At 41.3% G+C, this 72089-nt stretch overlaps 2 protein-coding genes across 2 annotated transcripts in view; both read left to right on the forward strand.

Annotated features, from left to right (window-relative positions):
* Nucleotides 1-3507: 3507 nt before the first annotated feature.
* smc3 (structural maintenance of chromosomes 3) lies at nt 3508-42729 on the forward strand. The gene is made up of 29 exons (XM_017686281.2): nt 3508-3522; nt 5223-5298; nt 6558-6596; nt 7076-7143; nt 9276-9347; nt 9735-9814; nt 9920-9998; nt 10331-10448; nt 11423-11598; nt 12783-12863; nt 13129-13293; nt 15487-15608; nt 16712-16925; nt 21010-21113; nt 21653-21752; nt 24555-24715; nt 25572-25713; nt 25973-26123; nt 26443-26595; nt 31342-31493; nt 31717-31875; nt 34990-35097; nt 35332-35440; nt 35774-36021; nt 36927-37139; nt 37310-37501; nt 37974-38151; nt 39762-39868; nt 41943-42729. Exons 1-29 carry the CDS (start codon nt 3508-3510, stop codon nt 42012-42014), a joined length of 3654 nt encoding a protein of 1217 aa, XP_017541770.1. The 3' UTR covers nt 42015-42729.
* Nucleotides 42730-52692: 9963 nt separating this feature from the next.
* The window catches only part of rbm20 (RNA binding motif protein 20), a 127492-nt gene continuing 108095 nt past the window's right edge, over nt 52693-72089 (forward strand). The window contains exons 1-2 of the mRNA XM_037534279.1: nt 52693-52836; nt 65939-66305. Coding sequence (XP_037390176.1) covers nt 66193-66305 — 113 coding nt within the window. The 5' untranslated portion in view covers nt 52693-52836; nt 65939-66192. The remainder of the gene's footprint in view (nt 52837-65938; nt 66306-72089) is intronic.

The raw sequence follows: 72089 nt of genomic DNA on the forward strand, positions 1-72089 counted from the left end.
TTCAGGGCCTCAGATGGAGCTTTGTTTATAAACTACACGTCGCTGTTGGCGGAAGAAAACCTCGTATCTCCAAAATGGGAACTTTACAGGAGACGGAAAAAACCTACTTTACTTTTAATGTGAGTCAATGGAACCAGAATTTTTTGGGTCGTTTCTTTTGGGCCATTCTTCATGAAATTTACACACAATGTAAAGAACAACTGTCATTTTCAAATTACGTCAAAAACTGAAAAACAAAATTGGACATACGAGGTTTTGTTCCGACAGCAGCGACTTGCTCCGTTAGCTTGTTGTGTAGTGTGAAAATTAGAGTAACAGTGCTGGTCTTGAGGCGATTCTCAGGGATCACCGAGGCTCCCAGGGCCAAAATTTCTCAGCTCCAGGCTCAGGCGTAGTCCACTTTCGCTGTCCGATGCTGTGTTCTTTCCAGCTCTGGTTCAGCTCAAGCTCAGTTTACTCGCTGGCTAACGATAATGGTTTGCAATGCAGGCTGAAGTGGGTGATTCTACAGAAACGTCCACTTCTTTCTCTCCATAGGAGTCACTGGTGTTACTGATCATCATCGGTGTTCCACATAATGAAGGAAACACCAGAGATGTTTTTAATGAAAAATGCATTTTACTAAACGGCTGCTAGAGACCATCAAACCACACGCTGTCAATCAGGGAACATCCACTAAAATATGGAATTTAATCCATTTCTATTCTATTTTTTCCCAATTACCTCAAAATAAAGTCGGTCACACCAGTGACGTCAGCTAAGGGCGTCATATGAGATCATGAGCTGAATGAGAAGATCTCTGAGAACTGAGAGACACAGTGGACTCACCATGAGCTTCTCTTCATAGATCCTCAGAAAACAGGTGAAAGGAAGTCGAGTGACGTCATCGGTGTGACTTTTCTTTCAAAATAAGATTTTTTGTTACGCAGTAACACCAGTGACACGACTTTATTTGGCTTTTGTTTTCTGTCATTTAAATGATATATTTCATAGTCGTGTGTAGATTATTGCAGTTAAAATTTCAGAAAAACGTGTTTTTTACCTCAAAATATGGCCTCAGCCTTCACACATTACTGTGGGGATGAGCTCTTCTGTGGTGCTTGGATTTCTATATGATTGATTTATAAACCAATATTGCTAAATTGAGGCTCAAGAAGGTGAAATTGTTAAAATACCAATATTTTATTTTAAAAATGTAAAAAATTTGTAACCCTAAGATGTTTTTTAAGTTTAATATATCTGTAAATGCTAGGGACACAAAAATGCATGTTTCTGTAGAATGACTCGATTACAACTGGTGAGTGATATGAATAAAGTTCAGCTTCCAGTTTCAGTATCATGTACTTAACATTTCATTTTGCATTAATAACAACTCTATGCTAAACGAGCGTGTTTACTAGCCTGACAGAGCCCGATCTGTTCTGCTTCTCTCAATATTGCACCAAAAGGATCTGGCCTAGTTTTATCCAGACAGACACCACATTTCCAGAAAGGAAATATACTAGTTTATTTTTCTAAAATCTTAGCTATTCAAATCAATCTGAAGCCCAAGCAATTCAAAATTGACAATGAATTTTGTTGTGTTTTTATTGGCCAATACCATATAGTCTTAACTGCAACCCAAAAGGTGAGAAATGCTGTAGTACACTGCACTCATAGCAGCCAAGAAAGACACAACAGTGACCCCTGTTGTGACCGTGAAATGGGTGAATGAGCCACCAGCAAAGTGATATCCACCTGCACTGCGATTGGTGAGGGCAACATGATGATATAAATTATATATTAAGTCATTAAATTACATCCCAAAAAAAATTTCCTGAGCATATTGAGGTTGTTGTATTTAAAGAACATTGAGCAACTGCACGTTTCATTGCGAAGAGTAATGTAATTCGTCCTGTTCGATCGGAGGCGCTTGAATTTTTTAAAAATTCTATGCGTAATATTTGATGTTATTTTTTGTGGTAGCACATGATTTTGTCTGCTGTAACATTGGAAAAGAAAATATTATGCATACTGTACTTCATGAAAATGTTTTTAACCTTTTGACCTCCTTGAGACCACCGGTGCTTCGTCATGTTCTTCATAACATTCATATTTCATAAGCTCCATTCAGAAGCTGGGCGTCGTGTGAGGCTGTAGCTCTTCTCTCCAGTCTAATAGACGGTGATGTCATTTTAAACCCTTATAATAAAAGAAACTGAACTTTGTTCTTCTACTGAAAGCCGACCCGTTTTTCCCCAAATCTGGGCTCTAAACTATAAACAGACGTCGTGATGGAAACATCACTTTAATAAAGAGCGTCTGAGATTTTTGGATTTCAGCAGTAAATTGTGAGCATGCAACGATATGTGTGATCATAAAACACATTTACTGTTTATTTCAGGGGAACTTTTACAAAAAAATAAAGAAAAAAAATAAAAAGTTACATTGATTTCATGCAGTTACTGAATAACTTGCCTCACAATTTGGTCAGACAGACAAACCATACTATACCCTGGTGGTTAAGTACCTTGATGTTCCATTTATGCCTCATCGCCCACCCCTAATTCCCAAATCCTTGGTATTACTGAGTTTCTCAGCTTTGTTTGGTAGCGCTCTACAGAGCTCCTCAGGTGACATGGTGAATGTTATAGTAAGGCATAGCCACAAATAAATATATTGAGGCCACAAGTTAAGTTTCTAATATTATGAAATATATTATATATTATTAATAGAAGTTAATATATGAATTATTTTAACTTGTATCCTTAATATAGTGATCTTTCGCTCTAAACATAGTATTTCGAAGCCTCAAAAGAGCAATTTGAGGCCAAACCTTGTTAAAAACAACCACGGTGTCACTCTATACCCCAACTTAAACCTCTAAAAACCGGTCTTCCTGAACTCAGACTCATTTGTGATAGAAACTGTTATACCAGCAAAGTTCATGAAAGATATAAGGCGACGAAATAAGCGAAAAAATCAAAGAAAAAGCCCAAAAAAGTGGACAGCAGTACAGAGACGCGCGAAACAGTACAGCAAGTTAGCCGAACATTTCTCCAATGAAAGCCTCTCATATTGGCGCCCAAAGCTGTCTCCGTGAAGGCTGCACCAACGTCTCGAAACAGGGGTGACGCTGAGCAAAGAGGTGGAAATAAATGCAGCCAAACTCAAAACATTAACACAGTCTTTCGAAAAAAATATAAGCTCTCATAACGTTAGCATTTCCGCACGAAACGGCCTAATACATTTGCAATGTATTGCTGCGCAAAGGCGTTCGAGTAGCGCAGCTCCCCCTAATTTAGCAAAGTAAGTTCTCCCGTCGCCCCCTTCCTCCGCCATTTTCCTTGTTATTTCTGTTTCGTGAGGAGATTTTTTGTTTTTCATTTTTACTCTGGATCGGGATTTATTACCATTTATCATCGCGCAGCCGTCCCGACTCTGTATTTATACCCTTCTTCTCTTTGCGGAGGAGGAGGAGGAGGAGGGGGTTTGACTTATTTTTGCAGCGGACTGCAGAAAGCGAACATGTACATTAAACAGGTGAGTGAGAGAGACAGGCTAAGCTAAGCTAAGCCCAATTTAATGTTGCGCTTCTGTTAGTTATTAGCGCGAGTTCTCCTCTTTATACCTATTAATGCCCCACATTAATTACTTTGTGTAGCTTCTTCTGGTAATAAAAATACATTGTTACAGATGAGCTAAGCTCAACTCAGCGAATTTTTCGCCAGCTTCTTCGAATTTTCCCGTTCCACCTTAAACGGCGCAGCAGTTTCATTCCGGCGCCTGAGGCCAGAATGGAACTGCTGCGCCGTTTAAGGTGGAACGGGAAAATTCGAACAAGAAGCTGGCGAAAAGGTAGTTGTGGCTAACCAAGTTCGCGTTAGCTGTCATTGGTTTTGTCTAAATAGGATTAAGTATTTGTGTGCTTTGCTCGTAGCCTTGAAAAATGAAAAGCATCACATTTCGTTGCTGTTTTTTGCATCTTATGGCCTCGTATGTTTAATTTAAGCTAAGTGGCTAACGTTAGCTTGTACAGTGAATTGACTACATTGACATGGCCGTCAACTTTTCTGTTTGTGGGGCCAGAAAGGTAGTTAATTGATTTTAATCCTGTCCGCTTTCCATCAGGGTAAAATGATGATTTCTGGTGACTAGACAGCCTTTCCCCCTTTTCACAGCTGTAATTTTGCTGCCGTCAGACTTTTTAGCCGCATTTTTCTGTCTGGTGAGATCTGTTGGTCAAATCATTAAAAGGGACATGTCACTGATTTTTCAGCATTTCTGACTAATTCAGTCCTGGAGATGTAAACGGAGTCATTCACAGACGTGATGTGATGTTCGCTGTGGAGAAACTGATCTGAGCAGACTGATTTCTGTACAGTGCTGGTGATGGGAACCAGGGGTCCTGAGGTCTACCACACAAATATAACCATTTTATTTACTATTTAGTTACTAAAACCACCAGTGAACCCACACGTGTCTTCTGATTTATTTATTGTTTGCACGTGATAACGGTAAAATAGTGTTAAGTCTGGAAAAAACGCATTTTCTGTGGGACTGATTTTGTCTCACAACTCCCTTGCATGTATTTCTCTGCCATGAATACCTTTAAACCTATCTGTTTCAAATCCCTACCTCAAAACTATAGCGAAGCAGTGTCTTGGACATACAGCCACATATTTGTAACTGGGTGAAACCTCCTGTGAGGGAGCTTTTAGAGGCATTGAACTCTTCAGACGTCTGGTTCCTATCACCACCACTGGGAACAAATCTGTGGAATTCCCTTTTGACGTTTCCGTATTGGCTGGAAAGCTGAGTTTTAATCCTGTCTCTTCTCCAGAGCTCTAATTTTTACTTATGTCAGACTTTTCACATTTTTCTGTCTGGTGAGATATGATGGTGAAATTATTTAATCCAGTAGTCAGCTGAGAAAACGTTAAAATTGCCCACAAAGGCTGGAAGGAACTGTAGTTAATGTATTTATGAAGAGCAACTGTATTTGTGCAGGACTTTAACCATAGTTTATTGTATATGTTGCTCTTTAGTGATGTATAGAACCACATTTGGTAGCATAAGCACTGTTATAACAGTGTACATGACAGATATTGCATAAACAATCCTTTTAATCTGGATGCGAAAATGTTTACGCTTAAGAAACGGGAATGATGATGATATTCAGTTTAACTTTGGAGGCATTAAGTAACATACAGAAGCTGTAAACTTGCACTTCATGTCACCAGGTCATCATCCAGGGCTTCCGCAGCTACAGAGACCAGACTGTGGTGGACCCCTTCAGCTCGAAGCATAATGTTATCGGTGAGTTGGGCAGATTTCTCCGAGTAGCATGGATGTGCCAATCATGAATTTTGATTTCTTTAGAATTTTTAGAACCATTTTTGCACACTGTGGAGTTGGACGTCCGCATTTATCCCATCTGTGCAGTGAAGCACCCACGTCCGTGCACACTAGTGAACACACACACTAAGGGGCAGTGAGCACACTTGCCCGGAGCGGTGGGCAGCCCTATTCACGGCGCCCAGGGAGCAATTCAGGGTTAGGTGCCTTGCTTCTCAAGGGCACTTCAGTCATGGACTGTCAGCCGAGGGGATCGAACCGGCAACCTTCCGGTTACCGGGCTGATTCCCTAACCTCCAGCCCACGACTGTCCTTTGCAACCAAGTTGGCTGAAAGTGCAGGCCATCATCATCAGTGTTACATCATCTTTAAATAACATCAGTCAAGTGAAGTGCTCCACCTAAAGTAAGCGGCAGTTTGGCACAATGAGTCAAGCTTAATTGTTCTGTGACCCTTTGGTTCAAGTCTGTCGGCAGCGTTCATACACAGCACGTGCGCATTTAACCTGCCGCATGTTATTAAAACCAGAAACTTGAACTTGATATCTCGGTTCATATTCTGAGCAGAAATCTCTCGGTTTCGATTGGCTGATAAGAGTAAAAACTCCAGCAGCACTGCTGTGTCTGATCCAGCACAACACACTAACACACCACCACCGCATCAGTGCTACTACAGTGCTGGGAATGATCACCAGCCAAGTAGTACCTGCTCTGTGAGGGTCCATGGGGGTCCTGACCACTGAAGAACAGGGTAACAGAGTATCAGAGAAACAGATGGACTACAGTCTGTAACTGTAGAACTACAGAGTGCAGCTATACAGTAAGTGGAGCTGATAAACTGGACAGAGCACAGAAACCTTATTTATAACAAGTCATAATGTTATGCCTGATCGGTGTATTAACGTATAGTCTATATGTAATACGATGATATAGGACTTTTCCACGTACTAGAACCTGTATAACGGACACACAACTGGGCTTTAAGTGTAAAGTTATGTTAAAAGATGTAACTGTAACTTTGCTCACAGCCGCCGTGAGTTTCTCCTCCTTTCGCACGGCGTACAGTAGCAGGCGATTAGCTTGAATCGCACCACTTTATTCTGAAAACCTACGTTTTTGCCTTCCTGATGTCACTTTGGTGAAGTGTGGAAAAGAATGAAAGTGGTATGATTGCCTATATAATTGCCTCCATTCTCTCATGCACTGTGTTATTTTCTACAGTTGGGCGAAATGGATCTGGAAAGAGTAACTTCTTTTACGGTGAGTACCGCCCGCTGTAGACGGCGGAGTAATGGGCACCCTGCTTGTTATGTAGAACCTCACAGCAAAGATCGGTGAAGGTCTCTTAAACAGAACACTCACCCTCAAGCTACTGCAGGCTGATTTATGTCTACTTAATGCGTGAAGGCCATATATATGTTTTAACTGTGCTTCTTTGTGTGGAGTGCCTGACCCCACTCAGACAGAGTGTGTGAACATTGAAGTGAAGATGCACCTCACTGGCGTGCGCGTGTGTAATAGATATAATACATCTGTGAATGTTTATATATACAGTAAGCAACTCTTGTGTTTTTTTTTTTTTTGTTGCTGTTTATTTCAGCCAGACTGTTTACCGCTCAAGCTTTAAAGTCACTTTAAATGTGCGACGTTAATACAGTTGCTGTTGTGAACTCGATATCTAGGGCAACTGAACAAGCCCTTCATGTTTAACTGAAATGGTGCATTCTGTGTCTTTGCAGCCATTCAGTTTGTGCTGAGTGATGAGTTCAGTCATTTGCGCCCGGAGCAGCGCCTGGCCCTGCTGCATGTGAGTAAAACGGGGGTGGTGGTGATTTACCAGTCAGAGAATTAGGTGCTGCTTAAAAGTTCATGAGTTTATTCCCAGTGGAGAGATGCTGCTATTGTATAATGGAGCAAAGCTCTTAAAGGGCCCATGTCTTTTAAATAAAAGGTTGATGTGCTGTGTAAACGTTTTAAACTCTACCATTCACTCCCCGGTCTATACAGTTTCTGGCAGGGGGCGGCAACCCAAATGTTAAGAAGAGCCATTTCAGTAAAAGTCAAACCACCTTGGGAGCCACAACCTTTTATGTCTGTTTTGGCTGTAAATATGTTTCGGTATGTGCTGCTGTACTAATCCGATTTTCTCACATCTCCAGCACGAAACTTTTCCGCAGAAGGGGAACAGTTTTTTGTAAAATGTCCCTCAACCTTCGGCTTTTTATTCGCCAGCTTCCCGTTCCAATTTTACACTTCCGTCTTAAATGTGCCTGAGGCGCCAGAATGAGACTGCTGCCCTATTTTAAGGTGGAACGGGATAATTCGAACAAAAAGCTGACGAATGAGAAACTGACTTCAGCTTTGCAGCTTTTAATGTTTGGCAGTTTCTCGTTGCAGATTAAGTGCGTCAGGAAACCGGTTCGTGGCTTATAAACTCGAATAAGTCCATTCGTCTCCAACCTTTTGACGTTCGTCTTAAATCCTTCTCCTTGCCTTTTCGTTGGCTGCTAGCTAGGTGAGATTTTTATCTGCGTTGCTATGGTGACCAGCAGTCTGTGCGCTGATCTTCAGGATTAAAGGATGAATTACGCAGTTACTCCAACGTTTATTAAGCTGCTGAACGATCAGCAGAGCTTTATTTTACTGTGAAGGATCATTTTATTTATACCTACAGATCTGATTCTGTTGTGGAGCAGCAACAGGGCAGGAAAAGAGCCGCATCTGTGGTCTATGAACACTAAACTGCTAAAACAGCTTGTTTTTGAATTCCTTGTCTTTGGTGTGAGTGCATTCACACACATCCACCTGTTGAGCCGGCAGCAGTTTAGCTCTGCCCATTCATTATGAAGTCAGCCTGGACTTTTCGAAGAATGAGCAAACTGTGCGCATGAATTGTGTAGATTTGAGAAGTTTTTAATTGTAGGCAGCAGATCTGGAGTTCCTCCTTCCCCACAGATGGCATTTGGCCAATCATACCGAAGATAACCTCTGCACTGCCGTTCCGAAGACTTGAAGCAGGTGTCACAGCAGTAAAGTGCTGCTTCGTGAAATTGTACGGCGTAACTATCTAACGTCGATCAGTCGGTTGCTAAATCAGTGTAACAGAAAGATGAGCTTTAACGTTTAGCGAGCGGCCCGTGTAGTCCAAAGTAAGCGGTGCAGTTGGTTTCATGTTTGCCTATTCAGATTTCCTTCATCAGTAGCTTCCAAACAGGTTGTGTATGAAGGTTAAAATGTAATTTACAGCACTGTGTGAAAGTTTCCCTCAGCAGTGAGTTTATCACAATACACATTAGAATAAACTCGTATTTATAATTCAAATAAACAGAAAAACAATAAAAAGTAACAAGAATTTCTTGGGTCCATATTTTTCCTTGACACCTTCACAGCCGCCACAGAGACTCGTTAATATCATCAATTACATCATGAGCTCAATTTACTGAGCACTGATTGGTCAAACCAGGAGCTGCTTTATAACTACATATAATACTGGGCTTCCTCGAGGAGGAGAGGCTGGGAGATGGGTAAACAAACACACCAACACACTAACATCCAGAACATCACTATTTTTTTTATATATATATATATATATATATATATATATATATATGCTCAGCAAATAAAAACAAACTAAACAAATAGATTTTTTTTGTCTTGGGTGCCGAAGACTTTCACACAGTACTGTACAAGAAAAACTACAGTACCCTTTATGCCTCATTGCTCCAGTGTACTGATGCCTGAAATAGCTTGCTTGGGATAGAAGATCTAACAGCCTTTATCACCGTTGCACCTTTCAGAAGTTATATAGTTTTTTCAGAATGTGATTCAGCCCAACAGATGAACATAAAGATGCATCTCTTCTTGTCCTCAATGCAGAACGTAGGTTGTGTTGTGTTGTGACTATATTTTTGACGTAATGACTGTCTGTTGCATCTACAGGAGGGCACTGGTCCGCGAGTCATTTCTGCTTTCGTGGAAATTATATTTGACAACTCTGACAACAGGCTGCCGGTAAAACACCTTACTAATAACGCTGGATGTGGAGACGAGTGATATTTTCTTAACATGCAGTTATTGCCTTGTGAAATTCTTATTACATACTTGCAAATGTCTATAGGAAATGTAGTGATGCACCATTTTTATTAGTTTTATCAGGTTATTACTTATTAGGCTATTAATTATGTAATTTTACAAATTAAACAATAATGCAGCTCAGAAGAGTTTAAAGGCAGCTTGTCTTGACAAGAAGCCACATGTTGTGCACATCTATTGTTAAAGCCTCAGCAGTTATATGGTATATATTTCATGTTGTAGTGAGGAAATATTAAGCTCTTTGCCAAATAATCATGAGTTTGTGGTGAAAGGTCTGGTTGAATAAGTGTCCTGCACCGATAACAGATTGACAAGGAGGAGGTGTCACTGCGTCGTGTCATTGGGGCGAAAAAGGACCAGTACTTCCTTGACAAGAAAATGGTGACGTAAGTAAATGTGTATCTTTATAAAACCAGCGTCTGTGTTTTTGAGAGAGTGCTGGTGGGTAATAGCAGGTGGTGGAGCTTTAACTGATGTTGTGTGTGTTTCAGTAAGAACGATGTGATGAACTTGCTGGAGAGTGCGGGTTTCTCCCGCAGTAACCCGTACTACATCGTAAAGCAGGGAAAGGTGAGAGCACCTCGCAGGAACCTGCCACTTTCTTTTAACTACAGTTTGGTTTTTGTTTAATTTTCATCACCGTTTGCTATTTTAACTGATGAGAAGCTGTATAAATAAATGTGGTGATCTGCAGGAGGTTTGCTGTGCTGTTTCTGTGATTTTTGTTTTTTTTTGTTTGTTTTTGTTTTTTTAACCTTTTTCATGGGCTGTTTTTATTCATCTCTTAATTTGCCAAGCTAACTTTAGTCCTCCAGTGTGATGTCTCTCATTACGGTCGATTAGTCTTGCAATTATTTATTTATTTTGAGTGTTGCTGTAGTTTTGCGTTGTTGTGTTTGCAGATCAACCAGATGGCCACGGCTCCTGACTCACAGCGTCTGAAGCTCCTGAGGGAGGTTGCAGGCACCCGAGTGTACGATGAGCGGAAGGAGGAGAGTATCTCCCTGATGAAGGAGACAGGTCATTTTTACAAACGGCAAACAGACTCGCTCTTCATTTGATTCATGAAAAACAAAAATAATACTGTCTTTGGTTCGATTCCATAGTCTTAACTCACACAGAGGGTTTTGCTGTAGGTGTTCTTTACTCCAGTGCACTTGTTGGCAATAGAACTATTTTTCAGAAATAGATTTAAGTAGATTTGAAGACGTATTTGCAGCAACACTAAGCTAATGTAATTAGTTTTTACTGATTCTGTAAGTGCAGTGGAATAGCAGATGTAAGGGTTACGTGTTTAAAATGAAAAAATTGCATGTTTTAAACGAAGACATGGATCGCTTCTTGTAGGGTTCCATCGCCAAGCTCTCCTAGTTAGAAATATAGACGTATAAACTGTTCTAATGAACTGTTACATTATAATATATGGTGCATTTCCAGATAGATTCCTATGCATGATGCATTGCACTTGATGGGCAGGCATGTCAAACTGGTAGGGGACTTTCCAGTCCAAAGTGCTGTGGAGATCAGCGTTTACCTTCGTGTAGGACTCTGAATTTAGTTCCTGAAGGCCTTGCTCATTAGCTGATGAGCTGAGCCAGGTGTGCTTAATGAGGCAACATGCAGAAGTCTACAGTGTTGTGGTCCACGAGGACTGAAGCCTGACACGTGTTAGTGTGTGGAGATTTATTGTCTATACTATTGATACTTTTTATTTTGAAAAATATTTAGAAAGTGTCATGAAGCTGAATTATATCAGTGTTGTGGAAGAACGGAAGAGTTTTGATTATGTAGATGAAAAGGCACGTCTTTAATATTACTTAATTACCCATAACCCTTGTTCTAATTACTTGCGATTATGCTTTGTTTAGGTGTTTAAGTTCTGAAATGCTTTCTTTTGAATGACTTGCATGTATAAGGCTCTTTAGGTAGACATGGGGAAAGACATGAGTTGCTTAGTTATCTAATTTCTGTATTTGTGTTTTGTTTGTTTACAGAGGGGAAGAGGGAGAAGATTAACGAACTGCTGAAGTACATAGAGGAGCGACTTCACACGCTGGAAGATGAGAAGGAGGAGCTGGCGCAGTACCAGAAATGGGACAAGATGAGGAGAGCACTGGAGTACACCATCTACAATCAGGAGCTCAACGAGACTCGCGCCAAACTCGATGAGGTACACACACACGCGCAAACACAGTCCTGAGGCTGTTACGCACCGAAAGTGGTAGATGATCATGGAAGTGTGAAATATTCAGACGCGACTTTTCTGCTTTAAAGCTATGCGTGCGCACAGGACGCAACACGTTTTATTTATTTATTTATTTATTTTTATTCCGATGTGGTGTTCGCAACACCCAAGGGGAAAAAAGAGAAAGTTGGCAGAATGTGCTTTACTCCTCCTAAACACTATATGCCAAGTGGATGATTGGCTAGTCTCCTTTCACCACTTTATTCAGGTTTTAACACTTTTGAGCGCTTTCGCAAGTAGCTTGGATGTTCGTAGCCCAGTTTGAATTACTTGTGGAGATGCGACGCCACATGTGACAACGCAGAAGACAAACGAATCCTTTTGACTTTTGTAAAACAGTTTGATTTACTGCGACACAGTCGGTCAGTCAGCTTGGTGGTTTCTGTGGAAAACGCAGATACAGCAGTGACTGTTGCGTTGAGTTCATGTTTGATTCCACAAACAAGTCACAAACTTACACACTTGAGTGTTTTTCTTTTCTCTAACACTACGTAGATGCGACTTCTTCTTCTTTCGGCTGCTCCCTTTAGGGGTCGCCACAGCGGATCATCTGCCTCCATCTTGCCCTATCCACTGCCTCCTCTACTTTCACACCAACCATCTCCATGTCCACCTTCACTACATCCATAAACCTTCTCTGAGGTCTACCTCTTCTCCTTCTACCCGGCAGCTCCATCTCCTACATTCTTTGACCAATATATCCACTATTCCTCCTCAACACATGTCCAAACCATCTCAACCTGGCCTCTCTGGCTTTATCTCCAAACTGCTCTACCTTCACTGTCCCTCTGATCTGCTCATTTCTAATCTTGTCCATCCTTGTCACTCCCAACGAAAATCTCAGCATCTTCATCTCCGCCACCTCCAGCTCAGCCTCCTGTCTTTTAGACAGAGCCACAGTCTCCAAACCAAACATCATAGCAGGACACACTGCTGTCTTGTAAACCTTCCCTTTCACTCTTGCTGCTGTCCTTCTATCACACATCAGCCCTGACTCCCGTCTCCACCCACTCCACTATGTAGATGCGACTGAATGTTATAAATGTCAGGTTACAATATGTACATGAGAATATTATTACTGTTTTTGATTCCTGACTTCTTTTCTGTAGCTGTCCTCTAAGAGAGAGACGTGTGGAGACAAATCCAGGCAGCTACGTGACGCTCAGCAGGACGCCAGAGACAAAGTCGAGGTAAGGACCGTCACCAGCATCATTAACTTAATGGAATACTTTTATCGAAAAATGCTAATGTGGCTGTCAGTTAACGGTGACAGGCTAGTGGAATCACATGTGCATTAACGGCAGATGGCTCCTACTGTCATCAGCGCTTTCGCCTGAAGCAATTAAGAGGGATCAGTGAGTAGTAGTTTACAAGTTTGGAAGTGGTTGTGTTATGTAACCCCTTGCTCGCTCTTTCTCTGCGTCTCTCTCTCCCGCTCTCTCCCTCTCTCTGTAGGAGACGGAACGTGTCGTGCGAGAGCTGAAGGCTCGTATCTCGGCGATGAAGGAGGAGAAGGAGCAGCTGAGTGCTGAGCGGCAGGAGCAGATCAAACAGAGAACTAAACTGGAGCTCAAAGCCAAAGACCTGCAGGACGAACTGGCAGGCAACAGCGAACAGAGGGTCAGCGCACACACGCACGCATATACTCACCCCGTGCACCTGTATATACACATTCAACAGTCTTTTCAGAGTTCTGTTAGAAATAAATAAACGTCCCCCATGTTGGCAAGCTGGAGTGGCTTAGCACGGCACATAGTGCATCTACGTTTCAGCAAAGTTCAGGTGGTTTTTAGGCCTCTGATTTTCACATTTAGACAGTCCAGATGAGTTTCTGTGGAAATTTTGATGAATTATTGCATCCAGCAAAGTAAAATAATGCAATCTAATGTGTCAAAATCAGTGGTTCACTAATGTGCTTTAATATATACAAGGCATATCACACCGCCACATGTGACTGTATCTTCAATGTGCTATCTTGTCCGTGTCGTGCAGCACATGCTGTCTGCTGGTTTTAGAACGCAAGTGCATAAAGAAAGTGAGGCAACACGCTTTCGGAAATCGTTACACAACTTGAAAGGTCTTCAGCAGCCAATAGGATCAGTCTAAAAGTGTGTGCTAGCAACATTTTTCCTCCAAAAGGCCTCATTTGAACAGCCCATCAGTCTAAGGGTGAGAAATAGATTGTCTGTCTGTTTATTTATACGATGTGAAGTCCTTATTTGAAATTAATGATTAATTAATTAATAAAGATAAATTAATTAACTCCCGCTGTTCAGTGATGAGTCATCAGCGCTGACCATCAAACAGAAATCTTGTTATTGTAGACTAGCAGACTTGCAGCACTGCATAAAGACTGTGTGTAGGAAAGTGCACGTAAACATATTTGTGTGTGTGTGTGTGTGTGTGTGTGTATGTATATATATATATATATATATATATATATATTTTTTTTTTTTTTTTTTTTTTGCATACACACTCACTCATTGGCCACTTTATTAGGTACACCTTGCTAGTAAAAGGTTGGACCCCCTTTTGCCTTCAGAACTGTCTTAATTCTTCGTGCCAGACTTTCAACAAGGTGTTGGAAACGTTCCTCAGAGATTCTGGTTGGTTATTTGAGTTCCTGCTGCCTTTCTATCATCTGGAACCAGTCTGCCCGTTCTCCTCTGACCTCTCACATCAACAAGGCATTTTCATCCACACAACTGACCGCTCACTGGACGTTTCCTCTTTCTCTGACCGTTCTCTGTAAACCCTAGAGATGGTTGTGCGTGAAAATCCCAGCAAATCAGCAGTTTCTGAAATACTCGGACCAGCCCGTCTGGCACCAACAAGTGTACCTAATAAAGTGATGTGTGTGTGTGTGTGTGTGTGTGTGTGTGTGTGTGTGTGTATACACCCCCACACAGGCCACTTTATTAGGTTTGTGTTTTTTTTTTGTTTTTTTTAACCCCAAGTTGCCATCTACACTGCCATTTTTTGTCAGCTGTGCTTTACATTTAGTGAAATTGAATTAATGAATTGGAGTAAAATCTTTGTACATAAATTATTAAAACGTGTAAGTTATTATTTTTATTCTTGTCCTGTAAAGTTGCTATTTTGGTGGACCTTGTTCTGACAGCAGCACTCTGTTTGTTGTATTGTAATATTTATACATTTATTTATTTATTTTATAACATTATTTAGTCCACAGTGTGCTCTGTATGGTCATCACCGTCCAAGTATTTATGGACTGTTAATATTGTTTTACATCAGCATGTATGTTGTTTCATCATATATAGTTGATGCACATTATCTGTTGCATAAAACTCAAAATCTGCAGGGTATGTTGGCAGGAAGGACCGAACAGAGGGTCCGCAGTGTCCCCGCCTGCGTCACAGACTACACACACTGCACTGGGCTGTGGTCCAGAGAGAGGCACACACACACACACACACACACACACACAAACGCACAGCTTGCCTTTATGTGTGAAATACACACACTGCTCAGACCTTCTTTATTCCATCCTGGCTCAGTGCAGGATTAGCTCCACCTGTGTGTGTGTGTGTGTGTGTGTAGGGGGCGTGGAGAGAATGAAGTGCGTCATTGGCTCTTTTTTCTGCTGAATGTGATTCCAGTTTGGCTCCGAGAGAGATCCTCACTCCACTCATGGCGCTGTGTCAGCTGTCATTCTTCCACAGCACGTGACTGTGTTTGATAGGATCTTTCTTGCTCTTTAAAAAGTACCACTTTGGCCCATTTTGAAGGAATGAATGAAGCGCTATAAGCACTGAAGTGTTCAGGCTCTATTTCTTTCTTCCTTTCTCTCAGAAACGGCTGCTGAAAGAGAGGCAGAAGCTGTTGGAGAAGATTGAGGAAAAGCAGAAGGAATTGCAGGAGACTGAGCCCAAATTCAACACTGTGAAGGAGAAAGAGGAGAGGGGCATTTCCAGGTGAAGCCCGGTTTCCCTTTAGTGATGTTCAGCAACACCTGATATTATGCACTGATCGGGTATAACATCTTGACCACCTCCTTGTTTCTACACTCATTGTCCATCTTATCAGCGCCACTTACTGTATAGCTGCACTCTGTAGTTCTACAGTTACAGACTGTAGTCCATCTGCTTCTCTGATACTCTGTTACCCTGTTCTTCAGTGGTCAGGACCCCCATGGACCCTCACAGAGCAGGTACTATTTGGGTTGTGGATCATTCTTAGTACTGTAGTAACACTGACGTGGTGGTGTGTTAGTGTTGTGCTGGTCTGAGTGGATCAGACACAGCAGTGCTGCTGGAGTTTTTAAACACCTCAATGTCACTGCTGGACTGAGAACCAAAAATATCTAGCCAGCAACGTCCTGTGACCAACACAAACTGTGCAGCAGCAGATGAGCTGTCGTCTCTGACGTTACATCTACAAGGAGGACAGACAAGGTAGGAGTGTCTAATAGAGTGGACAGTGAGTGGACACAGTGTTTAAAAACTCCAGCAGCACTGCTGCGTCTGATCCACTCATACGAGTGCAACACACACTAACACCACCACCACATCAGTGTTACTGCAGTGCTGAGAATGACCCACCACCCAAACAGTACCTGCTCTGTGAGGGTCCATGGGGGTCCTGACCACTGAAGAACAGGGTAAAGGGGCGCTAACAAAGTGTCAGAGATGGACTACAGAGAAACAGATGGACTACAGTCTAACTGTAGAACTACAGATAGCAGCTATACAGTAAGTGGAGCTGATAACAGTGAGTGTAAAGTCATGTTATGCCTGATTGACATGGTTATTTTTTATTTTTACACATTATTTTCCCCTTTTTCCAATAAATATATGGTTGCCATGTCAGTATAGAGCCCTCCATGTAGCTATAGGTCAGTTATAAAACCTACAAATGTACCTCACTGAGGACTGAATGAATGTTAATGTTGCTGCTAATGAATGGAGGCTGCAAAGCACCAGTTTAGCATGATGCATTGAAATCAGCTAAAGGCTTCCCGTTATCTTTTTATCATTATGCTGTCTGATCCGTCTGCTTTTGTGCTGCTCACCCCCAGACTGGCCCAGGCCACTCAGGAGCGCACAGACCTGTACGCTAAGCAAGGCCGTGGCAGTCAGTTCACCTCCAAAGAGGAGAGGGACAAGTGGATCAAGAAGGAGCTGAAGTCCCTCGACCAGGCCATCAACGACAAGAAACGGCAGATTGCCGCTATCCACAAAGACCTGGAGGATACCGAGGCCAATAAGGAGAAGAACCTGGAGCAGTATAATGTAGGAATCAGGAACAATGAGTTTCCTTTTCCATAACAAACTAAATTATCCTCTGTTTTTTTTTTAAAGTAAGAGTTTATAGTATGTAAACATCGTTTCAGAACCTGACATTGTCCATAAAATCCATGCAGAATAGACTCCAAATATAACCTTTTTTCAGTTGATGTCACAAACCAATGCATTTCCCTTTGTCTGACCACTCCACCCAGTTATGCTCAGGTTATTATAATAATAATCGTGGAGTGTTTTTATTAAGGCAAGCTATCCAAGGTGATTCACGCATCAGTTTGAAGACATAAACAGAAACAAAAATAGCCTGACATAAAAATGAATTGGGCATTTTTTAACCATATGAGGTTGTTTCCGATGTTTGGCAGTTCACAGTCTTTTAAATGTGACCTGTACGCGACATTAGTCTGATCAGATCAGCTCCTAACCTGCAAAAGAACAATGCATCACGTGGTTCATCCAGAGGTGAACAATAATGACGACCAGCAAACGCCAGTCACTCCCGGAGCTTCGGTTTAATCATCGCCAGCATCGCAGGAGCGAAGTTCCAGTGGGTGAAAGTGGGGCTCATCACCCACGGTGTGTTCGTTTGCCGTGAAAAGCGCATGTTATTCAGCCACGGTCACTTCTTTGGTTCGTGTCCTCAGATTCGTTAAACTTGTATTTTTTTGGCTCTGCACCTTCAGTCTCCACTGGCTGCATTCGACCGTTTCGTTCTAATCCTCTTTGAATACGGAGCTGTTGCAATAAGTCTGGTACAGAAACATCAGCCTAAATGTTTGAGTCTCAGCAGCGCGAAATTATGACGAATGTCATAGAAGTTGGACTGATGGAAAAGTCGCGTGATTTTCGATCTGGCTGTTCAGACAGAGTCGCGTTGCCGCGGATAGGATACGGATCGGATTTCAGTACCACGTATGAAAGCGTCTCAAATCGGAATTGAAAATGTCAGATTCAGTGTGTTTATCTGTTCACACTGACGCACAGACACACATCTGTCTGTCACACTGATCAGATTCTGGCCACTTGTACCTGCTGTGTAAATGTAGCCCCAATGTCTCAGGGGAAAAACCATCGGACCCTGTAATGAGAACCCACTGGGGTGCTTGACTCTCTTTATGGAGGTGCCCTTAACACTAATCTTCCGCGAGCTACGAAAATTTTCGTAAGGGAAACCAGCGACCATGTAGCCCACTCCCCTGCTGTGAAGCGATTATGCCCATTGTCTTGGTAATGATATGGAGTGCAGTGGAAGTGGAAACCCCCCTCGAGCTCATACAACTCCCAAAGCAACGAACGTGATACAACTTCAAGGTAAACTTGAAGTTACAAGTGGACTGTATATGTTACCGATCCTACAACAAGCGGCAGAAAATTTTTAGACCCGTGTTTCAAAAGTTAAAACTCAAGCGCACGTAACTGCAGACGTAGAGACGACTGTTTCACTAATGAATCCCGCTAAACAATAAAAAAAACCTACAGTTTGAATCTCGCTCTTTGTACATTTCTTTTACTATAATATATAATGATATTTTTCGTCATCGAACACTTTCGGTTCTGCGTTTCAATTCGTGTAAGCGCTGTTTATTCTATTTTATGCTGTACTGCATCCAACAACAATTGTAAAGCTATTCTCGACAGAATCGCTGGTAATTTCATAAGTACGGGAGAGTTCCTCCCCCCCATCGGACTCACAGCTGTCCACGTTGGTAAGGATAGCCAAAACTTCTTTAGCGGTGTACGTCCTCTGGCTTGCCATAGTGCTTTCAGTCTTCTCCACACAGGATAGTAGGGAAAATGTAATTCACCTGCATTTGTGTTTCATCTATCTATCTATCTATCTATCTATCTATCTGTTTATCTAACTATCTGCCTATATCTGTCTATCCATCTGTCTATCTGTATATCTATCTATCTATCTATCTATCTATCTATCTATCTATCTATCTATCTAATTCAATTGCACGTAGCAGATGACGTACAGACGACTATTTCTCTAATGAGTCCCACTAAATAACAAAATAAACTACAGTTTGAAGCTACTCTAGACAGAATATACTCAATAAAGGCAATAAGAGGATGAAACAAATACATGTGGTGCTAAACAACATTATTCTGATCAAATCAGATACAAAAAAAAATAATCTGATATACAACAAACATTTAGCAGAATATTATATATTTGCAGAGGATATTAGTAGTAGTAGTATTAGACTTTCTGTGTGCACCACAGAGCTGCTGTCTCAGTCCTCCTCTGTGAATTAACATAATAAAGGGTGATGTATGGTCCTGCTAATTGCTGGCAAGAAGGAGGGGTGATGTCCTGAGGATCTTGAAATCTCAGGAGGGCTAGTGTTAAGGCATTGGCATATTGACCCAACATTGCCCATCAAACATCCGTATCCTAAAGCTTGCATTTATTTCCAAATGGCAAGCTAGATGTACAAGCATGAATGGGGAGAATGTTCTAGAGGCTGTGACTGAAATGGATCCGTACCCCCTCGTTAATATTGTGCTTTGTAAGTGGGACCTATTTAGATAGCAAAACAGGGAAAACGTTCGTCTCAGTAAAAGACGGAGCACCCAGCCTTCCTATGTTTGTGCAACCGATGAGGGGGATAGGGAGAGAGGTATAAAGCTGGGGTTACCCTGCACAACTTGTACCCCAGTTTTAGCCCTGATTCTCAGTCTGGCAGAGTCTCGCTGGCTCGAGATCAGCTCCTAAACTGACCCCCATACACAAAAAAGCAGTGTTTTATGTGGCTCATCCAGAGGTAAACAATCAAAATAGAGTCAACAGTAACAGCCACTCCTGGAGGTTTCAGTTTCACCTTCACCAGCATCACAGGAGCTAATAAGATGTTCCAGTGGTCGACAGCTGGGCTCATCACCCAGAACATGTTCGAGCTTGCTGTAAAAGGGCCTGTTATTCGGGCCCGAGTACTTTTGCTTCGCGTCCTTGATTTCGTTTAACTTTGACCAAGAAAAGTTTGAGAGCGTTCTCCAGTGTTTGCGTTCTGCCATTTCTTTCTGAATCTTTGAGCACGGGCAGATTTGGATAAATGCCTTCCAAGTTTGTTCATACAGAAACATCACCCCAAACCTTTATGCTGAAGACTAAGTTTGATTGACGTTGCGGAAATTCTGATCTGGCTGTTCAGACTGGGTCGTTTCGCTACGCATCGGACTTCAGTACCATGTATAAAAGTGTCGTGAAATGAAATGAAGAATTGAAAATGGCAGATTTAGGGTGTTTTTGCTGTTCGCAGTGACACACAGGTAACATGTCTCACATATATAGAAAAAAAAATCAGATTTGGGCCACTTTTACCTGCTGTGCCAACTAAGCCTTTGGGTCCATCAGACTCGGCCTGAATGTGCTCCTCCAAAAGCCAGTGAAAAGCAAGTGGAGAAGAAAAGTATTGAAACTTTTTTTTTAACAAACAGAGTTTAAGGCGCGACTGCTGTAGAGCTTATGTACATCTTTACATTCATTACCCTCACGGACAGGGTAAAAAAAATCCATTGCTTTTTTACTGTGTCGGCGCAAACGGCAAATAAAACGGTGGCAGCGGCTGCTCCACGTTTGTCTGTGTTACAGGACGTGGGGTTCGGTTCAGTGCGTGATCCTCAGTATTTCAGTTGCTTTAAAAAAATCTGCAGAAATCGCTCGGACGCGAGATGCCCAGTCTTTTTATAATCGCTAGGAGTATGAAAGTGTGGACCTGCCGCCGCTACCGAACAAAATCCTGTAGGATTCACTGAAAGATCTCATGATCTGCATGCGTCCACTTCTAGCCAGTGTCTTGCTTACGAGGCTGAACTTGGCTTTTTATTTGTAGCTGTATAGATCTGCCGAAATGTGCGTGGAAGGCATGGGTGATGAGGGAAAGTTGATTTTAGCATGAGAGAACATGATTTATTCAGCATGTTCTTGGTGTAAATTGTATTACACTTGCGAATGTAGTCTTACTGATATCTTCTCAATCATGGATTTTCATCAGTAAAGTTTAGTTAAAAAAAAGTTACTTATATATTTATCATTTCTATTTATATACGTTTTGCTTTATTGTAGAAACTGGACCAAGACCTGAACGAGGTAAAAACCCGCGTGGAGGAATTGGATAAGAAGTACTATGAGGTGAAGAACAGGAAGGACGAGCTGCAGAGCGAGAGAAAGTAAGTGCAGCAGCCCCACTTTCCCCACCCCCCCACCCCCCGCCTTATGACTAACACAGCCAGAGGCTGCCAGCGTTGTGTGACTAAAACGCCCAGCAGCAACCGACACCAGGGCCAGCCTTCATATTCCACATATCGATCCGCTTTCTGTGAGCATCAGGCCGTCTATGACTCACCCAAACAGAAATACTGTGTAGGAGATCCACTCATTTCTGTTTCCAGTATCCCCCTATCTCTCTCTCACACACACACACACACACACACACACACACACACACTGTCTCCTTCCCTCTTGATCTTTCTCACTCCTTCGTGCTGTTATTCACTCACTCACATATGTCTTACATCCCTAGGCTTCACGCTCCCCTGTTGATAGTTATTTATAAGTCTCGAGTCATGGGCTCCCTCCATATGCTGAGCCTTTACTGTGCGCTATAGCATGAAGCCCTGTGTGGAGCCCGAAGCTTGCCTGGATTAACGCCCAGGCATGGTGTCCCTAAGCTGGGCTGATGGGTGTGTCTCTGCCTCTTCACTTGCAGCTACCTGTGGAGAGAGGAGAATGCAGAGCAGCAGGCCCTGGCGGCCAAGAGAGAGGACCTGGAGAAGAAACAACAGCTACTGCGTGCAGCAACCGGAAAGGTCAGATACTCACTTGGTTGCCACCTATATGACCTTGCTTTATACGTGTTCATGCCCTCTCGAGCAGTATTACTCTGACCGCCACAGACCTGCACAGTTTAGCCTTTGTAATTGTAATTAGTGAGTTTATTTTGGTTTTGTCAAGGAGTTTAAACACATAAAAGTAAAAGAGAAAAAATTATAATAGTTAACACAAAAATAAAAGGAAAAATCATAGGTATAAAATTAATGGACATGATGATAAATACAAAAACGAGTACTGACTGAAAAGGTGTAGTCTGAGGTTATAGCTTATTTTGACTATCCTTTATAATCATATACAGTCCTGCATTGAAACAATACAGAGTGATATCAAAACCGCAGGAGATCAACATTTCATACATAATGATGATCATTCCTCAGTTTTGTAAGTGCGTAGCGTCTTAGTTTTAAGCTTCTTTTAAATTGCAAAGTGAGCTGCACCTTCTTAATTCCTTATCACAGTTATTCCACAAACACACCCCTTTGAGAGACGTGCATCTAGTTTTTATATTTTTCCTTGCTGTTGGTTTTCATATTTGCTCTCTATTTGCATATTTGAGTTTGATTACAGTTTGGCAGTAAATACTTTGTACTAGGACTGGGTGATATCGCAAAAAATAAAAGGTAAAATCGCGATTATTTTCAAATTTATTAATGATTCTCAATTCTGTTTTTTTGTTGTTGTTGTTCTTGCAAGATTTAATGCAAGAATTCAACAGATTAGTGCAAAAATAGTAACGGCACCAGCTAATTATTAAATTGCGCAAACAGTGGTTACTTTTAAATCTCCTTTCTAGAGACTCAAATTATTCAACAGTAATTTTTAACATTTTGTTTATATTCTTAGCAAACTGCTTCCGTAAAGCTCACAAGCAACTGTCACTTTAAATAAAGTGCAAGCATGACCTCCTTACATTAAGAAAAGCCTGTCTGTTTCAGGCTTGGGAGATGCCCTCTGACATTCCCAGCTGCACTGAAAACTCATTTTAAATTTAAAAAAATGTTTATATGTTTAATTCCCCTCATTGCTCGCGTTCCACTGGGTGCTTGTGCCGTAAGTGCTGGAACAGATTCGCCGTACTGCTACATTTGGTTGCAGCTTTCTTTTGACACAAATTACCCTGCACATGAATTTGTTCAACATCTGACTTTTCAAATCTGGACCAGTTCCGTACCACCGAACTGTTTCGAGGTTTCTTTGGTACGAGCTCACCCTGCGACGCGCCGCCTGCCTCCATCTTGGAGTGTGTGTGTGTGTGTGTGTGTGTGTGTGTGTGTGTGTGTGTGTGTGTGTTTATTCATTCATTCATTTATTTATTAATTATTTTTGTTTTGCCTGCGGCTGAGGTCGACGCACAGACCTGTAAAAGGGTGGTGTTTTTTTCGTACTTGAAAATTTGAGTTTTTTGTTAGTATTTGAATTAAACTGTGTACAAGTTTACATTGTTTAATCTCGATTGTCACGTTTCTAACATCATGCGAAAGCGTTAATTTGCATTAACCGAATTAATCGTGAAAATCGTCCAGAACCACTTTGTACTTTATCTGTGCAATAAGGTCGACTAGATCACTGAATTTTAAAGCATAATAAATGAACGCATTTTATTCATATGTTGGTGTTTGTTTTATTGACTTAATATTTAGAAAAATGTCTTTTGGTAAACATTTAGACCCCAAAAAGAAAATTTGATTTAAAATCTAGAAGAAAAAAAAAAAGATGTTAGTTACTCAATGGGTCTTATATTAGGCTAAAAAATGGTCATTCCAGTGTAATCTTGGCTAAAGATAGAACACAGCTACTGCCCAAACCCCCGTATGGTTTCATAGATTTTCAGTTTCTTTTCTTTGTAAGATTGAAGTAAAATAAGTTGGTGAAAGATGAGATTAAAATGGCAAACAGTGTAATAATCAGTTTTTATAATTTAGTATGAAACATTTAAATAACTGCGAGTAATCACTCCTGAAACAAATTTGTTTGTCTGTTGGAAGTTTCTTGCTTCATTATGTGTTCAGTAAAGCAGCTCAACTGGCTAAGAAAACAAATAAAACAAATATTTGAAAAGATTGACGTCTTGATCTTGAATCCAGTCTCCTCATCGGATATGACGGTACAACATCCATCATAAAAAGGGGTGTTTAATGTGTAAAACGATTTGTTCACGTTTTAATGGAATATTTTGAATAAAAAAATCAATTAAAACTAACAAACACGGCTAATTGTGAAAAGTAAATATGTGAATATTATTGCTAGAGTTAAGAGCAGAGTTAAGAATAAGTATTTTAGCACTTGGTTGAAAACTTGAGTATTCAAACCCAGTAAAATGCTCTTTAGATCAGCCTATATATATATATATATATATATATATATATATATAATTTTTTTTTTTTTTTTTTTTTTTTTTTTTTTAAAGGATGTTGCAAATCACAGCTATTGGTGACATCAGTATTTCAATGTCCAGTTTTGTAATCACTAACCGTAGGCTGTGCAGGCCTAGTGAAGGTCTGCGCCAGGACTTAAAGCCCTGCTGTTTCTGATGGCCCTTCCTGTCTACTGCTACGGCATGACACATGCTTCTCCACAATCCATTATAATTTAAATGATGGCTAAAATGTCATTAAAAAAATGTTTAAAGAAATTTGTCATACAATTCAACATCATCTTACTTGCGGTGAGTCAGTATACAGTCATAGGCATCCCATGCTATAAAATCCAGGACAAAAGTGCTCTACAAATAGAAAAACGGCGCTGCTGGAGTTTTAACAGGGTTTGTTTGCTCATAGGCCATCCTGAACGGCATCGACAGCATTAATAAAGTGTTGGAGCACTTCCGTCGGAAAGGCATCAATCAGCACGTCATCAACGGTTACCATGGCATCGTCATGAACAACTTTGAGTGCGAACCTGCCTTCTACACCTGCGTGGAGGTGACTGCTGGAACCAGGTGAGATGCACAGCTCATACTTTCAGTAGTAGGCATAAATTTAAGAGTAACAGATTTTTTTCTTTCACTCCTCAATAACGATGTGATTATTCCCTAGACGGGGCCGACTGTGAGGGAGAAAGCTGATTAAATATATCTGCAGAACTGTTACCTGTGCATAGAAGCGCTGTCAAGTTGTCATGACTGGCTAAATGTGTAAATGCATAAGGGCCGTGAACGCAGCCTAAGCAATGTTCGGTTACCAGGCTGAAGTGGCACAAATCCAATTATTTGTCCTGACGTGACTCCGATCTGATGTTTCAGGGCTGTGTGGACGCAAATCTGATCTTCTCAAATCCGAGCCACTTTCATACGCGGTTCTAGATCAGACACGTATCCGATTCGTGGCCATGTGACCTTAATGTGACGCTCAGATTGGAATTCATGTGCCCTTTTTTCCGCCATCATTCAGTGTTACCACGGCAACAACACCGAACAGACGTTAAAGCCTGTAAACGGTGGAAAAGCAGCTCATCTCGCCTTTTTCTCCTCCGTCTGGCTCTAATAATGAAGCTGAGAGCTGATCAGAGTTAATGATCTTCTCAGCGAAGCTCGTTCTGACTCACGTGACGCCACTGAGTAGGCTGTGCACTTGAGGGTCATTTCAGGACGCCGGTTCATCACATTAATGACCGATTTGAGTCACTTACCTGAACCATCGAGTTAGAGAGATCGGATTTGAGCAGTGAGGCTTGTAATGCAAAAACTTCAGATCTTTCTGCTTCTTGTTAAGAGTTTGGGATGTTTCCACCATGTCAGAGCATGCTAACGTGTGTGTGTGTGTGTGTGTGTGTGTGTGTGTGTGTGTGCGCATCAGACTGTTTTACCACATCGTAGAAACTGATGAGGTGAGCACTAAGATTTTGATGGAGTTCAATAAGATGAACCTGCCTGGTGAAGTCACCTTCTTACCCCTCAGCAAACTAGACGTCCGGGACACCGCATACCCCGAGACCAACGTAAGCATGCAGTGTGTGTGTGTGTGTGAGGGTTGGTTTCTCAGACAGGGGTTAAGGTCAGTCCTGGACTATATTTTCTTGTAGGTTCACTTCATTTAGAATGATCTGTGGTCCAGGGCTAGGCCCAATTCCTGTTTGGGAAACTGTTGTAAAACATGAGGCATTCTTTGTTACATCCATAACATACTGATTAGGTAAAGCCATATTTGTATGCATACATCATGTTACTATATGTAAACATTTTATTTTATTGTTTTAGGATGCCATCCCGATGATCAGCAAACTGCGATATAGTCCAAACTTCGATAAGGCTTTCAAGCATGTGTTCGGGAAGACCCTTATCTGCCGAAGTATGGAGGTTTCCACCCAGCTGGCCCGAGCCTTCACCATGGACTGCATCACTCTGGAAGGTGCGGGATCCGTATAATTAAATTAACACAGCTAATTTACTTACGTTTCATTGTAGGATTCTTGCTTAAAATAACCCGATTGCTGTCATTTATTGTGCACCGCTGCGCTGCATTGGTCACTGCAGCTCTTCCAGGTGACCTTTAAGAAGCCGGGTCTTTGGGCAGTCATGATGTTTGTGTACATTGACGTTAAATTGAGCTTTAACTCTGATATGTTTGACCCCTGCTGTTCCCCTTCGTTGCAGTGTCGCTGTATCAGTGATTTATATCTAATGCAGTTTTCCGTGTCATAAGGATTAATATGTCTGTGTTTGTGTAGGTGACCAGGTGAGTCACCGCGGCGCTCTGACCGGCGGGTATTATGACACACGGAAGTCTCGCTTGGAGCTTCAGAAGGACATGCGGAAAGCTGAGGAGGAGCTCGCAGAGCTGGAGGCCAAACTTAATGAGAACCTGCGCAGGAACATCGAACATATCCTTCCCATAATGCACTGCAGCAAGGCTACCCAGTTCTGGGATGCCACCGCAGTATTTAATGCTGTAGTGTTGCCGCCAAATCCTTGGAGCTCGCTTTTTTCCCAAATATTTGTTTTAATTTTTTTTTTTCTCGGCACACGCTGGACAAATACTTGTAACTTGTTGAGCCGAAACCATGCGCTCTCCTGTTAAGAGATGATGGGGAAAAAAAAGGTTTTCTACACATTTTATTGTAGGATTTCGATTTGCTGAGTAACATTTTGGGGGGACGGACTTAAATTTGCCTTTTGCACAGTTTGCTCTCCCCCAGTATGTTAAATTCTGCAAATAAACAGTAATTGAGCTTTAAAGCCTGTGTTCTCTGGAGTGGATGCGACTTAGAAAATCAACAATAAATGTCCAGAAGCGGCCAAATTTTAGCACAGAAGTATAGACGTTTGTAAAACATAGAACTTGGGGCTCAATCCACCTGCATTTGGGGCAGTTGTGGGCTGGAGGTTAGGGATCTGGCCCTGTGACCGGAAGGTTGCCGGTTCGATCCTCAGCACCGACAGTCCATGACTGAGGTGTCCTTGAGCAAGACACCCAACCCCCAACTGCTCCCTGGGCGCCGTGGATAGGGCTGCCCACCGCTCCAGGGCAAGTGTGCTCACTGCCCCCTAGTGTGTGTGTGTGTGTGTGTGTGTTCACTAGTGTGTATGTGGTGTTTCACTTCACGGATGGGTTAAATGCGGAGGTGGAATTCCCCTGTTTGTGGGATCAAAAAAGTATCACTTACTTACTTACTTACTTACTTACTTACTTATTAGCATTACAGAGAATTTTAGTGAAGGGTTAGAGATGCAGTAAAATGAATGAGGCAGGGTTATTTTAAAGTAGTAACCAAGCGTCAGCTAAACGTATTACTCTTCCTGAGATCCTGATTTGAGAGTTGGTTCAGATTTGAACAGCTGTCTGATGACTTTTTTTAATTAGAATTTATTTACCGATACAGAAATGATTTCGATGTCATTGTGCTTCCCAGTTTTTTTCCTCTTCTCACTTAATAACTGACTATTAAAGGGATGCCTTTTCTTTTTGGCCCAGGGAGGGGTAAACACTTTCGACACGAACACTTTGGTATTGAAAAATCTAATTTGTAATGGTCTGTAATGGAAGCCACTGTCAGCGAGGCATCTGGGTGGATATTATACGAGTAGACTGGGCAGTGAGGAAGGGTGGATTGTGTTATGTAATACATACTAAGCACTGGAAAGGTAATTGAATCTTGACCGTGGAACTGAACATCATATCAAATTTGAACTTGTGTGGTATCAGTACGCCTTTAGTGTGTTCAGGCACCTCTGAATATAATAACCGCTGCATGTGTTGGATCAAATTCTGAGTTTTGTGTGTCGTCACACCTCCAGAATTGGCCAGAATTCCCTGCTAGATTACGTTCTGCATCCAGCTGAGGAAAAAAGCAGCAGAGTAAAAGTAGATCAGGAGGTCAAACATCGCTGCCAGTCGTGCAGACTTGGAGCAGCGCAGACTGATTGTGAATTGTGGCTGACGTGGTTGTAGAGCAGGTAATATATAACTTTACACAGCTAATTTAGCAGGTCTTCTAATGGGAAGTGTCTCCGGAGTTAAATCTGGAGTGTCTTTTCTCAGGTGCTGTTTTTGGCTGTTCCCGTTTGGGCCTTGGAGGCAGTGTGAGCACTCGTTGGTCGTCCCTCGTTGGTACGGGACCAATGGCGTTGCATGCTGCTGCACCAGCGTTGCCGCAGTGACCGCGTTGTTGGCGAAAATGGATGATTATCAGAGAGACTCGAGCAGGGTTGATTACTTTTATGTAAGATAGAGAACGGCAGGAGGCTGCTGTACTGTAATACAGTGTACACCTGGATCAACAGACACATTTGGAGTCTGTGGCTCCCCAAAAAACTTGAATCCTGTTCCTAAAGGTGGGAAAGTTGACGGAAAGTTCCGCTGACTGCTGCGGTACGCTGCCATTGCTGCTGGCTGTGGTGTAATTTTCCGTTGCTGATACATTGGAAACAATAGAGTATTCGGTTTGCCGCCTACCGCCTGCCACCAACACACAAACTCACCGTAAGACTGCTCGCTTCTAACGTCTGTGCTCGCGTTTGGGTTGAATAGCAAGAGGTTTCAGGATTATGAGCGCACTTCATTCATGTGTCACTGTGCTAGTCTGTGTCAAGGTTAATGGGTAGGCGGAAGTAAGCTGTGTGTGTGTGTGTGTGTGTGTGTGTGTGTGTGTGTGTGTGTGTTAATCTTTGTGTATGTTCTTAAACAGAGTCTCTGAGGCCCAAAGCTGATTAACACAACACAGAACTGGAGAGGGCAGCTTCATGACTCACCCAGTCGTTCTGTTATTAACGCGTGTGTGTGTGTGTGTGTGTGTGTGTGTGTGACATTGGGGGATGAAGTGAAAGGACAGGAAGTGTGAATGTGATCAATGTGAGGATGAGGAGGATCTGGAGGGGTGATGCAATGGCAGGAGTTAGTGATGCAGTGCTTTGTAAAGTAGGAGTGTGTATGTGTGTTGGGTGGAATGTGTGGTCTGGGTGTATTCATGCCCCCCAAATAAAACGCGGGTGGGCAATAATTGGGCATGTGCGTATCCTGTGTACTGAAGTGGGCTGTGTGTGTGAGTCAGGGTGGGACAGTGGCAGATTCTCTACTCACTGATTGAATTCGGCGACAATTTATACAGAAATGATCGGAATACTGAATAGGAATTTCCTTCCTGATCCATTTTGAGTTCATTAACCGATGTCCTTTTGCCAAAAAAAATAGACCTTGGTCAAAAATGAGAGAGCACTATAGGCTTACTTTTTTAAGGTGACTGCACTGGTGTAGCAAAAAAAAGTGTAGCAGTTGAGGGGCATCGGTCAGTTTTCATTTCGGATGACTAACTGGGTCTTCAGATGAGCTACCAGCTGTAAAACGTGTCGCGCTGGATGCCGATGAGGATTTGCCAGCTACTCTTAAGGTATTTTCTTCTCAGTGAAACATGTTTTGTCAGAGAAATGTGTTTTTCACTCTGTGCTCGGTTTGCCTTCTCAGCCACGTCCTTAACGCGCCCATGGCAACACGTTTGCGTCCAGTCGGTTTTGAAGTGGTAAAATGTAACATTTTCTTTGTCCTCAGTTTATAAGTGTGGAACACAATCGTTCTATTTTATTAGAGAAAAAACACAGAATGGGTGACGATGTTTGGCTCTCGTTGTCCGGGTTCATTTGTCAGTTTTTCCTCGACAGTTGTGGTTATAACAGAGCCGGTTTATGAGGAGCCTGGCCGCTTCCTATTTCCCCTATTACATCTAAACCAGGACTGATAAACAGCAGAGGGTGCCTGCGAGCGAGTCCTCAATAAATGGGGGTAAATGGCACACAGTTTCTAATCACTTGCCCAGAACCTTTCTTTAGTTTTAGAAAGTTTCTACAGCAAACGGGTTCTCGGCAGCCGGAGGCGGGCTTCGCTGCTAGAGCGTGATGATTGATCGGCGAGCGGAGCAGCTGATTGAAACTCGAGATGAAAACCTCTTAAAAATATAACAGCAGTGTTAGTGTTTTGATGTTCATTGTTCAGGAAATGATTTAATTGTTTTACATTAAAATGTTTAAGCATTTATGAACTGTGATTATGACCAGATGGTCCATATCAACCTGTTCATTTTGGACACGCTCGGGAGCGCCCTCTAGCGTTTGAGAGACCCGGAAGACATTGCAGAGCGGAAGTTCTCCCCTACAAGTTCCCTGGCTTTATAACCAAATTATAACCATTGGTTATAAAGCATTCTCTCTTTTTTCCCCACAGATGAGTGCCTTCATGCCGTCAAGTCACAATCTGAAGGAAATATGAACTGATTTTTAAAACATGACATTTATTCACACCGAGTTGTGCTTGTGTTTTAAAGAGCAGAGTGTTGCCCCATTAGAGGTGGAAACCTCCGCTGGCGTTTGTATGTGTGTGATGCGTGTACACCAGCTTTCAGGTTGTAGGCTGTGTGTCAGAGAGGGGGCGGAACAGCTGATGACATAGTGGCACTCCTGGGCTGAAGCGGTGAGTCAGACACAGGAGTGTGTTTTTTAAATAAACTCCTTCATTCTCCAGCCTTCACTCTCGGTTGCCCCCTCCTTTCTCTCTCCAGGGGCTTTGTCTGCACTATTCTTAGAGACCCATTCAGAATCCACACAATGACATAACCCTGCAGTCTGCTCTTTCACTCCCAACAGAAGAATGAAGCAAAATTGTGCAAAGACACCGTGTGGCTAAATGTGGAGTCGCTGAAGTTTCTGGAAGAAACTTTGACAGCTTTGCTTGTTAATGGTACTTAATGAATCTTTTTTAAGACCTATTATTTATAGACTCAGTCTTTGATGTATGTGTAGGTGTGAAGTAAGGCTGCAAATATGGGCAAAATATAGTATTGCAGTAATACTGCGGTTGTACTATGCTTTGCAGTATATTATAATCGCACTGGACAGGTCATAGTATCTCACGGTTAAAGATTGGCCTGCGTTAGTTTCACCAAACTGTTGGGTTATTTAAGTACCATGATTTATGTGAATTCCCAGAAAGCTGATTGGCTAGAGGCTTCCATACTGTAACCTTCTGTGATGACCGTATTGCAAATGCCAAGATTGCACTATTGCTATGTTGTGCAACCCCAGTATGTGGGTTTATAAATGTGGGTGTGTTTTTATGGTCATCATCCTTAACGTCTCCATACGTATCAATAACGAGATCGATCAGCTGATGAACCAAATGCAGCAGATTGAGACGCAGCAGAGGAAGTTTAAGGCCTCCAGAGACAGCATTCTCTCTGAAATGAAGATGCTCAAGGAAAAGAGGCAGCAGTCTGAGAAAACATTCATGCCAAAGGTACAGCATTCTCCACACACGATGACCACACTCTTACTGTCAGATACTGTTAACAGAGAGAGCCTTCGTGTCAAAGCTAACACTCGATTGTCTTATACAGGTGGTAACACACACACACACACAAACAGGGTGAACACATACTCCGAGAAAAAGGAAGAACTTGATAGAGTGACTGTCTCCTTCTTGTTCTTTCCCTTATCCTTGCTCTCCGTCTCTCTTGCAGCAACGCAGTCTGCAGAGTCTGGAGGCCAGTCTGCATGCGATGGAAAGCACACGGGAGTCTTTGAAGGCCGAGCTCGGGACTGACCTGCTCTCCCAGCTCAGCTTGGAGGACCAGCGCCGTGTTGATGATCTCAATGATGAGATCAGACAGCTGCAGCAGGTATGTAATCGCCTGCATTCACACTGGTCCAGAATTAGCTATCTGACCCGGGGGTGGTAAGGTAGGGCTGCCCGCCGCTCCGGGCAAGTGTGCTCGCTGCCCCCTAGTGTCTGTGTTCACTAGTGTGCATGTATGTGGGTGTTTCGCTGCAGAGACGGGTTGAAATGCAGAGGTCTAATTCCTCTCTGTGCAAACAGTTAGCCAGTGGTTCTGAACTCTGAGTTTTAGTCCCAGTGGGAGTCAATTTGAGTAAATCAGTCATTATGAAATCTGTTGCAGAGCTGTCTAAAGACAAAAATTGGTTTGATTCAAATTCAGTCTGAGCTATTTTCATATGTGGTTCTAGATCCTAGTTCAATACATGGCCATAACAACATGATTTTAATCAGATGTCATGTGTTCACCTTGATGAACTTCATCACCCAGACGCCTGTCAGAGCCCAGGTGTGTTCGCTCTAATGACAAAAGTGAGTCACTTACAAACATAATTGTAAACTATTAAATAGGACTGCAGCAACCACCGCAACAATTTGGCACCTGCGGTGGCGGGCTCGTCTTATTTATTTATTTATTTTGGTTTAGGTTTTTTCCAGGAGAGCACATTTAAACTAGAAGCAGGCACTACTGTGTAGTCCGTCTCGTGATCATTGTAGACTTTATACAGGCCACACGCAGCAGGCAGCAGTAGCTGTCAAGTGCGCATGTGTGCTCTCATGCCATGGAAACGTTGTGCTTTGTTGCTGTGCCATGCTGTGACGTTTATCACACATGTGGACTTTCTGCCTCCGTGTAGGAGTGCTGGTTGTGATTGTGTGTGGTTTTGGATGTTTATTTATTTCGTTAAAGGAAAACTGATTTAGTTTTGTTATTTTATTGCTGCTATTTTGTGCATCCTTGGTTAATTTTTGACAGGGAAAACATTGGACTTTTATTTTTTTATTATCTTTTGTATTAGCAGGAAAGTTAATTAAAGCAGTGAATGTCATTCGTCTTTATTGTCTTCATTGTTAGTTGGAAAATGCATAAAACGACCTCAAGTTAAATGTAAAAGCCAGTTGCTACAGAAGTTATTTAGTAATGTAGTGGTTCATAATCTGAAGAGTTGATTATTCGTTTCAGTAATTGATCGATTATTCGTTTATGAAATTAGTCATTTGTTACAGCCCTTCAATAAAGTTTCATTCATTCATGTCCTGATCAAAACACTGGCTGAAACTCACATGGCCCCCTGCTCCCTACATGGAGCACCACATATTAAAATAGTTGCTCCTGCACCCATAAAAAACATCACATGTCAAAAAAAACAGCCGTCTGAGATTCAGCCCTGTGTCCACAGCTCCATACTGGACAAACGGTTCAGTCTTTTGGTATTTAAGCCAGAACCAGTGCATTACATAAGCAGTAGGGGGCTGTTTGAGATTCAGCTGTGGACACACTGTTACAGCAGCTTTGCTAGAATGTGCCACCCTGTGCACTGAAGTTGAAGAACAGGTGGTCTGCAGACGGCTTGACGACAGCAAGAAACACTTAATACCTCGCAGTGAAATGGAGCAAAGTGGGCATATACGGACGCTGGTGCTGCAACTGTGGACTTTCTGCCTCCGTGTAGGAGTGGTGGTTGTGATTGTGGTTTTGGACGTTGAGAAATCGGTTTGTGAGGCTGCTCACACTGTGAGACAACGACCGAACGACGTCTCTCTCAGAAATCCATACTTAAAACCAGGTGTACGCCTGGCTTAGGAGAACCTACTTTGTCTTAACAGTTACCAGAAAGCCAGTCAAGATGTTCTACAATAAATGGATCATCTGTTGACACTCACTGTACCTGCAAACCAAAACTTAAGGGCACGTTGGCTTTTGAAGCCGTTTGATTCTTTTTTCTGTTCAAACGAAGCGCCTGTTCATTTTCCAAGTTTTATATTATGTATTCTAAGAGGAGTCCATGTGTAGGTGGTGCGTCTGGCAGCACACTCTAATCTTGTTTCAGTGCCCAAGTGACTGAGGAATATTTCATCCAGAAATACTAATACGGCTTCATCGAATGAAAGACAGTGGTGCCTGGTAAGCATGTCAGCATAAGCAAAGTGCTAACCAAAGCGCCTTTTGGACTTTTAGGCACTATTAGCCACTTTAACAGGATTTAGGTGACATTTATTTCACGTATATTGAGTGTTTGTTCCCTTTAATGCAGTTTTAGCTTGTGTGAACTATGAAATCAGAGTCTCTTATAATTATTATATGAAGCTGACTTGCCCCACCGTCTCTGTTCGGTCCTGGAACTGTAACACACAGCTTGTCAGCACAACACACATTTACGCGAGGTGTAGGTTCCTTTAACATTACAGAAGTGAACAGCAGAGCGACCCACGCCTTCTCATGTTCCGATTGGCTTTCGCTTGGTTTTTAATCAAGCTGCCTGCGTGTTTATGGACCGTATTGCTTGAATATACAAAAGTGGGATTGGATTTTTTTTTTTTTTTTTTTTTTTTTGTCTTCTTTAAATACATGTTTGGAATTCAAATGGGTCTTGATCCAGACAAAACCTGGTGCATTTTAAGGATTCTGGATTTCTAAGAAGTTGTTTTGTTCTAGTTGATGTGCAAGGGAGCCCAACAGGGCTGAATGATTGGGGGAAAAATATCAAATTGTGTTTTTTCTGATCAATGTCGCCACTGTAGTTTAAATTGGGATTATTCTCTGTCCAAGTCCAGGCCTGTTATTTTGGCCAAGAACAGCAGAGCATCCACTGTTTTCGGCTTGAGAGCACTGAACGTGCCAGACTTCGTTAGTGGTGGTTGTGATGTCCCTGCATATGGCTGTTTGGTTGCTTCTGATTGGTTAAATTCATCTACATGCAGTTTAGAAGCTGTGACGTTAGGTTACTGCTCCCTAATTAAGAACCTTGTTAATAAAAATGGCTGTGATTTAAATTGCAGGCTTTTAAATTGTTATTTCGATATAAAAACGATTCATCTTTCAGCCCTGGAGTCTAATAGTGAATGTGAAAACGTTGGTACACCAACGTCTCGTTATACTACCATGTTTGAAGCCCTTTAAATGATGTATCAGTCAGTTAGTGCGTGTGTAAAGACTACTCTTTTTTTTCTGTCACAGGACAACAGACAGCTGCTGAATGAGAGAATCAAACTGGAAGGGATTATGACCAGAGTTGAGACATACCTCAACGAGAACCTGCGGAAACGTCTTGATCAGGTGGAACAGGTGGGTTACACTAGATTCACCAGCTGTTTTCCTGCTCTAACATACGTCTCAGCTCACCCGTTGATGTACTAAGTCTTGGTTGAACCCAAATTAGTTACATTAGGCATGTAACTCACTACACTGCTGTGCTGGGGCCTTTCATGGATGTGGGGCTTGGTGAGAATTATGGACTTGCTGGAAAACATAATGGTGAGGACACAAAGTTAGAGGAGCTGATTGTATTTGTGTTTTTAGGAGCTGAATGAGCTGAGAGAGACAGAAGGAGGAACAGTCCTCACAGCCACTACGTCAGAACTAGACGGCATCAACAAACGCATTAAAGATACAATGGCCCGCTCAGAGGGTAAGTACAAGGAAAATTAAACAATAAGCACTAAATAAACAATACTTTTAAAACGAAATGCTGAGTTTCGCCTGTTTCACAACGCAGCTCATGTTTGGCTGAAGACATGAGGGTCATTTGTGTTGTACTGTGTCAGAAACCAATCAAGTCTACTTGAGTTTGCTTGGCAGCTCCAGTGAAAAACTGAAGAAACCCACCTGAGACATCAAACACGCCTTGAATGGCGTTTACAAAATTGCACATTTTCATTTTAGGCTGAACCTTTTTATTATTATTAAAAACACTGGTTATAGCTATAATTTGCCATGTTAACATTATGGTCCTCTGTCTTAGACTTGGACTCACTGATTGATAAGACTGAGATTGAGATCAAGGACCACATTAAGAGCATGGATCGCTGGAAGACCATTGAGAAGGAGCAGAACGATGCCATCAACCATGACACCAAGGAGCTAGAGAAGATGACCAACAGGCAGGGAATGCTGCTGAAGAAGAAGGAGGAGTGCATGAAGAAGATCCGTGAGCTCGGCTCGCTGCCCCAGGAGGCTTTCGAGAAGTATCAGACACTCACGCTCAAACAGGTAGAGGGCTTCTGTCTTCTGAGTCGTCTTGGCTTTTCTTCTCCAATGTCTTCTTTCTCTTCTCGTAAATCTTAAGTCTCCATTCTTGCCGTTTCTAATATTGGTTTGTCACTTCTGGTCTCGTTCTTGTTTCATCTTGACTCTTTCACCTTTTGGCCTGGTTAACTCATTTCTTCCCCTCGTTTTTTGCTTCTCACTTCTGCTTCCCTACATCCCACAGCTACAGCTGGCATTGCTGAATCCTTGCAACTTTCTTCATCTCTCTCTCTGTCTAACATGTCGTGTCTCTCTCTCTCTCTCTCTCTCTCTCTCTCTCTCTCTCTCTCTCTCTCTCTCTCTCTCTCTCTCTCTCCCCTGCTGTCTTAGGGCTCCCACTGTGTCATAGCCCTCCTACACAGAGGTGACTCACACCTTCATTATCCTCTTCTCCCTCTCCATTACATTAATTTCTCTGTGGATTCGAGAGAACGATGAGGGGGATGTTGAGAATCGTGTCATTTTCATCTGTGCAGCTTTAAATATCTTTGGAAATTTTCACCATGAGCTCCTGTTAAAACACCGTTTAGGAGAAATGACCTGTCTATAAATGCAGCCTTACTGAGCAGTGATTCAAAGAACAAGACTCGTTACATCACCGCATGTTTACAGCTTTATTTAGAACTTGCCGCTACAGTTTTTTTTGCCTCCCAGGGACACAGCTTTGGGTTTACTAGTAGAGAGCACTTATTGTTTGGTTGAGTGTGCATGGTAGTGTTGTTGGTTTCTGTTCATACCATGTTGAAAACTGTCAGTTGATGCAGTGATTCACAGCAGGGACTTTATATGCAAGAAAACTTGCACTGTAGTCATGTACTACATCGTGTGCCGAGTCTAAACACGCTCTCTGTCTGTACGTCTCTCTGCAGCTTTTCCGGAAGCTGGAACAGTGCAACACAGAGCTGAAAAAGTACAGCCATGTGAACAAGAAGGCTCTGGACCAGTTTGTGAATTTCTCTGAGCAGAAAGAGAAACTGATTAAGAGACAAGACGAGCTGGACAGGGGCTACAAATCCATCATGGAGCTCATGAATGTCCTGGAGCTGCGTAAATACGAGGCCATCCAGCTCACTTTCAAACAAGTATGTACACCACAATCATCTTCTGGCAGGTATCTTCAGATGTACCTGTCTGTAGGTGCTGTATCTGTATCTTTTCTTCATTTACCACCTTTTTTTTTTCTGAACTCTTACCACATTTATTTATTTCATTAGCTTAAGGGCTGTAATTAAGATTGATCTGTTTCTTGCAGGTGTCTAAAAATTTCAGTGAGGTGTTCCAGAAGCTTGTTCCGGGAGGGAAGGCCACTCTGGTGATGAAGAAAGGAGACGCTGAGGGGGGACAATCTCAGGATGAAGGTGAGGGCGGAACTGACAGCGAGAGAGGCTCGGCCTCCCAGAGCAGCGTGCCAAGTGTTGACCAGTTCACTGGAGTCGGCATCCGGGTTAGTGACAGATAACTGTTTTGTGTGCATGTGCTTTTAATAAACATGTCGTTTTCTTGATAAGCTGGTGAAGTTTTGATGTGAATGATATGAAATGACTATTTTGGGTGAAATTATTTAGCCAACATTTTTTTTGGATTGGTCTTATCAAGAATGTCTAATGAGATTTTCTGGGGACTGGTTTGCCAAACTAATAAGCACGTGCAGAAACTGTCAGTGGAGGAGAACGAATGAGCCTGTGGACTGTTCAAGACATTTTTTGTCCTCTGGTCATTGAGAATTCTGGAAATGCTAAAATAATCAGTCTGGTATGAGGTACATAGTCATACCATGCAGTCCTATGTACATAACAATGCTTTGCTAAAATTTGGGCCACAAACTGGTATAAAATGTTTAAGGAAAGTAAACGATACTATACTTAACGATACTAACGCTAATACGATATTAACGCTTTGTGTTTCTCCTGTCTTAGGTGTCATTCACAGGCAAGCAGGGAGAGATGAGGGAGATGCAGCAGTTGTCTGGAGGTCAGAAATCTCTAGTGGCACTTGCCCTCATCTTCGCCATTCAGAAGTGCGATCCTGCCCCCTTTTATCTGTTTGATGAGATCGACCAGGCCTTAGACGCCCAGCACAGAAAAGCTGTGTCAGGTGAGACTCTTGCCAAGTAGTATGAGCTTGTAACGGGAGCTTGTAACACTATGCAGGCTGCACCATATTAACTGGAGTCCTCTGGCTTTCATTCTTTTAGGCACATTTGAAAGAAATCGCTTGCTGCTCTTAATTAAGGAGAACAGAAATAAACTCAGGAAAAAACATCAGTGCCATTCATCCATTGAAAAGCATTATACCAGTGTCCTCAGAACAGCAGAGGATTTTCTTAGTCTAAACTGTGAGTCGGGCTGGGAATTGAAGTTCAATACCTGCTGTTTTTCAATTCGCGTCTTATCGCTTTACTATGTCAGCGCTGCTGTCGTGTCTCAGATCACGGACAGACTTTATCCTGAGTAGAACCTTCTAAACGATCCTTGGTCTGTTACCTGCTGATGTGCTGAAGACTAAAGCGGACTGGGGCCGTTTTTTCACGGTGAAAAATTCATCGAACCACAAAACGAACTACAAATGAGCCGAACTGAGACCACCTCTCTCGGTTCGTTTTGGGTCCGTTTAGGGGGGTCTGAGTTTGTTTGGTGTGTTCACATATGTAAAACAAACCATGACTCAGCGGTCTGAGTCCCCTTCATACGCTGAAACAGCCCAAATGTGAAAACGCCCTTATAGCGGCGGTCTGCAGCTCTGTTAGCTCTCGGCTGTTAGCATTAGCTAAACCTATCTAACTGATCACATCTGTGTTAATTAGCTTATTGTTTCCCTCCTATGATCACTGAGTTTATCTGTGGGATCCTTTACCCACCCTGACGTGAAGAGCCGGTGGGCTTCTGTGCTTTTAAATGCTTTGAGAGACTCTCCAGAACAGGGAGAGGGGCTGAGTATGAGGTCAATATAGACGTCATAAAGACACAAATTTGGTAGCTTTTCGCCAGTTTAAGTGGCACCAGGAGTTCAGGGGAAACTGTATAAGGATCTCGGACTATTTTATCGAGTTTGTCCAGGTAACATTTACTCTTCCAAAGAAAGGCGGGTAATTTAGCCGTCTTTCACCTCAAGTTACGTTCGTGCGGAGCAGCGAAGCCAGAAATTCGGTCCCAAATATGGCGGCCACAACAGAAAAGCAGCACATTTTCAGTTTATAAGTAATAAAGTATTGACTAAAGCAGGCATGTCAGACTGGGGACCTTCTAGGTCAAAGTGCTGCAGAGATCAGCGTTTACCCTCATCTAATGCTCTGAATTCAGTTCATGAAGGCTTTGCTAATCAGCTGATGAGCTGAATCGGGTGTGTTGAATGAGGCAGTGTGTTGAAGTCTGCAGTGTTTTGGCCCATGAGGATTGCAGCCTGAGGAGTCTGTATCAAAGTCAAGGAATCAGTATTGGTGTCTCTATTGAGCTTAACAATGCCCAGCCTTAATTATAGCTGTTGGGGAGGCGGCTGTGTTGTGCATGTGAATGTGCAAAGACAATGAGTCCTTACATTAATCAGAGACTCGATCCTGTGTCCACCCACTCAGGCCTTTCAGCAAAAACAGTCCTGTCTGTGATGAAACTCGTGGATGAAATCATTAACGGTTACAGAAAACAGCTTCTTCTTGATTAGTAGTCAGGCGTTATTTTTGCTCTTATCTGTTTGTTTTGTTTTTGTAGACATGATTGTGGAACTGGCAGGACACGCTCAGTTCATCACCACCACTTTCAGACCAGAGCTGCTGGAGTCAGCCGACAAATTTTATGGAGTCAAATTCAGAAACAAGGTAACTTTGGCCAAAGTGCTTTGATCTGTTACTGCTGAAGACTCTAGGTTTAGTCTAAAGCCAAATCCACATGTATCTGAATATTTTTGAATAGTTTTTTTTCCCTCAGCATTTTGATCTTCTGTCCCTACGAAACAGCGTTTTTGATAACTGAAAATGTTATTTTCATATATATGTGTGTGTGTGTGTGTGTGTGTGAGATGTGATGTGATGTGATGTGATTTTTTTTTTTGGGGGGGTTCTCTCATTTTCTCACAAATTTAGTCGTCTCCAGTTCCATCCACTAGTTAGGACTCCCCCAATCACACGATACCATCAGTGCTAGGAGGGTGAAGGCTGACGCAGGTTTCCTCTGAGACCTGTGAAGCGCCACCACTTCTTTTTGAACTGTCTCTAACGCAGCGTCATTGGACAGCCAAACGCTGGGAGAACACTAACCGCCAGATCTGTTATGTCAGCTAACAGATACCTGCACTGACCAGCATCACGCTCGAGTGATTGGGGGAGAGGGAGGCGCCGTTCTACCCACGCAGAGAGAGTGAGGCCAGTTGAGGCTGATCTCATGATGACAGGGCCATGCTTAGACAGTAGCACCATTTGGGAGCCTCATAATAACGTTTTCTGAAAATGCTCTCCAAGGTTGAGATGGTCAAAGCACAGCTTTGTGAAAGTGCTCTGGCTGATGATGATCACGCCGCTAGCTTGTGCGTGCCTGTTGCTGTTTTCATTTACCGAGTGTGTAGATTTCTGTCAATGCTTCTGATTTCTGGGTAGTTTCTGTGTGTTCGGCAAATTGGAGTGATGCTCACACCTGAGTTTAGCATTGCTTTTTGGTTAAAACGTAGTGCAGAAGTGTTAGAATTTACAGGGCTCAGTTCTTTTAAACAAAGTATAAGCTCCTTTTTAAATATTGAAATATCTCACTCATTGTAAAGATGTGTGACTTGGTCGTCATTAAACAATGTTCACCATGTCAAAACAGTCTTAACCTCCTGATACAAATTAAGTGACAACTGATCGGGACTGTGTGGGCATTTCAGAGTGAGTGGCATCAGCTTTGTGGCACACACTGTATTCTGTGCAGTGCAAATGTTTTTGAGGTATAGGACATCAAATATTGAGATTTTTGCCCTCTACTGGAGTATTTTTGAATAGTTTTGAGGTCTCTTGTGGACGGAGAGACTTAAAAAAAAAAAAAAAAAAGGCACGTTCGCATGAGGCCTGATAATCTATTAAATTATCCGACTAATAGCTCAATCGGAATAGAAAACATCCGTGTAAACACCTCAGTCAGAATAGTCTATTTCGATTGAGGCCATTCCGAATAAAATTTCTAAACCATCGAGCGAGGTGGGTAATCCTGTAAATAATCAGTTAAATAGAAGAATGATATCCATGTAAACTCCTGTATCCGATTACATTCCCTATCGGAAAGTTAAACTCCGTGTTTAGTGCGTCGCGTCACAGTGAGAGTTTATACCGTTCAACAGGGCGGATCAGAAACTGGTCTGCAGAGGAGACGAAGTTCAGGCTCTGATCTTTAAAAGACGGCGGTGGGAAGGACGTCCAGCTCTCGGCCTTCTTTAACGAGGACATGTGAAGGACGTTTTCCTGAGTCTGACGTCATTTTAAAGCAATTAGAGACACAAGCACTGCTCACTGCTGCTCATCTCACTCTGACTGGACTCACGAGATGCTAGTTGTCATGGTAACGTTTGCTCTAAGTGGTTCTCCACGCTTGCGCATCGTTTTGGATCGGGTTACTAGTAGTGAGCATGTAAACTGAGATTTTCCATAAGAATGTAGAGTGAGAATATAAGCACCTCAGTCTTAATCTTAATCGCACTATGTTCAGTCAGATTGGAGAGAATCTTGTATGTAAACACAGCCAGTGTTGGTCTGGACGAAGATTTTTATTTATTTATTTATTTTGAAAACTGAGAAAGGGGGAAATAAGTTTTTAAAAAATGTCCAGAGACCTGCGGAGGAGGTCTGAATCAAACCTTGGATGGAAGTGGCCTTCTTTCTTTCTCACACTCACTTCTTCTCACTTTGCGTGTCTGTGTGTTATAAGGTGAGTCACATCGATGTGATCTCGGCGGAGCAGGCGAAGGACTTTGTGGAGGACGACACCACTCATGGCTAAATGATGAAGACTCCTCCTCCTCCTCCTCCTCTTCTGTCTCTCTGTTCTAGTTCCCACGCTTCGTTCTGCCCAGTTACAGTGAAACATGTAACAGTTTTTTTTCTAATCTGGTTTTAAGCAGGTTAGGGTTTTTGTAAGCTGGCGTGTTTGAGAAAAGCATTTTCTTTTATTGTTAAATCTTGTATTTCACACAGAAAAAACACTGAAAATGCATGTTTGTTTTTAATTATTCTGCTGAAATGTGTTGTGCTGTTTTATTTTAACCCATTTATTTCAATTTGAAAGCCACCCTGGGTGGGCTGATCACACAGATGCTTTTCAAGGGAAAAAACAAAACGAATGGAAGTCGGCTTTCGGATGGCTTTAGACGGAGTGGGCGCGATGACACATCTTCTGTTTCTTCACTCGGCCCCTCAGCCTGCCCTGTGTGGTGGTGTTTGCATCTTGTTCAGTAACAGCCATCAATTTCCAGTCAGGCCTGCACACGTTTGGAAAAAACCTTTCAACTTGAAATAACTGAACGTCCAGTTTTTTTGCCATCTGTTATGTATTTCTCTCGTTCTGTAGCTTCCCTGATACATTTTAAATGTTTTTTTGTTTTTTTTTGCATTCCTTAGGCTATTTTAGATCAAAGTAGTCTATTTTACTTAATAACCCAATTTAATGTGTTTTTCACCCGTTATTCCAAAACAATAAATAAAGATGCCCAAATGTAGAGGCTGTAATTCTTGTTTCTTTGATCACCACTAGGTGTCACTGTTGTAAAGAAATAGAGAAGGAACATGGGCACTGCTGTTTTGTTCCAGCTCTGTAAGAGTCAATGTGCTTTGTTACAAGATAAGCTTGTGTGTGTATATATATATATATATATATATATATATATATATATATATATATATATATATATATATATATATATATATATATATCATTTTATATATCATTTTTTTTATTATTCTCAACATTTTTTTTTATTCTTAATAACATGCATGATGAACATGGCTGTAAATATAAAAATATATTGCGTTATAGCCATGCTTATTATGTACTATGAGTAGTTAACATAAGACATTATAAGTACTGTTCATAACAAATTATAAGAGCTCATAAGCTGCATTTGTCCGCTCTAAGTAAAGTGAAGCGTACTGGACTAAAGCCTCCTCCAGGGTTAAGAGTGAGTCTTCAAGCTGAAGAATTTACTGAAGGATTTACTGAAACACTAAATCATCCACAGTAAAGCTCATTACAGGCTTCAAACGTCAGAGTTTAAACTAGAGCTGCCCTCAGTGTTTCACCCAATGTGGGAAAGTCAATGTACACCACTGTTAATGTGCACCACCGTTAGCCTGACACTCACTTAACACTGCATATCCAGTAGAACGCCAGCGGTAATGAGCATTACTGGAGTGTAGGGATGTTACAGGGTGAAGGGTTCTAGCGCTTGATGTGAACCAGTGAGGGAACCAATTACAATGACAGCACTTGACTGTCTTGCCTCTTCCTCTCCAGGCCTGAGTATGATGTCAGAGGGGGCTCAGCCAAGGAGCTCATGGGTACTTGGTTTGCTGTAATGTAATGTAGTGTTTAAAGTGAGATGCTGGGTAAAAAAAGCTCAGTGTAGCTCAGATTCTAGGCTGGATGGCCTGTTTGGAGCATCTGAATATTCAGGACTGAAGCCCTGAACAGCTCTAACAGCACCAGTGCTGAGAAATAACATCCCGGATATCTCAGGACGTAAATAAACTTTGTGTGTTTGTCTTTACCTTAAGCTGGGACTGACTTCTTTGGCACTGACAATATAACATGTTATTAACACTACTTATAATGCATTATAACAACAATTCATAATGTGTAATAAACATGGCTATAAAGTGTAATTCATTTTTATAAATATTTACAACCATGTTTATAATGCCTTATGAATGCACTATGAAATATTATAAATGTGTTTATAGATAGCTTATAAACGTCACAGAAAGAGTTACAGAAAGTTTGTGTTACCTACTTTCACAAAGCTTCTCACCAATATCTTCTTATTTGGGCTTTGTTTTTGGGTAAGAACTGAATCTGCACACTTGGCAGACTTTTTAATAGCGTCTTAATGCTTTTTAGGAAACAAAACTTGGGAAAGTTTCAGTGGTTGAGGCCCAAGTGCTGTCATTGTAATTGGTTCCCTCGCTGGTTCCAACCTCAAGCTCTAGAACCCTCTACTTTGTAGCATTATACTATATTAGTGATGCTAATTTCTGCTAGCATTCTATTGGATAGGCGGTGTTAAGCTAATGGTGGTGTACATTAACTTTCCCCGGTTTAGTAATTTTAAGTACAATTTTTTCTGGTTTCAAGCACATTTCTTGAAAAAAAGCGCTTATCTGCCAATATACTGAGATGATTTTGCTCAATAAAATGACTTAAAACAAGGAAAAATGTTCAGAAGGAAGTTAAATAACCTTAAAAAATAAGCTTCCAACAGTCTGAACAGGAGGAATGTTAGATATATCGACTGGATTTAAGATCATTTTACTTGACGGGATACTATTTTTGCGTTTTTTTCAACGATGAGTTCGAAATCAATGGGACTCAACCCAAAGGTACTGGATGGAGCTCCATCGCTTCTTAGAATGCGGTTGCTGGGGGGCTTTACACCCCTCTGGTCGACGCTTGGCCTTGGACATGGTGACCTTAGGTTCACGTGCAGCTGTGGTGCTTTTCAATGAAGACTGTGCAAGTTGTTGAACGGGTGCGCCTTAAATTAGCACATGGTCAAAAGCCTCTCCGGTTCCTCTGCTAGCTGATCCAATATCTCCTCACGCTTCCCCGTCTCTCCTGCACTGTCAGTTACGTCTCTCATCAAATCGTGCCCCAGATATGATCAACACATGATAGCACACCATCATCAGGATGAGACCTCCGAAAAACACACATAAATCTGTCGTCTTTTTACAAGCGTCTTCTGTACGAGTTAATTTGTTGTTCGACAGGTGCCGCATTGAGCTCATTACCACTTGCGTCCTCGCCCACTGCCTCGCCTCTCCGTCTCTCTGTGGTCAATGTTAGGACGTCAATAAACTTGTCAGTTTAATGCGTCTCCTGCTGAGAGAACAGATGCGTTCACTGCAACGGCCACCACACGGGTCACTCCTCTTTCAGCGGTGCATTCAGTAGGAGCCATCTGACCCGCACAATCAGCTATTTGTACAAGAAGCTCCTGAGAACTGAGCAAATGGAGCTTAGCGAGAGCTTCTTTCCTTTCCCATGGATTCTGAAAAGGGAGCTTTTTGTGCTTTAAAATCTCAACATGTTCTCTCTTAAAGGAGCAGTCGTCAACCTTGTGCAGTTTAACTCGCGGAACAGCACTTTCTGGAGCTAAAAACAGCAGTAGGTGATTTTTGAGTGAATAGGGTTTATTTTAGGCCTCAAAACTCTCCTTTCTTTTGCCATTTTTAAATAAGCAATTTAAGGGCTTAACTTTCCACAAAGTTTCCCACCTCAGGATGTCAAATCAGACACTATATGAGCTGCTTTTGCCACCCTGTTGCCAGTTTTCAGGGTTGTTTATCAATGGCATCTAAAGGCCTGAGTTGAAGAAATACTATAAATTAAAAAAAAAAAAATACAGTAGTTTTCTTGTGTTTTCTACATGTCTTGTGTATATTAGTTCAAAGTCTTTAGAGTTTTTCTTACTAAACATAGAAATGGTTCAATTTCTCCTGTATTAGCAATTTTAACCTATGACTCTCGTTACTAAATGAACATTTCTGGTAACGTAACCGACTAAATGAAATGTTTTAATGGCTGAGCGACAAGTTTAAAAGCCAGATAACAGGGTTAGAGATCATATCCCTTTTTAAGCCAATGTAGATGCTGGAAACTAAACATATCGCTGCTGTTGGGAGAGAAAACCTTGTTTCTCCATTTTTGTCATTTTTCAGTTTTTGACATAATTTGAAAGTGCCTGTTGTTCTTTACACTGTGTGCAAATTTTATGATGAATGGACTAAAAGAAACGTCTGGTTCCATTGACTTCCATTAAAAGTAAAGTAGGTTTCTTCCTTCTCCTGTAAAGTTACTATTTTGGAGATACGAGGTTTTCTTCTCACAACAGCGATATAAAGAGTACAACATAGAGCAGAAAGGAAAGCTGAAAAATCATTTGGATCAAAATGTCTTCATTGCAATATTTTTTCCAAGTCATTTGTATTCATTTTTTTTTTTGTCCTGACTAAATTTTGGTGACAGCGTTGAAATGAGCCAATTAGACTTTGGTGCATAAATTGAGAGAATGAGAATACTGACCGGTCTGGTGGTCATTCTACAACAAATTCCTGCATACGTCACAATAAATGTTCCATTTTTGGTATGAAGGGGGGGGGGGGGGCAGGTTTGGGTAACAGTGTTGCGCATAAAATGTGGGACATTTAAAAGTTAAAATGACATTTTTGTTGAATAAATTACTAAATTATTAGGTTAACATCTTTTAACATTAAATTACTCAAACCTGAACCAAAAAAACATTGTAATTTTGGTGCCACAGAAGATTTGAATGGACATTTTTCATAGAGAAATTCATTGTTGAAGGTGAGGTGAGACAGTCCCAAAATCACCGTATTGAAATCAGACATTTTATGCGTTTTTAAATGCAAATTTTTGTAATTCTGTTTTCAGTTAAAGCACAGAGCCATTCACTTTTCACAGAAATAAAACCATCCCTTTATTTGATTTAAAAAAGGTAATGGGACATAAATTGAACTCATGAAAAGTGCTGGTCGCTGCCAACTTGAATTGGGCCCATTTAATAGATGTGTTATATAATACTATTAAATAATAATAATAATACTAATAATAATATTATTAAATGGGCACAATTCAAGGTGGATTTAAATCCATCACAAACGCATAAAATGTCTTTACTTTCAATATGGTGATTTTGGGACTGTCTCACCTCACTAACAATGAATGTCTCTATGAAAATGCCCACTCAAATCTTCTGTTGCCCCATAATTACAATGTTTTTGGTTCAGGTTTGGGCAATTTAATAAAAAAATATGTGTATACAGTGTTAAAGACTACATTACCAAGTTATTTGAGATTAAAGAACAACACAGTTTGAGGCAAGTGTATGATGATTTAGGTAGGCAGTTAGCACTATGCTAAGTGGTGAGGTCCTCGTACGAAAGTCTGTTCGCTCAGCGGCCATCCTGGGAACGCTGCCAGGCAGTTATTTCCAGCCATATAAGACCAAACTCCTCTCTCTGAATGGGGAACGACCAAAATACTCTAAACCTGAAGGTCAAATTACGGTTCCAAAGCCAGATTTGAAATCACTGCTAAAATCTGACGCTAACCTCATAAATAGTTTCTAGCATTTGGCTGAGTAGCTGAAAAAAATTGATTTGTGTGTTACAGAGCCACGGTACGTTACCTTGTAACATCTCTGGGAAAACACTTCCTTTACTAGGGTAGCTTTGTAGCTGGGTAACTTTGTAGCTTTGTACCAAACTTCACACACCAAGCATTTGGGGTATTATTATTACTATTAATATTATAATAATAATAATTTATCCACATCAATAAAGCAGTTTTCTGTTTACCATAGTTTCAATTATTGCCCCCCCCTCGCTTCCCTTTATTCATCTCACCTTTTGTTGTTGTTTTGTTTTGTAAACTGAAAAAAATATTGTGATAGATTTATTTAATTTAGGGCAACTACTTGCTATTTTTGTATATAAAAAATGAAATGTGCAAGTAAAGCCGACTTAATTTTGGAAGTTACCAGTTTTGCAAGTCAACTTCACTTTTGCAAGTCAATAATTTTGCAAGTCAACTTCATTTTTAAAAGTAATGTCAACTTAGTTTTCCAAGTTGTCAAACTCATTTTGCAAATGACTTCATTTTTGCAGGTCAGCTTAATTTAAGCATTTCTCTAGCCATTGTTGTGTGTGATCCACTTTAAGTTTCAAATGTCTAGTTTTAACTGAAACCTACTTAATTTTTAAAAATGTCTTACTAGACATCTAGTCATTTTTAAAATGACTTACCAGAAGTGGGGCCTGTTTTCTTTTTCCAAATGTGTTAGTGTCGTTTCAGCGTTACTTTAACTTACATTTCATAGTTTTTCAATTGAGTATTTCTTATATTATCACTAAAATGATCCAATTTAAAGAGTGAATTATTTACTCTGGTAAAAATCTGTGTGAGCCCTCCTCTGATGGCACTTGTCAAATACATTTATTAGCAGATTTTTTTATGAAGCACTCTTTTAACTGAATGCCTCATTTACACTCCACACTGATAGTGTACAGATACAGACGATAAAGCAATGACGAGAGGCCGTGCGTTAGTGATTTTATTACTGTGTTTTAAGATTAACCTGTCCAGGGTGTATCCTGCCTTACGCCCGATGACCGCTGGGATAGGCTCCAGCACCCCCTGAGGGAGAAGCGGCTTAGAAAATGGATGGATGGATGGATGGGTGGATGGGTGGATGTTTTAAGATTAGAAGTGATTCACACATTGATGGCTTTGCTGATTGTGTTTCTACCAGAGCACTAAACTCAAGTCAGGTGCAGTCTGAATACATTCCCGCTGGTCCAGACAGCTAATTATCACGATTAAGCTACCGAGAGACGTCAGTGCAGACTAGATTAACCTGTGTTTGATGATGTGGTGAAAATGGGTTGAGTAGTAAGGAAGCTGTGGCTGATTTAATCCTGAGACTCTTCGTTTCTCAATACAAGTGAACTGGTTCACAGGCGGAGCTTGACCGCACCAACATGGCGGACGCGCAGACGTATCGCCTCAGGTATGTATGGATATCTAAATAACGGAAAGCGGTCAATCCGTTAATTCAAACGTTTAAACTCTGCGTTCTGATTGGCTCGCCAGTTATCGTCGCGTCCTGATTGGCTCTCAGAGTAAACGGTCGCATCAAACGACTCAGCGAGCGAGAAATATGAACTCGCTGAGGTGAATTTCAGGTTCGTTTTCACCAGAATGTAAAAGAAAGAGAGTTAAACCCCAAAACGAGGGACTGCGAGTGTTATGTCGGTGTTAATGTGGCTAAATAATATTATCAAACCCGTCAAATGTCGAGGTAAGATTAACGTTACGCGCTCGGAAATCGTTACTGAGGGCCAGAGGCTAAATCTAGCTAACCTACGTTAGCATGACTGCAGCAATAACGGCGCCAGCGATAACGCATATAAGCTGTTTAGCGTGTCTAAAATAAGCTTGTCTGTAACTTTTGTCGCTATCAGCTGCAGCCGCTGTGTAACGAAACCCTTTCCATTCATATTTTGCGCTAAAATGTCTCATGTAGCGTTAACAAGTTAGCTGTGCTTTTAGACATGTTATTATTTGTGGTTGCCTGACTCGGTGAGTTCGGAAGCTGCTGTAGAGGCTTATAATGTTAGTGTAGTATCTTTTAAAGGGGAGCTCCACCGCTTTTTCCAAAAAATTCTACACAGTTAAAGCGTTAAGACGTAAACAGAGTCATTTAGAGTGGTTTGTAGTGATGGGGCGGTCGCGAACGATCCGGCTCTAAGAACCGGCTCTTTGAAGTGAACGACGGAGGAGCCACTTGGGAGCCGAAAGAGCCGACTCTTTTAGTGAGCCGAGCCAAAAGAACCGGCTCTCTAAAAAGTGCCGGGATTCCAGTCACTAGTGGTTTGCTGAAAGAAGCTCCGATCTAGAGAAACTTCAGGATTATTCGCAGTGTTGGTGATGGGAACCAGCTCCCTCACAGAAAGTTACTGCATGAAAAGGCCATGAATTCACTGCCTGGTGCCTGATGTGTTTTGTGATAACGTTTTGGCTTAAAATGGATTTTAACCCTTTCGTGGCGGCGGAGGGGTGCATGCAGGGCGTATTGAGGCAAAATAGTCCCCAAAGAAAGCTTAGTACTTTCAGACTTATGACCATTTTAAGATCATCAACATTACATGACGATGATGACGGCATGTGTAGGTTTTGGGTGGTTGAGTTTCTCTACAGTAAACCACTTCAGATCAGACCACTCTGTTTTCTATGGGAGGCAGATCCGGCCAAAAAAGAGATTAAAATTAGAACAATAAAATGTAAATGCCCACCTCATTTTGCCATTGATTTTCCAAACACTTGCGCGAATATCCTACTGAAACTGAAGAAGTACCCACGTGGCTGTATCTAAAATGAGAAAACAAACGGAGAAAAGAAAATCCAAGCTTCATTTTGGCTTTGGCGTTTCTTCCTGAAATGCAGAATATGTGTCACTAAAATCAAGATGCGATGTTTACGCTCTTATATTTCATAGCAATCGGCTGCATGTCTGACAAAATGAAAATGCAAAATAGTTAAATCAACAACAAAATGACGGTTTGTGATTCGGTTTCCGGAGCGGACGCGCTTTAACTGTCAGAATGAGAAAGCAAATGCAAACGAACATCGGCGCCACCTGCTGGGGATTTCCTTTTCGTTTCCAACCTTGTTATTTTAGTTTTTAAACTAACCAACGTGCAAATATATGCTAATTAGCACTAGGCGGGGCTACAGGGTACATTTTAGGCCATCCTCAGTGTCTGAATGGCATCATTCCTCGGACTAAACCACTTCGAATCTCGGGAAAACCATCGTCATGTCTCAGATCTGGTGTAACTGAATATCAGACCAGACGTCATCAACCTTTCTTTCTCGAGTCTCTAACGATATGTTTGAGAGCCCTATTCCGAGGAATGATGCCGTTCTGACTCTGAGGTCTGACGATGGCCCAAAATGTACCCCGTAGCCTCGCCTAGTGCTAATTAACATATATTTGCATGTTCGTCAGCACTAAGTTGGAAAATCGTGATTGAAATGATGCACAACTTCACTAAAATGATGACAAGCTACTTGATCTTCACCACTAGAGTTAGGTAGGAACTAGTTACATGTGCTCTATTTTGATGGAGTTGTTCTTTCTGGATTATATGTATTAAAATGTAGCTGTTAATACTTTTTATTGCAGCTGCTGTTTAAATTGGGATTATTTCTATTTTTTTTGCAGAGAAGACCAGTATATCCACCTTTTCTGGCTTGAGGCTTGATCCCTGAATGCAGTGAGCCAGACTGCCATTGTGGTTGTGATGTCACAACACACGGAGGTTTGGTTGCCTGTGATTGGTCTAACTCATCTGCAGGCGGTTCACAAGCTCTATGTTATTAGGTTCAGTGTCCCCACATAAAAGGCAGGTAAACACAACCATGGAATTCAAAAATAACTGCAGTGGGGAAATTTTTCATGGTATTCAGGTCATCAGTGACATTGTAATAGATAAAAATTACAATGTATTAAATGATATTGTTATGTAAGTTATGTATGTTTTACAAAAGCAAGGTGTTTTCTAAGCCTTTAAACAGAACGAGCAAGACTGTTGATAAAGCAGCACGTTTGCTGTCATTAAACACATGAAGAGAGGAGGTTTAGCACAAATTATGGTGACAGTTGTTGATGGCAGTATGATTTTCAGGTGACTGATCTGAAAGTGATTGTCCGTTTGTATTTACCTGTGATCTAGTAGCTGTTATTATTTTTGAGTGGCAGTACAGTTGTATGAGAAGGTTTGGCCACCTGTGATCAGATTACATATTTTGTTGATTTTGAAAGTAGGAATAAGCACCTTTTGTACAGGTAACATGTAAATGTGGCAAAAATTGGGTGATGTTTCTATTTATTTGCTTCTATTTATTTGAGTTTAACATATATTGAAAAATTTCTGTATATATATAAAAATGTCATGACTTGTACACATGCCACATTCAACGTTTCATCACCCCCAATACAGTAGCCTCTTCAACTTCTTGGTTCCAAAACACCCTTCATCATGTTCTTCATAACGTTCATACTCCATAAGCTCCATTCAGAAGCTGGGCGTCGTGTGAGGCTGTAGCTCTTCTCTCCAGTCTAATAGACGGTGATGTCATTTTAAACCCTTATAATAAAAGAAGCTGAACTTTGTTTTTCTACTGAAAGTCGACCCGTTTTTCCCCAAATCTGGGCTCTAAACTATAAACAGACGGCGTCTCTTAAGTGATCTGCTCTGGAAACATCACTTTTAGAGAACAACACAAAGAGCGTCTGAGATTTTCAGCTTTCGGCAGTAAATTGTAAGTACATATCCATATTATATATACAATATTATATCAATATAACTGTTAAAATGTATAATTAAATTATGTTCATTTATAATTTGGTTAATTTATTAATTTAATAAATAAATAAATAAAATAAATGAGCATTTCTTTCACGAAGTTACTGAATAATTTGCCTTATGATGTGGTCGTGTAAATTCAGATGGCAAAACCAAAACCTACCCTGGAAAGTAAGAGGTTAAATTCAGAAATTCAGTATTTTGTGTTTGCTTTTCATTATATCGGGCAAAATGTTCCTCATAATGAGGGTCAAATCTACAGGAAAACGCTGCTGACTGTAACTTACCGTGGCACAGCTGGTACATTGTGTCTGTCTGTGGAAATATTGAGACAGATCGTGTTCCTGAAGAACGTGTTTTGTGTGCATGTTTACATTTCAGAAAGTTTTCTTTGATATTCAGTTTCACACCAGTTATTCCGTTAGAAGTGGCAAAAATACACATTCAGACTAATGTGGACGTTGCTGGTCTGTGACCGCAGTTTATATGTTTGTTCTTCCATTCAGATGACCACTTTGGCCTTGTTGGGGGAGGTGAGATGAAGGACATGGGATGCCATTGAAAGAGACGACCAGTTTCACACGACCCTACCAACACCATTAACTTGTGAATTGTAAATGGCTGAACATCTCTGGCATGTCTGCTGCTCGAATGTTGTGGTATGTAAATTTTTTTCATGTAAATACTTCTTCAAAAGACTGGCTTGTGAAAGCATGGAGGCCTTGAGAGGTCAGTTTCTAAACCGTGATGATAAACACAGATAAAGCATTTTACTATACAAAACAAACGGCTGAATTCAGCTGAAAAGTCTGATTCTGTCAGTTTTAAAAAACGTTTCTATAATTCAGTTAATGTGCAAAAGTGGACCTTTTATTTACTAGTCAAAATGACCAGTGAGACCACAAGTATGTTCTGAGTTTTTATATGTAATGCTGATAATGGTGAAACAGTAGGAAATCTGGAATTTAAAGGGTTTAATATTCTTCGTCGTCTAGACGACGTACGTTCACATTTTCACATATGTTTAAAAAAAGCTGTGTCATGAAGTTTGAGTTGTACGTGACGTTTACAGCACATCATGTTTTGTGAGCTTATTGGTTGTTGCAAAGCAGAAATCTGATTACTGTGTGATTCATGTAGACCCAGAGTTTTCGCGTTATCTGATTACTGTGTGATTCATGTAGACCCAGAGTTTTCACGTTATCTGATTACTGTGTGATTCATGTAGACCCAGAGTTTTCACGTTATCTGATTACTGTGTGATTCATGTAGACCCAGAGTTTTCACGTTGTCTGATTACTGTGTGATTCATGTAGACCCAGAGTTTTCGCGTTGTCTGATTACTGTGTGATTCATGTAGACCCAGAGTTTTCACGTTGTCTGATTACTGTGTGATTCATGTAGACCCAGAGTTTTCACGTTGTCTGATTACTGCGTGATTCATGTAGACCCAGAGTTTTCGCGTTATCTGATTACTGTGTGATTCATGTAGACCCAGAGTTTTCACGTTATCTGATTACTGTGTGATTCATGTAGACCCAGAGTTTTCACGTTGTCTGATTACTGTGTGATTCATGTAGACCCAGAGTTTTCGCGTTGTCTGATTACTGTGTGATTCATGTAGACCCAGAGTTTTCACGTTGTCTGATTACTGTGTGATTCATGTAGACCCAGAGTTTTCACGTTGTCTGATTACTGTGTGATTCATGTAGACCCAGAGTTTTCACGTTATCTGATTACTGTGTGATTCATGTAGACCCAGAGTTTTCGCGTTATCTGATTACTGTGTGATTCATGTAGACCCAGAGTTTTCACGTTGTCTGATTACTGCGTGATTCATGTAGACCCAGAGTTTTCACGTTATCTGATTACTGCGTGATTCATGTAGACCCAGAGTTTTCACGTTATCTGATTACTGCGTGATTCATGTAGACCCAGAGTTTTCACGTTATCTGATTACTGTGTGATTCATGTAGACCCAGAGTTTTCACGTTATCTGATTACTGTGTGATTCATGTAGACCCAGAGTTTTCACGTTGTCTGATTACTGTGTGATTCATGTAGACCCAGAGTTTTCACGTTATCTGATTACTGCGTGATTCATGTAGACCCAGAGTTTTCACGTTATCTGATTACTGTGTGATTCATGTAGACCCAGAGTTTTCACGTTGTCTGATTACTGCGTGATTCATGTAGACCCAGAGTTTTCACGTTATCTGATTACTGCGTGATTCATGTAGACCCAGAGTTTTCACGTTGTCTGATTACTACGTGATTCATGTAGACCCAGAGTTTTCACGTTGTCTGATTACTGTGTGATTCATGTAGACCCAGAGTTTTCACGTTGTCTGATTACTGTGTGATTCATGTAGACCCAGAGTTTTCACGTTGTCTGATTACTGTGTGATTCATGTAGACCCAGAGTTTTCACGTTGTCTGATTACTGTGTGATTCATGTAGACCCAGAGTTTTCACGTTGTCTGATTACTGTGTGATTCATGTAGACCCAGAGTTTTCACGTTATCTGATTACTGTGTGATTCATGTAGACCCAGAGTTTTCACGTTATCTGATTACTGTGTGATTCATGTAGACCCAGAGTTTTCACGTTGTCTGATTACTGTGTGATTCATGTAGACCCAGAGTTTTCACGTTATCTGATTACTGTGTGATTCATGTAGACCCAGAGTTTTCACGTTATCTGATTACTGCGTGATTCATGTAGACCCAGAGTTTTCGCGTTGTCTGATTACTGCGTGATTCATGTAGACCCAGAGTTTTCACGTTATCTGATTACTGCGTGATTCATGTAGACCCAGAGTTTTCACGTTATCTGATTACTGTGTTATTCATGTAGACCCAGAGTTTTCACGTTATCTGATTACTGTGTGATTCATGTAGACCCAGAGTTTTCGCGTTGTCTGATTACTGTGTGATTCATGTAGACCCAGAGTTTTCGCGTTATCTGATTACTGTGTGATTCATGTAGACCCAGAGTTTTCACGTTATCTGATTACTGTGTGATTCATGTAGACCCAGAGTTTTCACGTTGTCTGATTACTGTGTGATTCATGTAGACCCAGAGTTTTCACGTTGTCTGATTACTGTGTGATTCATGTAGACCCAGAGTTTTCACGTTATCTGATTACTGTGTGATTCATGTAGACCCAGAGTTTTCACGTTATCTGATTACTGTGTGATTCATGTAGACCCAGAGTTTTCACGTTGTCTGATTACTGTGTGATTCATGTAGACCCAGAGTTTTCAGCGTTATCTGATTACTGTGTGATTCATGTAGACCCAGAGTTTTCACGTTATCTGATTACTGTGTGATTCATGTAGACCCAGAGTTTTCACGTTATCTGATTACTGTGTGATTCATGTAGACCCAGAGTTTTCACGTTATCTGATTACTGTGTGATTCATGTAGACCCAGAGTTTTCGCGTTATCTGATTACTGCGTGATTCATGTAGACCCAGAGTTTTCGCGTTGTCTGATTACTGTGTGATTCATGTAGACCCAGAGTTTTCGCGTTATCTGATTACTGTGTGATTCATGTAGACCCAGAGTTTTCACGTTATCTGATTACTGTGTGATTCATGTAGACCCAGAGTTTTCGCGTTATCTGATTACTGCGTGATTCATGTAGACCCAGAGTTTTCACGTTGTCTGATTACTGTGTGATTCATGTAGACCCAGAGTTTTCACGTTATCTGATTACTGTGTGATTCATGTAGACCCAGAGTTTTCACGTTATCTGATTACTGTGTGATTCATGTAGACCCAGAGTTTTCACGTTATCTGATTACTGTGTGATTCATGTAGACCCAGAGTTTTCACGTTATCTGATTACTGTGTGATTCATGTAGACCCAGAGTTTTCACGTTATCTGATTACTGTGTGATTCATGTAGACCCAGAGTTTTCGCGTTATCTGATTACTGCGTGATTCATGTAGACCCAGAGTTTTCACGTTGTCTGATTACTGTGTGATTCATGTAGACCCAGAGTTTTCACGTTATCTGATTACTGTGTGATTCATGTAGACCCAGAGTTTTCACGTTATCTGATTACTGTGTGATTCATGTAGACCCAGAGTTTTCACGTTATCTGATTACTGTGTGATTCATGTAGACCCAGAGTTTTCGCGTTATCTGATTACTGCGTGATTCATGTAGACCCAGAGTTTTCACGTTGTCTGATTACTGTGTGATTCATGTAGACCCAGAGTTTTCACGTTATCTGATTACTGTGTGATTCATGTAGACCCAGAGTTTTCGCGTTATCTGATTACTGCGTGATTCATGTAGACCCAGAGTTTTCACGTTGTCTGATTACTGTGTGATTCATGTAGACCCAGAGTTTTCACGTTATCTGATTACTGTGTGATTCATGTAGACCCAGAGTTTTCACGTTATCTGATTACTGTGTGATTCATGTAGACCCAGAGTTTTCACGTTGTCTGATTACTGTGTGATTCATGTAGACCCAGAGTTTTCACGTTATCTGATTACTGTGTGATTCATGTAGACCCAGAGTTTTCACGTTATCTGATTACTGTGTGATTCATGTAGACCCAGAGTTTTCACGTTATCTGATTACTGTGTGATTCATGTAGACCCAGAGTTTTCACGTTGTCTGATTACTGTGTGATTCATGTAGACCCAGAGTTTTCACGTTATCTGATTACTGTGTGATTCATGTAGACCCAGAGTTTTCACGTTGTCTGATTACTGTGTGATTCATGTAGACCCAGAGTTTTCACGTTATCTGATTACTGTGTGATTCATGTAGACCCAGAGTTTTCGCGTTGTCTGATTACTGTGTGATTCATGTAGACCCAGAGTTTTCGCGTTGTCTGATTACTGTGTGATTCATGTAGACCCAGAGTTTTCACGTTATCTGATTACTGCGTGATTCATGTAGACCCAGAGTTTTCACGTTATCTGATTACTGCGTGATTCATGTAGACCCAGAGTTTTCGCGTTATCTGATTACTGTGTGATTCATGTAGACCCAGAGTTTTCACGTTATCTGATTACTGTGTTATTCATGTAGACCCAGAGTTTTCGCGTTGTCTGATTACTGTGTGATTCATGTAGACCCAGAGTTTTCACGTTATCTGATTACTGTGTGATTCATGTAGACCCAGAGTTTTCACGTTGTCTGATTACTGTGTGATTCATGTAGACCCAGAGTTTTCACGTTGTCTGATTACTGTGTGATTCATGTAGACCCAGAGTTTTCACGTTGTCTGATTACTGTGTGATTCATGTAGACCCAGAGTTTTCACGTTGTCTGATTACTGTGTGATTCATGTAGACCCAGAGTTTTCGCGTTGTCTGATTACTGTGTGATTCATGTAGACCCAGAGTTTTCGCGTTATCTGATTACTGTGTGATTCATGTAGACCCAGAGTTTTCGCGTTATCTGATTACTGCGTGATTCATGTAGACCCAGAGTTTTCGCGTTATCTGATTACTGCGTGATTCATGTAGACCCAGAGTTTTCGCGTTATCTGATTACTGCGTGATTCATGTAGACCCAGAGTTTTCGCGTTATCTGATTACTGCGTGATTCATGTAGACCCAGAGTTTTCGCGTTATCTGATTACTGCGTGATTCATGTAGACCCAGAGTTTTCGCGTTATCTGATTACTGCGTGATTCATGTAGACCCAGAGTTTTCGCGTTGTCTGATTACTGCGTGATTCATGTAGACCCAGAGTTTTCGCGTTGTCTGATTACTGCGTGATTCATGTAGACCCAGAGTTTTCGCGTTGTCTGATTACTGCGTGATTCATGTAGACCCAGAGTTTTCGCGTTGTCTGATTACTGCGTGATTCATGTAGACCCAGAGTTTTCGCGTTGTCTGATTACTGCGTGATTCATGTAGACCCAGAGTTTTCGCGTTGTCTGATTACTGCGTGATTCATGTAGACCCAGAGTTTTCGCGTTGTCTGATTACTGCGTGATTCATGTAGACCCAGAGTTTTCGCGTTGTCTGATTACTGCGTGATTCATGTAGACCCAGAGTTTTCGCGTTGTCTGATTACTGCGTGATTCATGTAGACCCAGAGTTTTCGCGTTATCTGATTACTGCGTGATTCATGTAGACCCAGAGTTTTCGCGTTGTCTGATTACTGCGTGATTCATGTAGACCCAGAGTTTTCGCGTTGTCTGATTACTGTGTGATTCATGTAGACCCAGAGTTTTCGCGTTATCTGATTACTGTGTGATTCATGTAGACCCAGAGTTTTCGCGTTATCTGATCGGATTTCTGACGGATCTTCTGCAGTTATCGGATCATTAAGTGCATGTAAACGCAATCAGATGTCTCAGGCACTAGGTCGACGTATTTGTAACCATTTCTGTGAGGGAGCATTTAGAGGCTTTAAACTCTACAGACGTCTGGTTCCTACCACCACCGCTGTGATCACTTCTGACATGTTGTGAGGTGTCAGATGAGTGGAATTCCCTTTTGTTGTAACTTTATTAACTGTTGCTGAGTCCTAGAAGGGCTGTTAATGCTTTTGTGTGTATTTCCTGCCGGGTCTGAGCATCGAAGTGCTTAACGTGCTAAGTGACCGTGAATGACCGCTCACTAAGGGCTGTTATGTCCTAATTGAAGTAGAGTTTAGCGTTTACAAGTTGTAAACACGTTTCCTGCCGTGTTTGTTTTTCACTTTCCTTACGCGTCTGGCATTTTGTTTGACTCTCCCAGTGGATCTGGCAACTAGATACTGAAGAAGCCACTGAATATGTGTGACATTGACTGAATATGTGGGACTGTGTCGCTGGGTAGCTTTGGTTCTGGAATTATAACCCCCCCCCCACCCCATTGCAACTGTTAGGCTAATCCCATGTGGGAAAAATCACAGGCATTTACAAGCCATTGTGACTCTTTTTTAAACCTGTTTTATGAGGTCATGCAGACTCTGCATCTGCAGCCACAATCACAACATGCTGCTTCGCCCATGAAGGTTTTTAAGGGTGAACCTGACCTTGTTAGCTGGCATCTGGTCATATTAAGCACTGTTTAGCAGTTTCGTGACTTTATATATATATACACTGTATAAACGGAGCCTCTTTAACTCCTTGAACGCACTCGGTCATGCTCTTCATAACGTTCATATTCCATAAGCTCCATTCAGAAGCTGGGCGTCGTGTGAGGCTGTAGATCTTCTCTCCAGTCTAATAGACGGTGACGTCATTTTAAACCCTTATAATAAAAGAAGCTGAACTTACTTTTATAAAATAACACAAAGAGCGTCTGAGATTTTTGGCTTTCGGCAGTAAATTGTAAGCATACAGCGATATGTGTGATCATAAAACTCATTTTCTGTTCATTTAAGGAGAGCTTTTACAAAAAATAAAAAATAGAGATTTACATTTATTTCGCGAAGTTACTGAATAATGTGCCCAACGATTTGGTCATGTAGATTCAGATGGACTAACCAAAATCTACCCTGGAGAAGAAGAGGTTAAAGGGTAAAACGTTTTTTTACGTCTATTCTATAGTGTCAGATATGTCAGAGAAATGTCAGCGTGAATGACAAGTGAAGTGGAACTAAAGCACAATGTGTCATTTTCTGCTTTGGTTTCACACCAAGGGACCTGAACTACAAATACACACAGCTTTAAAAAAATAGTTCTTCAGTTCTGGCGTTTGTTTGAAATACAGTATTAAGTGCCGTGTCTTTGACAACGAGGGAAAGAATACGAGCAACACAGACTTACAGGAAGAAACGCTCAATTTATGATTTCAGTCGTTTGCCCTATTGGACTAACATTGTACGCAGTGTGCGATCGGTATTGAATATACGTTGTCGTCTTTGTCGTCAATCGTCTTGAATAATCATAAACTGTCTGTTGATGGGCAGAAAAGGGCTAAGCATGTGCCTCTAACCCAGTCATCCATCTAGGGCAGCTTTTCCCTGAATGGCATTCCCAGCTGCCCTTAGAACATGCACCGGAAAAACGATCTTGTGTAAAGAGGCGCCCTCGTGACTTCACACAGGTCTAATGACTCCCGAGTGCTAATGTGAAACAGAGAGATGGTTCAGCTCCCACAGGTTCACATTGAGGCAGCCGTATGTTAAATGTTATTTGATCAGAAAGAGACGATAAAAAATCTAAAGCACTAAAATAAAGTATGAAAGAAAGCACTGAAAATATTAAAAGTATTTTCATGTTTTGGACAGTATTAGCTAGTTTTGATCCACACACACACACACACACACACATATGTGTGTGTGTTTAACTTTACAGGAGAAGGAAAAACATTCCTTACTTTTAATGCAAGTCAATGGAACCAGACATTTTTCCAGGTAAATTTGGGCCGTTTCTTTTGATCCATGTATGCTTACAATTTACAGCTGAAAGCTAAAAATCTCCGACGCTCTTTGTGTTATTTTGTTAAAGTGATGTTTCCAGAGCAGATCACTGAAGAGACGCCGCCTGTTTATAGTTTAGAGCCCAGATTTGGGGAAAAACGGGTAGAAAAACAAAGTTCAGCTTCTTTTATTATAAGGGTTTAAAATGACGTCACCGTCTATTAGACTGGAGAGAAGAGCTACAGCCTCACACGACGCCCAGCTTCTGAATGGAGCTTATGGAATATGAACGTTGAAGAACATGACCAAGGGCGTTTTGGAACCACCGGTGGTCTCAAGGAGCTGAAACGGTTAAAAGTAATGCCCACCTTAGGAGCAAGAAGTTTTTTTGTTAAGAGTGTATCACCATAGATACGCTAAAGCGAAAAAGGATAATATGACAGTATGTCATTATCATGGTTTACTGGTATAAACAATATATTACCCAGCACCAATAATGACAAGACATAACGGTACCTTTCATTTTAATACAACCTACAAAAAAAAAAAATCACTTGCCGTTAACTGTTTCTACTGTCATATTCCAGAAAAGGCATTTTGGGAAGCCAGGCTCTATCTATGGAACGTTTTCCCTACATTTGTTTATTCTGTGTTGCCATGATGTTGGATGTCTTTCCTTTCTTTAATTGGAAGTAAAGTGGCAAAGGTAGATTTTGTCCTCAGTTCGTAGCTGATTATAGGGGCTTCACTTAAGCGGTATCCCCTTTCTCCCAGGCCAAAAATACACCCGGTCTCACACATGTGTGAGTTGGTCAAGGTGCTTGTCAGCAACGAATTTGTCAGATGTTTTTGAACTTTCACCATTAGTCATTTAAGCAGATGATGTGTTGATACAGTGAATTACATAGTGAATCTGACCTGTCCCCACTTGGAGAACGTGACTAAGTTCTGAACCGCTGTTCTGAGCTACTTAGTATATTGAAGATTTGCCTTTTGTAAGCTCTGATCGGCTTTGTGGACATATTGGATGGACATACTGTGATTTGTGTAGTTTACCGTTGGTCTTTCTTCCTTCTGGCGAAGTAAAATAAGCTTCACTGCAGGAAAGGGAACGGCACAGACCGTCTGCTGTTGGTTTAGCGGGTTATCCAGCATTTCAGCATCTGAAACATAACATATCGCTGCTGTCGGAAGAAAACCTTGTATCTCCATTTTTGTCATTTTTCAGTTTTTCACATAAATTGAAAGTGCTTGTTGCCCTTTACACTGTATGTAAATTTCATGATGAATAGACCGAAAGAAATGACCCAAAATTGTTTGGAAAAAGTTCTGGTTCTATTGAAGTACATTAAAAGTAAAGTAGGTTTTTTCCTTCTCCTGAAAAGTTACCATTTTGGAGATTTTTTTTTTCTCTTCCAACAACAATGATATGCTGGTTTTGCTGATGTTTAGCTTTCAAAGCTACTGACCAGCATCCAAAATGCAATATATTGTAGTGTCGGCGTGGAGCGAGATACAGGGGAGCCCATGATTCCACCATGAGAATTGAGCTAAAATACCCAGGCAGAAAGGCACATAAAAAAGCACTGAACTCGTGGGGGAAGTCGCCACTAGCCACAGGCTTCATCCTCATGGTAGACCCCTCTTAGACTCAAATGAACCACACCCTAGACACAAAATACCAGAAATAACAAATACACTTTAAACTAATGAACAACTTTAGCAACAACAGTAAGTCTTCTGGAGGTGGAGTCTGATTCCATTGACTTACATTAAAAGTAACATAGGTTCCTTTTTACTGTGAAGTTACCGTGTTGGAAATATGAGGTTTTCTTCCCACAACAGTGATATGCTAGTTTCACTGGTCACCACTGGTCACAAGCTTTCTAGCAAGATTAAAAAAAAAACAAAACTACATTTTAGTACAATTAGCTGGATTAAGCAATTAAAGATGATGGGTGAGTGAATTTTTGGATTGATCAGGGCATATTTTGGTTTGTTCATCTGAATTTCCATGACCAAATCATAAGGCAAATTATTCAGTAACTGCATGAAATAAATGTATTTATTTTATATGCTTCCCTCAAATGAACAGAACATGTACTTACAATTTACTGCCGAAAGCTGAAAATCCCAGACGCTCTTTGTGTTATTTTATTAAAGTAACGTTTCCAGAGCAGATCACTGAAGAGACGCCGTCTGTTTATAGTTTAGAGCCCAGATTTGGGGAAAAACGGGTCGACTTTCAGTAGAAAAACAAACTGAGTTCAGCTTCTTTTATTATAAGGGTTTAAAATGACATCACCGTCTATTAGACTGGAGAGAAGAGCTACAGCCTCACACGACACCCAGCTTCTGAATGGAGCTTATGGAATATGAACGTTATGAAGAACATGATGAAGTGCATTATGGAACCACCGGTTGTCTCAAAGAGTTGAATAGGTTAAGATTAAAGTCCAACTTGTTGAAATATAAACAAATGGATCGAGAGTAGTTTGATTTGAAATGGCTTATTGTACCTGTTTGGATTTCTTTTATGGTTTACAGCAGTGGTGAGAGGAACCAGATGTCACAGTGTCTACAACACAAATTTAGCTGTTTCATGTACATTTTATTCAGCCATTTTATTTCCAGAATGATCAGTGAGCCTAAAGATGTTATTTGAAGTTACTGTATATAACGTTGAGAATGGCAAAGAAGCGGTAAATTTGAAAAGAATGTGGGGACTATTTTGCTTGACACCTCTCTGGCTTAAATTTTAAATAATAAATCTTAGGCCAAAATCCCAGAGCTGCCATAAAACGAGACCTCAAGCATCAGGCATATTCCTAAGTAGGGAGGAGTTGATACCAGTTTTTTCAGACCGAGAACATGGTTTTTTAGTACTCGCCAACACCAAGTCCGATCCTGCACTGAGTAACCTACATAGAATTAAGTAGTTGTAAGTGTAAATGAGTGCACTGCACCTTAAAAATTAAATCATTAAAATCTAGCTGATTTTCAATGAAGTGCATTAGCTGGCTATGCTACAGTATTTACCATGAATCAGGTAGCTTGCAGTGGAGAAGAGCAGGTTTTATTCAGGAATACACTTCTGTACAGCTGTAAATAAAGCATGTTTCATAGTTTTGATCCTCAATTGTCTCTTTCAGCAGCAGCCTCTGTAGATCAGTGACAGCAGGAATCACTATCCCGAGGCTGAAGCATCTGATGAGCCCACGTTTAGAGATTTATGTCTTGTTAGTATTTTGTTTGGTCGGCTGAGCTGCGGCCTGGGTTTGATTCCCCGGCCGGGCGACCAGAGTCCTTTCTCTGTGGAGTTTGCATGTTCTCCCCGTGTCTGCATGGGTTTCCTCCAGGTACTCTGGTTTTCTCCCACAGTTCAAAGACATGCGTTCAGGCCAGTTGGACATGCTAAATTGCCCCTAGGTGTGTGTGTGAATGTGTATGTCTGTCTGTCTGCCCTGCGATGGACTGGCAAACCCGTCCAGGGTGTATCCTGCCTTCCGCCTGATGACAGCTGGGATAGGCTCTAGCTCTCCCCCGTGACCCTGAGGGAGCCAGACGCACATTTTAGACGTCTTGTTCTTTGGCGACTTTGATTGTATATTTGAGTAGACAATCATGTACAGACATGCCTAAATTTAAATGTGAAATGAAGCTCTGTGTGTGGACAATTTCAAATACAGCGCTTCCGTTTAAAATAACGTTGCATGGCAAGTACTGAGCTTAGAGCTATTTTGAATGAACAGTGGCCAGTTTGGGTTACAGCACAGCATTTAATTAAAAATTAAATATCGTCAGGGGCCGTATTACAGTAAATTCTTAAGTCTGAGATTTGCTTTGTTGTAATGGCAACTTCAGTTAAGACTGAAGTTAGGACAGAAGCTATTACAGAAAAACAGTTATTAAGTCTGTAATCTTATTTCCAGATAAGAAAATGGTTTCACAGAAACATCTTAAGTAGCCCAGAGCACTATAACCAGAATAATGATGCTACATTTATCTACACTGAAAACGGTGCTTTGACTTGTGAGGTTCTTTCTAACAGTATTTTAAAGTCCCAGATTTTGCAGACCCGATCTCCACCGTCCCTCTTGATGATGATAAAATATGACAGTGATGGTGGTGAATAATGAGGAGATGGAGCTGAATGTGTGTCTGTTTATTCGGAGGATTAACATTAGTGCGCTCGACTAAAGCGTTTAGGAAATGAAACTGAAACTGAGAGCTGCAAAGCTCTGATAAACAGCAGGGGGCGCTGACACAATATTCTTACCTTTCAGTTTATCTTTTATCTTACGCTTTAGTTTGACCTTGTTTACTTCATTAACGGTAGCTAATGTTAGCTGTCTGGCTAACTAACTTGATTACGTGTTTACACTTCAGCTGTGCGCGTGTGGTCGGTTGCTAGGTAACAGACATCACAGTTGATTGTCGACTTCAGTCAAGTAAGTTACGATTTCCTGACTTGAGATGAGAAAAGATTCTTAAATTAGGACAAGATTTGCTTCTGTAGTACAGACGTGTGAAAAGTCTTATCAAGACCTGTCGGATCTTAAGTTAAGATAAAAAGACAGGAATTTTCTGTACTACGGCCCCTGGTTCCTTTCTTCACTGCTGTGAACAAATCTCATGCTGTAGGTTTCTCTAGAACAGAGAACCTCACGTCAAACCACGCTGAGTGACGCTGTTTACGTCTTACCATTTCATCATGCAATTAGAAAAATCTGTGGAATTCCCGTTTACCGCTGTTCAGCATCGCAATAATGATGCATTGCATTATTGTAATAAAGTTGGGTGTGAAGTTACTGTGGAGTTCAGACAAAGCTTTAGTGCTATCATTATGCTGCCAGCAGCAGGCTTAGCAGTATTATTTAAGGGAAGCCATCATTGTTATTTTGGCTGCAGTGATCTGGACCCTGTGTCTGAACGGCAATGACCGGGTGCCAGGCACAGCCTTTTGCCCCACATTAACAGTTTTCTAAATGAGACTTTCAGTTTAGAAAATTCATCAGCGCAGCACCGTGTGCGCTTCCTCCATCCACCACGTCTACCTCGCTCGTACTTCTAACGAAAGAAGTCGGCTTAATGTCGACACCAGTGTGAGTGACCAGCACGAAAGAATACAGCTGCTAAATTAATCCAGCACCTAGCGGAGTGACTTACAGCATTCCTCATGCCTGCTCTGTCCTGGGACTGGGGGCTGGTGAGTGAGAGTGGAAGAGAGGGGCAGAGGGGAGGGGGAGAAGTGTGGACTCGATCCCCGTCCTGGCTAGAGCTCCCAATTGGTCTATTGCCTTTCAGCTCTTGCTTCCTGTCATATCCTCTTAGTTTGAGTCTAACTTTGAAATCATCTCCTTTGAAGAGTCTCTTTGGTGCCTTTTCCCATTTGTTTTATTTGAGATTTTTTTTTTTTTTTTTACAGTTTAGGTGGACAGGCGGAGAAGGCGGAAAGGCAGTCCCTGCCATTGCTGCTGTTGGCCAGACTCGGCGGGCAGCTGAGGCAGACTTTCGCCGCCAGCTTCCCCCACTGGTCAGCCCGTCATAGAAGATAGACAGCGAGCCAGCAGGATTCTGTTTCATCCAGCCACTGTATACGAAAAACCAAGCAGCTTTCTCTGGGCCTGGCTGTGTTTTGTTGGAGTTTTCTGCTTTACAGGTGGAGAGTGACTTTATAGCATGAAACAAGCTTGGGACAAGAGCGTTTTTGAGAATGGGCAGACGAAACACAAACATCCAGGAACAGGCCATGTGGATTCTGGAACAGCAGCTCCTCTTGAGCACCTCCAGAGGTAAGAGACGTTTACCGTTAGAATTTCTTACAGTGCGTTTTGAAACGCATGAAATTAAGCCACTTGTTGCCGCTTTCCTGGAGGCTTTACACACACGCATACACACGAACACGTGGTTCATCACTTCTGTTTAGCACAAATCACTGAAATACTGAGTGCTGAGTGGTTTTTGAAAGCTTTGTGCTGGACCCAGATGTGTGTATCCAGGGCCCGCAAAAAAAAAAAAAAAAATGAAAGGCTGATGGATGGATTCTGTGACTGATGCAGAATGTTCATGCCAAAAAATCGATTTCACTGCTTCCCCGTATCTGTTTCTAGTAGGACTGGGGTTTCCCGCTCCACGCACTTCCTCCCATTCATCATGATTTCTGTTTAATGCTCGTTACATGGCCTAAATCACTTTTCCACAGGAGGGATCTGGATCTGTTTTTAAATAGAACGCAGGCACATTGTAGCACATTAGTGTGGTTTGTCAAATAATAAAAAGCTGTTCACGTTTTATCGTTTACTATATTGTGATTGTCATATCGTTGCTGTCCAGTGAAAACCATGTATCTCTTTTTTCGGTTGATTTTTAGTTTTCTTCATCATTTCAACGAACCTGTCCTTTACGTTGTGTGAATTTCATAATGAATGGACCAATAGAAATGCTCTAAAATCACTCAGAAGGAAATCTCTTTACATTGACTTACATTAAAAGGTAAGAGTTTTTGCCTTGTCCTGTAAAGTTAATATTTTGGAGATACTTGTTTTTCATTGGACCGGGACGATATGCATTAATTCTATACTAAATTCCTACTGCCTTTGAAATCACACTAGAGCACCAACATTTAACATTAATTCTGTTAGTAGTAAATATTTGCTACCAGTGCTAGTGTGAAGTAAGAAAACAATACGAATTGAATTAAAAGTAATACATAAAATTAATCAACAGAAAACTTAAATATCCTTAAATGTCCTTACTTTCTTTATTAAAGGAATAAGCGTAAATAGCCTCAAGTGCTGTCCTTGGAGAAAAATAAAATGTGCTGTTTGTTTACTGTTTGTAAATAGTTTACAAACCACATTTTAAAAAACTTTACATTTTAAGATTTTTATCATTGCATGGACTATTAATAAATAATGTATATGATTTTTCCCCATGACACATGAACAAATAGCAAATATTTTGAATGCGCTTCATCATAAAGCTGTAAAGCAGTTACAGCTTTGTAGTTATTTTACACATTCGGGGGTTTTCACAACAGTTGGGCCTACATTAATATGAGACTTTGGACCGCAGTCAATAAATCTTAACATTGAAATGCTGCGGAAAAGTCCCGCAGCTCACTTTCAGGATGGTGTGGAGGACCGCTGTGCCAGATGCAAGAAAAGATAATAGTAAAAATACGAAGCGCTCCAGAATAGAGGATGTCGCTGCTGTCAGAAAAAAAAGCTCGTATCTCCAAAACGGTAACGTTACAGGAGAAGGAAAAAACCTAGTATACGTTTAATTCAGATGTTTTTCCAAGTCATTTTGGGTCGTTTCTTTTGGTCCATCCTTCATGAAATTTACAGACCGGGTGAAAAACAACAGGTATTTTCAATCGATATCAAAAACTGAAAAAGACAAGGTTTGATAAAAAAGATAGAAGGTTTTGTTTCCGACAACAGCGAAACGAGAGTGCCTGAAAAAATCCTTTCATTCCTTTCACATCTGCTACATGTTACTTCTGCTGTGAGCAGAACAGTGGAGGAGAGGAACTCGGATCAAGACCCAGGAGTCTAACACTGTAGTGCACGGCTGTTTGATCCTATTTACATAGTCAAACCACAGCAGTCTGTTTTAATTACGGCCTATTACACAGTCCTTTAACTACAAACGTATCTCTACACAGCTGTAGAGAGAGCTGAACTGAAATTGAGGATGTTTGTGCCTTTACAGTGATTCAAGGTTACAAGCGCAGATTTATTTATTTATGCCAGTTGTAGGAATGAAGATGCCAGCAAAGCGTGTTCTTTTCGCTCAGTGCCTATTATTATAATGTATTAGATAATATCAGTCGTTTTTTTTTTATTAATTAAAGATGCTTCTTAATGCATTGTTAATCCACTGTTTGCAGGATGCTGTCGCTGTCCAGTGAAAAACACTGGATCTCCATTTTATGCCTTTTTGTGATTGGACAAATAGAAATGCTTCAGAATTGCGTAGAATAAAAACTTTTTTCCATTAACTTGCATTGAAAGTAAAGAACGTTTTTGCCCTCTCCTGTAAAGTTGCTATTTTGGAGATGCTTGTTTTTCATTGGACAGCGACGACATGCAGCATTTAGAAAGACGTACGGGGTCTGAATTGTTCATAGCGTTGGTGCCAGGAAGCAGATGTCCAAAGTGTTTAATGCCTCTGAGAGCGGCCTCACAGAAAGTCAGTATGAGATGGCTATGAGTACATGCACTGATGCCTGATACGCTGTTTTGTGACACTTTGAAGACTTGAAGGCCTGAAACATAATTTTAAAACGCATTAGCGTTCATGTAAGACTCAGCATTACGTATAAAACTCAGAAGGCTTGTGTAGGTTCTCCAGTCTTTTGATAGTAAATGAAATGGCTGTTGACCCCTGGTTCCTAATCACCACCGCTGTAAATAAGTCTGAGTCTCTCCGTTTTTCTGAAACCACTTTAACTGCTTTGTTTATGTCTCGCTGATTATGCAGCCTGACATCGATGGAGTTTCCCTTGTTTTTCGTTCGAGGTTCTTGTCTTTTGTGTTACGGTATTAATTGGTGCACTGGAAGCACTAAGACTGGACTAAATGCTGTTCTCTTGACCTAACGACTCATGAAAGTGGTGAATCTGATGAGGTGAGCTGACCATACGCACTGCTGCTTCAGAAAGTGGAAGGCTGTGTGTGACCATTTATGGTCTTGTATTCCACTGATTCTATTTTAAAGTGTCAACAAGTCGTGTATTTGGTTTTGACCGACACACGTGCTCTGCTGACCTTCTTTTCCGATTCCCTGGTTTGTGAGTGTGTGGCAGCGACATGTATCCTTGTTAACGGCATAGCCTCTCTGTCCAATCTCAAGCGTTCGGTCAGGGGCCTCTACAAGCCATGTAGTTTATTTTTCGGACATTGTTTGAATGTGGAAGTCTATTCATTCCCTTGCTCTGGTTTTGTAATCAGTACGTTTGGGCCTTTTTCTGTTCGAGTGCTAGTTTCCAGGACACAAGCTTCTATATCCTAATGCACAGGGATGTCTCACTTCGCCCGACTCTAAATGGGAAGGTCACTGCGGAATAATAAGGTTCATTATTGTAATGAATGTGTTGACGCGCAAACATACAATACCGAATCTTTCAGAATTCCCAGTTTGGTTTGGCTTTAGGTTTTTCTTTAATCGCTTGAATTTGATTTTGCTCTGATCTGCTTTTGCTCTGAGCGAGCGCTCTAGCGTTTTTCACTCTCATGCGTTTAATCTGTTGTGCACCTCTGTAATAGTCGTTTACTTAAGAGCTTCTGTGGCGAGCGCTCGCAAAACGCCAGAGCTTTATTTGCTGAAATAAAGAATTTCACAGCTGTGAGAGCGAGTCGCCCTCTCTGACAGCCCCGCTCCACAGCCCGAGTGTTTTGATCAATTGAGCTTTAAGCTGCGTGAGCGGCAGCATTAGCGAAGTATTGTTGCAATCTTTCGAGGCTGGATTGTTGGGATTTTTTATTTGCGCTTTGTGCGTTGCGCCGCCTCCGTCTCTCCCTCTCATCCGCTGTTCTCTCCAGCTGCTCCCTCTATATCACCCTGGCAGCTTGACACCAAGGTGGGGGGGGGGGGTTCGCTCTGTTCTGCTGGGTGACCGAATGTGCTGCTAGTTTACCTGCTGGGTCAATCCAGGCTCCGTTCTTCACATTCTTCACCCATATTTCTCAGGAATGGTCCATGATTGGATGTTCAATGTGTATTCCTGCTATATGTCATGGTTCCTTTTGTCTTGACCACAGTCATTACTAGTCTAGGTGGAAAGACGCGGCTCCAAAATGTCACTAAAGCGGTTGCAGTTATTAGTTTGTGAGTAATACAATTAAGTGTGATGACAGGCAGCAACTCTGGATTATGATTATTTTTCTGTATTCCTGTTTGTTTTCATGTATTTTATTTTGTCATTCTTCATTTTAAACCATAACTGATAGGCGGAGGTGTCCATGCGACGCTGCAGCCTATCAAAAAAACGGCTGCGTGCTGGCGGAATATCAAGCATGAGCCGGATGGTTTTGCAGTGAACGTTGACGTGTAGAAAATGCAATTCAGCATGAATTTCATGTCTGTTAAACCTTACGAGGTCATGTGCTCAACCCCAGTCTGACTCAGGGCCAGCGAATTAGTGCAAGACGCACATAAAGATCTTGGTCAACCGTCCACTTCAGGCACTTCATGCAAAAATACAACCATGGAAGGACATTTCAGAACTTTTTGGCTTCAGGGATTTCCCTGGCTCAGGTATGATAACATAAAGCAGACTATATTGCCAGTTCTGTTCGAATGCAGGTTAAGATGTAAAATGGATTTCTCAACAGGAACAAACTTTCCAAAAAGAGTCGGCGAGAGTCAATCGCATCGAAGTGCACGCGACTACATTATCGCCAATAGCGCTCCTACTGAAACGCTCTCATAGCCCGTGGAGCGTCTCGTGCATGTGGGGAAAAAAACAGCCGAGAAAGAATTCCGAGAGCTTAAAATGATATTCAACACAGCCTCTATGTGACCGCGTGTGAAGAACTGCCTCACAAATATTGTTAATGAAAGAAACAGACTGAACGTGTTGAAAGTGAATGATAATCAGGCACCGTGAAGGCAGAGATGCTAAAATCGCCGAGCTGACCTGAGCTGAGTTGAAAAGCTTTGTTTTTTTGCATGTTATAATTTGGCACTTATTAAAGTTATTAAAGTTATTCGCACTATTAGATTTTTTCTTTAATTTTTTCTATTTACATTCATTAAATCGGTTGATTCTAACAGTATTCAGTAAACTGTGCTCAGTGTTTGACCAAAGTAAAAATGCTATTTTTAAATGCAAATATTAAAAAACTGTTTTTTTTGTTGTTGTTTTTAAGCTTTTTACCATCTGCATTCGGCTACTGCGCAAGCAGTTTTGAAGTATACACAGATTTAAATTAAATCATGGTGAAAATTGGGATTTGCCTTTAATCAGTTCCTGAAGAATCATAAGTGAACATCATAGTGAGGCTGTTGATCGTAATGAGTTTTGTATCGCTGATTGCTGAGACCTCGGACATTTGGTGGCACGGCTGATGATGCTAAAAGAGCGGCTGGTGCTCATTCCTGTTGCTGCCGTTCTCAGGGTTGCCTGTTAACGGTCTCTGATCAAGAGTTTTGACAATGAGAGTCGGTGCTTTGCTGAAGGATGTTGAGGAGTCTCTGCTGCTATTTTACTAAAAGTTTTTTTTACCTCATTTTTAAAAGTTTTACCTCAGTTTTAAAAGGTTTTTACATCCAGTTTTTACCTCAGGCATGTGGACTGACTTTAATAGTACGTATATCTGCAGAAGTCTTCAGTAAGGTGAGCTTTACACTCTGATATATTGGCTTTTTTTGTTTTAGATGTGAGAAATTGTGCTCAGTCCACGCATGTACTCTTTACATAACTGCTAGGGCTGGAAGTCTTTCATCTTGTACGCCACCACTGGGAAGTTTGGAATCATGGTTTTCAGTAACGTAAAACCAATATGTTAAAGATATATTTCGGTGTTGCCGGAAGAAAAACTCCTGTCTCCAAAATGGGAACTTTACAG

Source organism: Pygocentrus nattereri, chromosome 25 (assembly GCF_015220715.1).
Source record: "Pygocentrus nattereri isolate fPygNat1 chromosome 25, fPygNat1.pri, whole genome shotgun sequence".
In the NCBI taxonomy this organism is placed as follows: domain Eukaryota; kingdom Metazoa; phylum Chordata; class Actinopteri; order Characiformes; family Serrasalmidae; genus Pygocentrus; species Pygocentrus nattereri.

Bases quoted from the DNA above. Each gene is read 5' to 3' on its own strand.
- smc3 (XM_017686281.2), top strand. The intron at 15,609-16,711 runs GTGAAGCCCGGT...GCTCACCCCCAG, and splicing joins GAGGAGAGGGGCATTTCCAG to ACTGGCCCAGGCCACTCAGG. The intron at 39,869-41,942 runs GTAACTTTGGCC...GTGTGTTATAAG, and splicing joins GAGTCAAATTCAGAAACAAG to GTGAGTCACATCGATGTGAT.